Source organism: Conger conger, chromosome 6 (assembly GCF_963514075.1).
Source record: "Conger conger chromosome 6, fConCon1.1, whole genome shotgun sequence".
NCBI classification, from domain to species: Eukaryota; Metazoa; Chordata; class Actinopteri; order Anguilliformes; family Congridae; genus Conger; species Conger conger.
Window position 1 is genome coordinate 8,632,514 of NC_083765.1, and position 69,810 is coordinate 8,702,323.

The 69,810-nt window shown below is 41.8% G+C and overlaps 3 protein-coding genes and 1 long non-coding RNA gene across 5 annotated transcripts in view; 1 reads left to right on the plus strand and 3 right to left on the minus strand.

The window, feature by feature from the left end:
* The first annotated feature begins 28,694 nt into the window (after nt 1–28,694).
* On the plus strand, nt 28,695–32,285 carry LOC133131274 (uncharacterized). Of its 2 annotated transcripts, none has more exons than XR_009708998.1 (2): nt 28,695–30,546; nt 31,187–32,285. It is a non-coding gene; the product is annotated as an uncharacterized LOC133131274 (long non-coding RNA). The 2 variants fall into 2 exon arrangements; XR_009708999.1 differs by having other exon boundaries at nt 28,695–30,320.
* A 4,298-nt stretch (nt 32,286–36,583) lies between these two features.
* Nucleotides 36,584–43,197, minus strand: LOC133131288 (mucin-2-like). The gene is made up of 7 exons (XM_061246578.1): nt 42,274–43,197; nt 41,973–42,166; nt 41,537–41,658; nt 39,511–39,581; nt 39,256–39,356; nt 37,950–38,113; nt 36,584–37,769 (listed from the first exon to the last, which is right to left on the minus strand). The coding sequence occupies exons 1-7, from the start codon at nt 42,969–42,971 to the stop codon at nt 37,677–37,679; spliced, it is 1,443 nt and encodes a 480-aa protein (XP_061102562.1). The 5' UTR covers nt 42,972–43,197; the 3' UTR covers nt 36,584–37,676.
* A 1,839-nt stretch (nt 43,198–45,036) lies between these two features.
* LOC133130544 (mucin-2-like) lies at nt 45,037–46,754 on the minus strand. The gene is made up of 2 exons (XM_061245198.1): nt 45,541–46,754; nt 45,037–45,055 (listed from the first exon to the last, which is right to left on the minus strand). Exons 1-2 carry the CDS (start codon nt 46,752–46,754, stop codon nt 45,037–45,039), a joined length of 1,233 nt encoding a protein of 410 aa, XP_061101182.1.
* An 18,513-nt stretch (nt 46,755–65,267) lies between these two features.
* Nucleotides 65,268–69,810, minus strand: part of LOC133130545 (threonine-rich protein-like) — a gene marked incomplete at its 3' end in the record, with an annotated part of 10,929 nt that continues 6,386 nt past the window's right edge. The window contains exons 2-3 of the mRNA XM_061245199.1: nt 68,838–68,888; nt 65,268–65,375 (exon numbers count right to left, since the gene is read on the minus strand). Coding sequence (XP_061101183.1) covers nt 65,268–65,375; nt 68,838–68,888 — 159 coding nt within the window. The remainder of the gene's footprint in view (nt 65,376–68,837; nt 68,889–69,810) is intronic.

Below are 69,810 nucleotides of genomic sequence, written 5' to 3' on the forward strand. Positions count from 1 at the left end.
ACCCGTTGTTTTTGGAAGACTTGTGCCGGTTGGCGCTTCGGTTGAAGTTTGAGCAGCTGTTGTAGGTGATGCTCTTGTTGATGTCTGAGCAACAGTCTCTGCGGGCGTTTCAGTGCTAGTTGTTGCTTTTCTCATAGTTGTTGGAACTTTTGTGGTTGTTGCAGCTTCCCCTGTAGTTTGAGCTACTGTTGTGGTTGGAACCACAGGTTTAGTCGGAGCAGTTGTGGCTGGAGTCATAGTTGTAGTTTCAGGAACTGTCGGGGCAGGAGTTTCAGATGTAATTGTTTGGACATGACTTGATGTTGATTGAAGACTTGTGCCGGTTGATGCTTCAGTTGAAGTTTGAGCTGCTGTTGTAGTAGATGCTCTAGTTGATGTCTCAACAACAGTTTCTGTCGGCGTTTCAGTGTTTGTTGTTGCTTTACTTGTAGTTGTTGGAACATTGTTGGTTGTTGCAGCTTCCCTTGTAGTTTGAGCAACTGTTGTGGTTTTGGCTACTGTTGTGGTTAGAACGACAGGTTTAGTTGGAGCAGTTGAGGATGAAGTCAAAGTTGAAGTTTGGGCAACTGTTGGGGTGGGAGTTTCAGTTGTGCTTGGAACCACAGGTTTAGTTCCAGCAGTTGTGGCGGGAGTCAAAGTTGAAGTTTGGGCAACTGTTGTGGTGGGAGTTTCAGTTGTGGTTGGAACCACAGCTGTAGTTGGAGCAGTTGTGGCTGGAGTCATAGTTGTAGTTTCAGGAACTGTAGGGGTGGGAGTTTTAGTTGTAATTGTTTGGACATGACCCGTTGTTTTTGGAAGACCTGTGCCGGTTGGGGCTTCGGTTGAAGTTTGAGCAGCTGTTGTAGGTGATGCTCTTGTTGATGTCTGAGCAACAGTCTCTGCAGGCGTTTCAGTGCTCGTTGTTTCTTTTCTCATAGTTGTTGGAACTTTTGTGGTTGTTTCAGCTTCCCCTGTAGTTTGAGCTACTGTTGTGGTTGGAACCACAGGTTTAGTCGGAGCAGTTGTGGCTGGAGTCATAGTTGTAGTTTCAGGAACTGTCGGGGCAGGAGTTTCAGTTGTAATTGTTTGGACATGACTTGATGTTGATTGAAGACTTGTGCCGGTTGATGCTTCAGTTGAAGTTTGAGCTGCTGTTGTAGTAGATGCTCTAGTTGATGTCTCAACAACAGTTTCTGTCGGCGTTTCAGTGTTTGTTGTTGCTTTACTTGTAGTTGTTGGAACATTTTTGGTTGTTGCAGCTTCCCTTGTAGTTTGAGCAACTGTTGTGGTTTTGGCTACTGTTGTGGTTAGAACGACAGGTTTAGTTGGAGCAGTTGAGGATGAAGTCAAAGTTGAAGTTTGGGCAACTGTTGGGGTGGGAGTTTCAGTTGTGGTTGGAACCACAGGTTTAGTTCCAGCAGTTGTGGCGGGAGTCAAAGTTGAAGTTTGGGCAACTGTTGTGGTGGGAGTTTCAGTTGTGGTTGGAACCACAGCTGTAGTTGGAGCAGTTGTGGCTGGAGTCATAGTTGTAGTTTCAGGAACTGTAGGGGTGGGAGTTTCAGTTGTAATTGTTTGGACATGACCCGTTGTTTTTGGAAGACTTGTGCCGGTTGGCGCTTCGGTTGAAGTTTGAGCAGCTGTTGTAGGTGATGCTCTTGTTGATGTCTGAGCAACAGTCTCTGCGGGCGTTTCAGTGCTAGTTGTTGCTTTTCTCATAGTTGTTGGAACTTTTGTGGTTGTTGCAGCTTCCCCTGTAGTTTGAGCTACTGTTGTGGTTGGAACCACAGGTTTAGTCGGAGCAGTTGTGGCTGGAGTCATAGTTGTAGTTTCAGGAACTGTCGGGGCAGGAGTTTCAGATGTAATTGTTTGGACATGACTTGATGTTGATTGAAGACTTGTGCCGGTTGATGCTTCAGTTGAAGTTTGAGCTGCTGTTGTAGTAGATGCTCTAGTTGATGTCTCAACAACAGTTTCTGTCGGCGTTTCAGTGTTTGTTGTTGCTTTACTTGTAGTTGTTGGAACATTTTTGGTTGTTGCAGCTTCCCTTGTAGTTTGAGCAACTGTTGTGGTTTTGGCTACTGTTGTGGTTAGAACGACAGGTTTAGTTGGAGCAGTTGAGGATGAAGTCAAAGTTGAAGTTTGGGCAACTGTTGGGGTGGGAGTTACAGTTGTGGTTGGAACCACAGGTTTAGTTCCAGCAGTTGTGGCGGGAGTCAAAGTTGAAGTTTGGGCAACTGTTGTGGTGGGAGTTTCAGTTGTGGTTGGAACCACAGCTGTAGTTGGAGCAGTTGTGGCTGGAGTCATAGTTGTAGTTTCAGGAACTGTAGGGGTGGGAGTTTCAGTTGTAATTGTTTGGACATGACCCGTTGTTTTTGGAAGACTTGTGCCGGTTGGCGCTTCGGTTGAAGTTTGAGCAGCTGTTGTAGGTGATGCTCTTGTTGATGTCTGAGCAACAGTCTCTGCGGGCGTTTCAGTGCTAGTTGTTGCTTTTCTCATAGTTGTTGGAACTTTTGTGGTTGTTGCAGCTTCCCCTGTAGTTTGAGCTACTGTTGTGGTTGGAACCACAGGTTTAGTCGGAGCAGTTGTGGCTGGAGTCATAGTTGTAGTTTCAGGAACTGTCGGGGCAGGAGTTTCAGATGTAATTGTTTGGACATGACTTGATGTTGATTGAAGACTTGTGCCGGTTGATGCTTCAGTTGAAGTTTGAGCTGCTGTTGTAGTAGATGCTCTAGTTGATGTCTCAACAACAGTTTCTGTCGGCGTTTCAGTGTTTGTTGTTGCTTTACTTGTAGTTGTTGGAACATTTTTGGTTGTTGCAGCTTCCCTTGTAGTTTGAGCAACTGTTGTGGTTTTGGCTACTGTTGTGGTTAGAACGACAGGTTTAGTTGGAGCAGTTGAGGATGAAGTCAAAGTTGAAGTTTGGGCAACTGTTGGGGTGGGAGTTACAGTTGTGGTTGGAACCACAGGTTTAGTTCCAGCAGTTGTGGCGGGAGTCAAAGTTGAAGTTTGGGCAACTGTTGTGGTGGGAGTTTCAGTTGTGGTTGGAACCACAGCTGTAGTTGGAGCAGTTGTGGCTGGAGTCATAGTTGTAGTTTCAGGAACTGTAGGGGTGGGAGTTTCAGTTGTAATTGTTTGGACATGACCCGTTGTTTTTGGAAGACTTGTGCCGGTTGGCGCTTCGGTTGAAGTTTGAGCAGCTGTTGTAGGTGATGCTCTTGTTGATGTCTGAGCAACAGTCTCTGCGGGCGTTTCAGTGCTAGTTGTTGCTTTTCTCATAGTTGTTGGAACTTTTGTGGTTGTTGCAGCTTCCCCTGTAGTTTGAGCTACTGTTGTGGTTGGAACCACAGGTTTAGTCGGAGCAGTTGTGGCTGGAGTCATAGTTGTAGTTTCAGGAACTGTCGGGGCAGGAGTTTCAGATGTAATTGTTTGGACATGACTTGATGTTGATTGAAGACTTGTGCCGGTTGATGCTTCAGTTGAAGTTTGAGCTGCTGTTGTAGTAGATGCTCTAGTTGATGTCTCAACAACAGTTTCTGTCGGCGTTTCAGTGTTTGTTGTTGCTTTACTTGTAGTTGTTGGAACATTTTTGGTTGTTGCAGCTTCCCTTGTAGTTTGAGCAACTGTTGTGGTTTTGGCTACTGTTGTGGTTAGAACGACAGGTTTAGTTGGAGCAGTTGAGGATGAAGTCAAAGTTGAAGTTTGGGCAACTGTTGGGGTGGGAGTTACAGTTGTGGTTGGAACCACAGGTTTAGTTCCAGCAGTTGTGGCGGGAGTCAAAGTTGAAGTTTGGGCAACTGTTGTGGTGGGAGTTTCAGTTGTGGTTGGAACCACAGCTGTAGTTGGAGCAGTTGTGGCTGGAGTCATAGTTGTAGTTTCAGGAACTGTAGGGGTGGGAGTTTCAGTTGTAATTGTTTGGACATGACCCGTTGTTTTTGGAAGACTTGTGCCGGTTGGCGCTTCGGTTGAAGTTTGAGCAGCTGTTGTAGGTGATGCTCTTGTTGATGTCTGAGCAACAGTCTCTGCGGGCGTTTCAGTGCTAGTTGTTGCTTTTCTCATAGTTGTTGGAACTTTTGTGGTTGTTGCAGCTTCCCCTGTAGTTTGAGCTACTGTTGTGGTTGGAACCACAGGTTTAGTCGGAGCAGTTGTGGCTGGAGTCATAGTTGTAGTTTCAGGAACTGTCGGGGCAGGAGTTTCAGATGTAATTGTTTGGACATGACTTGATGTTGATTGAAGACTTGTGCCGGTTGATGCTTCAGTTGAAGTTTGAGCTGCTGTTGTAGTAGATGCTCTAGTTGATGTCTCAACAACAGTTTCTGTCGGCGTTTCAGTGTTTGTTGTTGCTTTACTTGTAGTTGTTGGAACATTTTTGGTTGTTGCAGCTTCCCTTGTAGTTTGAGCAACTGTTGTGGTTTTGGCTACTGTTGTGGTTAGAACGACAGGTTTAGTTGGAGCAGTTGAGGATGAAGTCAAAGTTGAAGTTTGGGCAACTGTTGGGGTGGGAGTTTCAGTTGTGGTTGGAACCACAGGTTTAGTTCCAGCAGTTGTGGCGGGAGTCAAAGTTGAAGTTTGGGCAACTGTTGTGGTGGGAGTTTCAGTTGTGGTTGGAACCACAGCTGTAGTTGGAGCAGTTGTGGCTGGAGTCATAGTTGTAGTTTCAGGAACTGTAGGGGTGGGAGTTTCAGTTGTAATTGTTTGGACATGACCCGTTGTTTTTGGAAGACTTGTGCCGGTTGGCGCTTCGGTTGAAGTTTGAGCAGCTGTTGTAGGTGATGCTCTTGTTGATGTCTGAGCAACAGTCTCTGCGGGCGTTTCAGTGCTAGTTGTTGCTTTTCTCATAGTTGTTGGAACTTTTGTGGTTGTTGCAGCTTCCCCTGTAGTTTGAGCTACTGTTGTGGTTGGAACCACAGGTTTAGTCGGAGCAGTTGTGGCTGGAGTCATAGTTGTAGTTTCAGGAACTGTCGGGGCAGGAGTTTCAGATGTAATTGTTTGGACATGACTTGATGTTGATTGAAGACTTGTGCCGGTTGATGCTTCAGTTGAAGTTTGAGCTGCTGTTGTAGTAGATGCTCTAGTTGATGTCTCAACAACAGTTTCTGTCGGCGTTTCAGTGTTTGTTGTTGCTTTACTTGTAGTTGTTGGAACATTGTTGGTTGTTGCAGCTTCCCTTGTAGTTTGAGCAACTGTTGTGGTTTTGGCTACTGTTGTGGTTAGAACGACAGGTTTAGTTGGAGCAGTTGAGGATGAAGTCAAAGTTGAAGTTTGGGCAACTGTTGGGGTGGGAGTTTCAGTTGTGCTTGGAACCACAGGTTTAGTTCCAGCAGTTGTGGCGGGAGTCAAAGTTGAAGTTTGGGCAACTGTTGTGGTGGGAGTTTCAGTTGTGGTTGGAACCACAGCTGTAGTTGGAGCAGTTGTGGCTGGAGTCATAGTTGTAGTTTCAGGAACTGTAGGGGTGGGAGTTTTAGTTGTAATTGTTTGGACATGACCCGTTGTTTTTGGAAGACCTGTGCCGGTTGGGGCTTCGGTTGAAGTTTGAGCAGCTGTTGTAGGTGATGCTCTTGTTGATGTCTGAGCAACAGTCTCTGCAGGCGTTTCAGTGCTCGTTGTTTCTTTTCTCATAGTTGTTGGAACTTTTGTGGTTGTTTCAGCTTCCCCTGTAGTTTGAGCTACTGTTGTGGTTGGAACCACAGGTTTAGTCGGAGCAGTTGTGGCTGGAGTCATAGTTGTAGTTTCAGGAACTGTCGGGGCAGGAGTTTCAGTTGTAATTGTTTGGACATGACTTGATGTTGATTGAAGACTTGTGCCGGTTGATGCTTCAGTTGAAGTTTGAGCTGCTGTTGTAGTAGATGCTCTAGTTGATGTCTCAACAACAGTTTCTGTCGGCGTTTCAGTGTTTGTTGTTGCTTTACTTGTAGTTGTTGGAACATTTTTGGTTGTTGCAGCTTCCCTTGTAGTTTGAGCAACTGTTGTGGTTTTGGCTACTGTTGTGGTTAGAACGACAGGTTTAGTTGGAGCAGTTGAGGATGAAGTCAAAGTTGAAGTTTGGGCAACTGTTGGGGTGGGAGTTTCAGTTGTGGTTGGAACCACAGGTTTAGTTCCAGCAGTTGTGGCGGGAGTCAAAGTTGAAGTTTGGGCAACTGTTGTGGTGGGAGTTTCAGTTGTGGTTGGAACCACAGCTGTAGTTGGAGCAGTTGTGGCTGGAGTCATAGTTGTAGTTTCAGGAACTGTAGGGGTGGGAGTTTCAGTTGTAATTGTTTGGACATGACCCGTTGTTTTTGGAAGACTTGTGCCGGTTGGCGCTTCGGTTGAAGTTTGAGCAGCTGTTGTAGGTGATGCTCTTGTTGATGTCTGAGCAACAGTCTCTGCGGGCGTTTCAGTGCTAGTTGTTGCTTTTCTCATAGTTGTTGGAACTTTTGTGGTTGTTGCAGCTTCCCCTGTAGTTTGAGCTACTGTTGTGGTTGGAACCACAGGTTTAGTCGGAGCAGTTGTGGCTGGAGTCATAGTTGTAGTTTCAGGAACTGTCGGGGCAGGAGTTTCAGATGTAATTGTTTGGACATGACTTGATGTTGATTGAAGACTTGTGCCGGTTGATGCTTCAGTTGAAGTTTGAGCTGCTGTTGTAGTAGATGCTCTAGTTGATGTCTCAACAACAGTTTCTGTCGGCGTTTCAGTGTTTGTTGTTGCTTTACTTGTAGTTGTTGGAACATTTTTGGTTGTTGCAGCTTCCCTTGTAGTTTGAGCAACTGTTGTGGTTTTGGCTACTGTTGTGGTTAGAACGACAGGTTTAGTTGGAGCAGTTGAGGATGAAGTCAAAGTTGAAGTTTGGGCAACTGTTGGGGTGGGAGTTACAGTTGTGGTTGGAACCACAGGTTTAGTTCCAGCAGTTGTGGCGGGAGTCAAAGTTGAAGTTTGGGCAACTGTTGTGGTGGGAGTTTCAGTTGTGGTTGGAACCACAGCTGTAGTTGGAGCAGTTGTGGCTGGAGTCATAGTTGTAGTTTCAGGAACTGTAGGGGTGGGAGTTTCAGTTGTAATTGTTTGGACATGACCCGTTGTTTTTGGAAGACTTGTGCCGGTTGGCGCTTCGGTTGAAGTTTGAGCAGCTGTTGTAGGTGATGCTCTTGTTGATGTCTGAGCAACAGTCTCTGCGGGCGTTTCAGTGCTAGTTGTTGCTTTTCTCATAGTTGTTGGAACTTTTGTGGTTGTTGCAGCTTCCCCTGTAGTTTGAGCTACTGTTGTGGTTGGAACCACAGGTTTAGTCGGAGCAGTTGTGGCTGGAGTCATAGTTGTAGTTTCAGGAACTGTCGGGGCAGGAGTTTCAGATGTAATTGTTTGGACATGACTTGATGTTGATTGAAGACTTGTGCCGGTTGATGCTTCAGTTGAAGTTTGAGCTGCTGTTGTAGTAGATGCTCTAGTTGATGTCTCAACAACAGTTTCTGTCGGCGTTTCAGTGTTTGTTGTTGCTTTACTTGTAGTTGTTGGAACATTGTTGGTTGTTGCAGCTTCCCTTGTAGTTTGAGCAACTGTTGTGGTTTTGGCTACTGTTGTGGTTAGAACGACAGGTTTAGTTGGAGCAGTTGAGGATGAAGTCAAAGTTGAAGTTTGGGCAACTGTTGGGGTGGGAGTTTCAGTTGTGGTTGGAACCACAGGTTTAGTTCCAGCAGTTGTGGCGGGAGTCAAAGTTGAAGTTTGGGCAACTGTTGTGGTGGGAGTTTCAGTTGTGGTTGGAACCACAGCTGTAGTTGGAGCAGTTGTGGCTGGAGTCATAGTTGTAGTTTCAGGAACTGTAGGGGTGGGAGTTTTAGTTGTAATTGTTTGGACATGACCCGTTGTTTTTGGAAGACTTGTGCCGGTTGGGGCTTCGGTTGAAGTTTGAGCAGCTGTTGTAGGTGATGCTCTTGTTGATGTCTGAGCAACAGTCTCTGCAGGCGTTTCAGTGCTCGTTGTTTCTTTTCTCATAGTTGTTGGAACTTTTGTGGTTGTTTCAGCTTCCCCTGTAGTTTGAGCTACTGTTGTGGTTGGAACCACAGGTTTAGTCGGAGCAGTTGTGGCTGGAGTCATAGTTGTAGTTTCAGGAACTGTCGGGGCAGGAGTTTCAGATGTAATTGTTTGGACATGACTTGATGTTGATTGAAGACTTGTGCCGGTTGATGCTTCAGTTGAAGTTTGAGCTGCTGTTGTAGTAGATGCTCTAGTTGATGTCTCAACAACAGTTTCTGTCGGCGTTTCAGTGTTTGTTGTTTCTTTACTTGTAGTTGTTGGAACATTTTTGGTTGTTGCAGCTTCCCTTGTAGTTTGAGCAACTGTTGTGGTTTTGGCTACTGTTGTGGTTAGAACGACAGGTTTAGTTGGAGCAGTTGAGGATGAAGTCAAAGTTGAAGTTTGGGCAACTGTTGGGGTGGGAGTTTCAGTTGTGGTTGGAACCACAGGTTTAGTTCCAGCAGTTGTGGCGGGAGTCAAAGTTGAAGTTTGGGCAACTGTTGTGGTGGGAGTTTCAGTTGTGGTTGGAACCACAGCTGTAGTTGGAGCAGTTGTGGCTGGAGTCATAGTTGTAGTTTCAGGAACTGTAGGGGTGGGAGTTTCAGTTGTAATTGTTTGGACATGACCCGTTGTTTTTGGAAGACTTGTGCCGGTTGGCGCTTCGGTTGAAGTTTGAGCAGCTGTTGTAGGTGATGCTCTTGTTGATGTCTGAGCAACAGTCTCTGTGGGCGTTTCAGTGCTAGTTGTTGCTTTTCTCATAGTTGTTGGAACTTTTGTGGTTGTTGCAGCTTCCCCTGTAGTTTGAGCTACTGTTGTGGTTGGAACCACAGGTTTAGTCGGAGCAGTTGTGGCTGGAGTCATAGTTGTAGTTTCAGGAACTGTCGGGGCAGGAGTTTCAGTTGTAATTGTTTGGACATGACTTGATGTTGATTGAAGACTTGTGCCGGTTGATGCTTCAGTTGAAGTTTGAGCTGCTGTTGTAGTAGATGCTCTAGTTGATGTCTCAACAACAGTTTCTGTCGGCGTTTCAGTGTTTGTTGTTGCTTTACTTGTAGTTGTTGGAACATTTTTGGTTGTTGCAGCTTCCCTTGTAGTTTGAGCAACTGTTGTGGTTTTGGCTACTGTTGTGGTTAGAACGACAGGTTTAGTTGGAGCAGTTGAGGATGAAGTCAAAGTTGAAGTTTGGGCAACTGCTGGGGTGGGAGTTTCAGTTGTGGTTGGAACCACAGGTTTAGTTCCAGCAGTTGTGGTGGGAGTCAAAGTTGAAGTTTGTGCAACTGTTGTGGTGGGAGTTTCAGTTGTGGTTGGAACCACAGCTGTAGTTGGAGCAGTTGTGGCTGGAGTCATAGTTGTAGTTTCAGGAACTGTAGGGGTGGGAGTTTTAGTTGTAATTGTTTGGACATGACCCGTTGTTTTTGGAAGACTTGTGCCGGTTGGGGCTTCGGTTGAAGTTTGAGCAGCTGTTGTAGGTGATGCTCTTGTTGATGTCTGAGCAACAGTCTCTGCAGGCGTTTCAGTGCTCGTTGTTTCTTTTCTCATAGTTGTTGGAACTTTTGTGGTTGTTTCAGCTTCCCCTGTAGTTTGAGCTACTGTTGTGGTTGGAACCACAGGTTTAGTCGGAGCAGTTGTGGCTGGAGTCATAGTTGTAGTTTCAGGAACTGTCGGGGCAGGAGTTTCAGTTGTAATTGTTTGGACATGACTTGATGTTGATTGAAGACTTGTGCCGGTTGATGCTTCAGTTGAAGTTTGAGCTGCTGTTGTAGTAGATGCTCTAGTTGATGTCTCAACAACAGTTTCTGTCGGCGTTTCAGTGTTTGTTGTTGCTTTACTTGTAGTTGTTGGAACATTTTTGGTTGTTGCAGCTTCCCTTGTAGTTTGAGCAACTGTTGTGGTTTTGGCTACTGTTGTGGTTAGAACGACAGGTTTAGTTGGAGCAGTTGAGGATGAAGTCAAAGTTGAAGTTTGGGCAACTGTTGGGGTGGGAGTTTCAGTTGTGGTTGGAACCACAGGTTTAGTTCCAGCAGTTGTGGCGGGAGTCAAAGTTGAAGTTTGGGCAACTGTTGTGGTGGGAGTTTCAGTTGTGGTTGGAACCACAGCTGTAGTTGGAGCAGTTGTGGCTGGAGTCATAGTTGTAGTTTCAGGAACTGTAGGGGTGGGAGTTTCAGTTGTAATTGTTTGGACATGACCCGTTGTTTTTGGAAGACTTGTGCCGGTTGGCGCTTCGGTTGAAGTTTGAGCAGCTGTTGTAGGTGATGCTCTTGTTGATGTCTGAGCAACAGTCTCTGCGGGCGTTTCAGTGCTAGTTGTTGCTTTTCTCATAGTTGTTGGAACTTTTGTGGTTGTTGCAGCTTCCCCTGTAGTTTGAGCTACTGTTGTGGTTGGAACCACAGGTTTAGTCGGAGCAGTTGTGGCTGGAGTCATAGTTGTAGTTTCAGGAACTGTCGGGGCAGGAGTTTCAGATGTAATTGTTTGGACATGACTTGATGTTGATTGAAGACTTGTGCCGGTTGATGCTTCAGTTGAAGTTTGAGCTGCTGTTGTAGTAGATGCTCTAGTTGATGTCTCAACAACAGTTTCTGTCGGCGTTTCAGTGTTTGTTGTTGCTTTACTTGTAGTTGTTGGAACATTTTTGGTTGTTGCAGCTTCCCTTGTAGTTTGAGCAACTGTTGTGGTTTTGGCTACTGTTGTGGTTAGAACGACAGGTTTAGTTGGAGCAGTTGAGGATGAAGTCAAAGTTGAAGTTTGGGCAACTGTTGGGGTGGGAGTTTCAGTTGTGGTTGGAACCACAGGTTTAGTTCCAGCAGTTGTGGCGGGAGTCAAAGTTGAAGTTTGGGCAACTGTTGTGGTGGGAGTTTCAGTTGTGGTTGGAACCACAGCTGTAGTTGGAGCAGTTGTGGCTGGAGTCATAGTTGTAGTTTCAGGAACTGTAGGGGTGGGAGTTTCAGTTGTAATTGTTTGGACATGACCCGTTGTTTTTGGAAGACTTGTGCCGGTTGGCGCTTCGGTTGAAGTTTGAGCAGCTGTTGTAGGTGATGCTCTTGTTGATGTCTGAGCAACAGTCTCTGCGGGCGTTTCAGTGCTAGTTGTTGCTTTTCTCATAGTTGTTGGAACTTTTGTGGTTGTTGCAGCTTCCCCTGTAGTTTGAGCTACTGTTGTGGTTGGAACCACAGGTTTAGTCGGAGCAGTTGTGGCTGGAGTCATAGTTGTAGTTTCAGGAACTGTCGGGGCAGGAGTTTCAGTTGTAATTGTTTGGACATGACTTGATGTTGATTGAAGACTTGTGCCGGTTGATGCTTCAGTTGAAGTTTGAGCTGCTGTTGTAGTAGATGCTCTAGTTGATGTCTCAACAACAGTTTCTGTCGGCGTTTCAGTGTTTGTTGTTGCTTTACTTGTAGTTGTTGGAACATTTTTGGTTGTTGCAGCTTCCCTTGTAGTTTGAGCAACTGTTGTGGTTTTGGCTACTGTTGTGGTTAGAACGACAGGTTTAGTTGGAGCAGTTGAGGATGAAGTCAAAGTTGAAGTTTGGGCAACTGTTGGGGTGGGAGTTTCAGTTGTGGTTGGAACCACAGGTTTAGTTCCAGCAGTTGTGGCGGGAGTCAAAGTTGAAGTTTGGGCAACTGTTGTGGTGGGAGTTTCAGTTGTGGTTGGAACCACAGCTGTAGTTGGAGCAGTTGTGGCTGGAGTCATAGTTGTAGTTTCAGGAACTGTAGGGGTGGGAGTTTCAGTTGTAATTGTTTGGACATGACCCGTTGTTTTTGGAAGACTTGTGCCGGTTGGCGCTTCGGTTGAAGTTTGAGCAGCTGTTGTAGGTGATGCTCTTGTTGATGTCTGAGCAACAGTCTCTGTGGGCGTTTCAGTGCTAGTTGTTGCTTTTCTCATAGTTGTTGGAACTTTTGTGGTTGTTGCAGCTTCCCCTGTAGTTTGAGCTACTGTTGTGGTTGGAACCACAGGTTTAGTCGGAGCAGTTGTGGCTGGAGTCATAGTTGTAGTTTCAGGAACTGTCGGGGCAGGAGTTTCAGTTGTAATTGTTTGGACATGACTTGATGTTGATTGAAGACTTGTGCCGGTTGATGCTTCAGTTGAAGTTTGAGCTGCTGTTGTAGTAGATGCTCTAGTTGATGTCTCAACAACAGTTTCTGTCGGCGTTTCAGTGTTTGTTGTTGCTTTACTTGTAGTTGTTGGAACATTTTTGGTTGTTGCAGCTTCCCTTGTAGTTTGAGCAACTGTTGTGGTTTTGGCTACTGTTGTGGTTAGAACGACAGGTTTAGTTGGAGCAGTTGAGGATGAAGTCAAAGTTGAAGTTTGGGCAACTGCTGGGGTGGGAGTTTCAGTTGTGGTTGGAACCACAGGTTTAGTTCCAGCAGTTGTGGTGGGAGTCAAAGTTGAAGTTTGTGCAACTGTTGTGGTGGGAGTTTCAGTTGTGGTTGGAACCACAGCTGTAGTTGGAGCAGTTGTGGCTGGAGTCATAGTTGTAGTTTCAGGAACTGTAGGGGTGGGAGTTTCAGTTGCAATTGTTTGGACATGACCCGTTGTTTTTGGAAGACTTGTGCCGGTTGGCGTTTCGGTTGAAGTTTGAGCAGCTGTTGTAGGTGATGCTCTTGTTGATGTCTGAGCAACAGTCTCTGCGGGCGTTTCAGTGCTAGTTGTTGCTTTTCTCATAGTTGTTGGAACTTTTGTGGTTGTTGCAGCTTCCCCTGTAGTTTGAGCTACTGTTGTGGTTTTGTCTACGGTTGTGGTTGGAACCACAGGTTTAGTTGGAGCAGTTGAGGATGAAGTCAAAGTTGAAGTTTGGGCAACTGTTGGGGTAGGAACCACATCTTTAGTTGGAGCAGTTCTGGTTGGGGATTTAGTTGTTGCTTGAGGAACTTTTGTTCTTTGGGCTGCCGTTTTGGTTTGAAGTGGAGTTGTTGGAGGAGTTGTCGCTGGAGTCATAGTTGTAGTTTGAGCAACTGCTGTGGAGGCAGGTTCAGTTGTTGTCTGTGCATGACTTGTTTTTGTTGTGAGACTCATGCTGGTTGGCGTTTCAGTATTAGTTTTAGCCACTGTTTTGGTTGGTGCCCCTGTTTGAGTGTCTTTTGTGGCGAGGGATTCACTTGTCGTTCCATCACTGGTTGTCATTGGAGCTCCCATTATAGCTTTTGTTATTTGCGTGTTTGGAGTCTCACTTGTATTCGTTGACGCTGCAGTTGTTGTTCTGAAATATATATTTTTTGTTGTCATTTCTGAAGTATTTTTGCATTTCAACATTCATAAATTGAAATGATGAACTGAAATTAATTGTCATACTTACAATTTTCCTGTAGCTCCATTGATTTGCCAGCAGATATAGACTGTCGTTAAAAAAAGTAGTAGTGTAAAAAAATTTAGTTTTCCTTTCATACATCTACTGATCTCATGATATTAGATTCATAATTCCTTATCTTATATCACAAGTTATCAATTATTTTTTAATTGTAGTTTTTCAAACAGGGAAATTAAGTGACATCCATTACTTTGGAAAATCAGAATATTTGAATATTTTCTGCCTTAACTCCATCTTTTCAAATAATTTCAATATTTTCCAGCTACCTATTATCTGAAAGTAATCACCAGCTATTATGCACATTTATATGTATAATAGCTGTAACAATGGTCAATGTAATAGAAACTGTTACTGTATTAAAACCGGTTAAATTAATAACTTTTTCCTTCACAATGTAATAACTGGTGGTTTATATCATAACTTCCTACATTAACCATTATTACATTTACCAGGGTTACTTTCTGATGCAGAATATACCTCATTTTTTAATCTAATCACTTTCCAAAATTGCACTCAATCATGTCAAGTTTTACACATTGCTATTTAAATAAAATTGCATAATCGCTATGACATGAACCAACACAATGACATCAGACCTGGGTTTAATACTGTAATTCAAAAACCTTTTTATTTTATTTCATATATCAGTTATATTGGACTTGTTCTGGAGTTCTAGATGGACTTGTACTTTTGGAGTTATTCCATTGGCCATCTGGTAAAAATACTTTAGTTTCTGAAAGCATTTACCCACATGTGTGAATGAGACGGAAAAGATAGCTAAAGATGGATATGGGATGTTCCAAAGGGCAATCGACTCCCAGGATAGTTGCCATAAATTGCATATGAAATCAGACAGTTATTTGGCACGTTATTACATTAATGGTTGAATTAACGTACAGCCCCAAGTTATTATCCCACTTTTACAAAGACAAAAGCATCATTTTAATGTAAACATTTGTTTGATCAAACGTTACTGCATTAATGTTACTTAACTTACTGTACCACAGAAATGTTAGGCATACTTAAAGGCACACCATGCAGGAATTTCACCTTGAACACAGTGTAAAAGAAACATCCTCAGTCATTACTATGATACACTGGCAACCCATATCTGTGTACACCTCTGCCTAATACCTTGCTTGTACCTTATTTGTTATTCTAAAAGCAGTTTCTGGGTGTGGCCCTTTTTTAATTCCATAGGTATTGTATTTGAAAAGCATGTGACCAATACAATGAACTCATGTACTCTTTGGACCAATATAAGAAGGAGGAGGAGAGCAAGAGGAGACATGTATGGATTGGTTATTAGAGGTATGTTTGCAGGATTTGTGAGAGATCGCCTTAGTGGCTTAGGCTAGTAGAGCAAGACAGGATGACTTTTCAGGATGACTCGGAAACAGGAACTCAGGAGACGGGTAAGGAGCGGGCAGGAATGAACGCTGGAAAGTATGAGGATACGAGCACGAATGCAGGGCACAAGACGATCTGGCACGGAACAGTGAAACAGGTAGGCTTTTGTACAATACTGATGATGATACAAACAGAGGAACACATCAGGTGCGGGGGGCCTGGACAGGTAATCGAGAGTAAGGAAAAACATGAAGTGGAAAATTTACCCAAAATACATAGAAAAGGGGAAACTGGGAAATTAAATGAAGACATGGGCGCTGGAATTTTGGGTTTTTCTTTTAAGTTTAAATGCATAATTTCTAACTTCAGTAACAATTGTCAGGTTCTGTGTTTTCTGTTATCTGTTTATTTTTACTCTCTGTGTCCACCTTGGTCTGTCCGTCAGTTCTGTCACTTCATTAATTTGTTTCACTTTCACTTGCTGATTGTTTTGCACACCTGATTGTATTTCCCCTTCCTTATCTATTTAAACCCCTCTTTTTGTCTCATTCGTTGCCAGATTGACACCAGTCATACTCACCAGTGTTTATTTTTTGCCTGATGTCCTGTGCAACCTGTTTTGTTTTTTGGATTTCCCTCTGGTTCTGATTTACCCACTGTGATTTTGATTTGTTCACGATTATGCTCTGCCTGCCCCACTTATACCTGTCTGCCTGGATCTCGACCATTGCCGGTTTGTGGATTACATTTTGGATCTGCCCCTTATCAATAAAGCCTGCTGTTATTTTATCCCTGAGTCTAAGGCTCGGGTCCTTCGACATGTGCAGCAGGCTGCTGCGGATGTTGTACCAGTCTGTGGTAACCAGTACTGTGCTCTTTGCTGTGGTTTGCTGGGGGGGAGGGGGATCAACAAACTGAACAAGCTGGTGAGCAAGGCCAGCTTGGGCAACAACTGGACAGTCTGGAGGCAGTGGTGGAGAGGAGAATGAGGGACAAAATTAAGACCATACTGGACAACCCCTCCCATCCCCTCTATGATGACCTTCAGCCACAGGCTCATCCCTCCCAGGTGCAAAACAGAGCGGCTTTGGCACTCCTTTGTGCCAGCAGCCATCAGACTGTATAATTGGGCTTGATAACCCCCCCCACACACACACACTTGACACACTAGTCACTTTACAGAGACACTTACATTTGTATATTTGATTTGTACGTGTATATTTGATTTATATATACTCTGTATGTATGTGTATTTATTTATTTTCCTACTGTTTTTCAATTGCTGTTCTGTCAATGGTGCTTGTAACACCGAATTTCCCCTCCTGGGGATTAATAAAGTCATATCATATCATAAATGTTTACATATGTCTGTTTTATTTTATTAGTCCTACCTATTACAGGCTATTATACAAATTCTTCCAGGTACAAGAATCAATACTTTTACTGGCTGTAAAGTGCGGAGTGAGATAAATATTGGGAAAGATAGCTAGAGAGGAGCACAGGAACCAGCTATGCTATTTCATCCACCCTGGAACCAGCAAGCGAAAACAAAGAGAAATGTTGGGAATGATGTTTGACATGATTACTGAGGAGCAATTCAAAGCACTGTCTGCTGTGTTAGCCACTGTCCAAGCTTAGACCTACCTCAGCGAGGCTACTGTTCTCATGGCTGAAGGCACTTCCCTGTGCTTGCAAATGCGGCCCGCAGTTCATCTTATCATGCAGGCCTAGCCTATTGTTTAGGAGAGGAGCCCAGGCCTCTCAGGCTAAATGTGGTTGTTATTACCACAGCATTATTTTGCCTATGAAATAGTGTCAATTTAATGTATTCGCAGACTTTATTGTATTTATTTCATGTTTAGGACTAAGGCATTACCTTGAGGAGATTCTGTCAGTTTGTTTCATTTTAGAAATATATATGCTGCATATTAGCCCATGTACTTTTTTGTTCTACGTGAACACATTTATTTATTTATTTTAACTTTCGGCAGAAGTCTATGGCACACAGGCCGCTCCACTGTTTTCCAAAGCCTTGCTGTCAGATCAGTAATTGTTTGTCAAAGCCTAGCCTCTTGTGTACCATGTGAAACAAGTGCGTTATGTTACAATGTTATGTTTAGGATGGCCTTGCATAATGTATGAATTGAATAAATGTAACTGATGCATGCATTGAAGTCATTATTTTATTTCATTTCTGCTGTAGTTGATATATTATATTACATTAATGGCATTTGGCAAACACTCTTATCCAGAGCGATGTACAGTTGGTTAGATTAAGCGGGAGACAATCATCCACTGGAGCAATGCAGGGTTAAGGGCGTTGCTCAAGGGCCCAGTGGCTGTGCAGATCTTATGGTGGCTACACTGGGGATTGAACCATTGACCTTGCAGGTCCCAGTCATGTACCATAACCACTATGCTACATGCCACCCTAAAATTATGAAGGCCAAATATGAAGGATAAAGATATGAAGGATGCAACCAATGTTAAAAATACTCGGATTGGTACTTGTACTTAATGATCTACTTCAGAAAGTACTTGGGCCTCAAATCGATTCTTAAAAAATGGTATTGGTGCACCGTTATTGAAAATACCACAAAGTACACAACCAGGGCAATCATGAAAACATACCTGTACTGTTTGTACACACTGCCTCCTAATTTAACTTTAATTATTGCCCCTCTTCTTGACATAAGCTTGAAATTGCGTACCCAAAATAAAATGGTTACTATTCTTGACTACAGGCATAATCCTAGCCTCTTCTGAAAGGCAACCCTTTGAGCAGACAGCTAAACAAACCAAAGAACCTACAGACCATGATGAGGTTTTAACTTTGACGTAGAGAAACATAAGCGAACATCTTCGCATAGAATACAATGTATGTGAGAGCCGCGGTGGCGCAACAGGCTAAGACGCAGCAGACTCGCAGTTGCAGTTTGCTACAGTTGCACACTGGAGACCGGGGTTCGATTCTCGGTCCTGCCAAAAGCCAAGTTTGGCCGGCTCACGTGGAGCAGCAAAAGGGGAAAAAATCGGAAAAAAAAGAATACAACATATGTAAATGTCTTCAACAAAGTCCTTATAAAAACTCAGCGCCGGGCAAGAAAGAGACCATTATTTACAGTAGCTGCGTACGTCAAATGGTAAAAAGATGGAAGCAGATGGTCACTGAAACAAACAGCATCCCAAGTAGCTAGCTAAGCCTATAGTTTGCCAAAGACCACACAACACATCTGACCAGAAATTCTGGAAAAGAGGAATGGATTGGCACAGCTCACATAGTAAAGTTAGTAGTGGTAGGCTAGTTAGCAGATGGTATTAATTTAACTAGAAATATCCCAACTCAATCAGTGGATTTGGAACATATTAGCCACTTAGCTCCTACAGAGAGGAAAACAACCACACAAGTTGGCTAATAACCTAATGTTGGTCAACACACAGTAATGTAGACTCACTGTGTTTCTTTTCAGGCATTTAAGCTCACTGATTCATCCGCACTACATAGTAGCTATGACTATAACCACAAGGCCAAAACTAGCAATCAGTTACTTTCCATAGACTGTAGAAAAGGTTATGCATCGCAACTGGATAAAACAACTTGACAACATAACACAGCCATATTTCTCAGCAATCTTTGCATATCAGAAAAGAAGACTGCCAAACTGCCAAAAAGAAGTACCACAAATAATTAGTGTATTGCTTAAACAGTATTTCTTACTCAATATCTGTGAATTCGTGCAAGATGATAATAATTGATTGGTTGTGCCAGGTGTTCACGATGCTAATTTTCTGATTGAGTGGGAAATCTAAGGTGGGTCAGATTTTGATCATAAGTGGCAGAGCTGAGCTCTGGATCGCTCTGGTCCAATTGAACTCCTGGATATACCACACAGCATGACCACCCACACACGCACACATGGCACAAAAGCTGTGGACCTGAGCATATATTACATAAAATGCAAATTATAAACATCACTCGCGAAGAGGTAATTCCTACATGGTTCACACAATATGGATGTAAAATCCCTTAAATTAAGGATTTAACGACATTGTTTGTTTTATTTCAAAAGTAAGTATTCATAGTATGTGTGTTTGCTGGAGTATAGAATGAAAACAACAAAGAATGTGTCCCTGACTAAATACTTATGGACTGCACTATATAATTATGCATTTATATTCAATATGGCACTCCATACATATTTCCAACCAGCACCTTAGTGAATTGACGTTTTTGACCATAATCGGTGTCACCATCCTTTACTGCAATATACACAACGCTAGACAATGTACGGCTGCCTGTTGTGACATAATTTTGGCCTGAGTCAGTCTGAAACACCGGGGAAACTGAAATATCTGGCAGCGGCTAACTTGGTCTGTTTCATCCTCACTAAGCAAGCTATCCTGTAAATTCCGCTGCATAGGACAGTGAAGTTTGTGTTTTCACTGTCAGAAATGACAGCCTGTAGGAGCCGTGGTAGCACAACGGGCTAAGACGCAGCAGACTTGCGGTTGCAGTTTGCTGCAGTTGCACACCGGGGACTGGGGTTTGATTCTCGGTCCTGCCAAAAGCCAAGTTTGGCCGGCTCACGTGGAGCAGCAATAATTGGCTCGCTGCTCCAGAGGGAGGCAGGGTTAGTAGATCGCTGCACAAAAAAAAGCACCTTGAGTGCCTCGGAATCACGGTCACGACTTGGGAGGCGAGATGGCTTGAAGAAGGCGTGTCGCTCTCCCGTCGGCTGCCGAGGGATGGGGTGTGGGCGGTGTATCTAATACTAGCTCTAATTGAATCAGACGGGGTTCAATTGGCTATCAAATTGGGAAAAAAATTGGATAAAAATTTAATTAAAAATGAGTATGTGACTGGTATGACAGCAGTATTCTAAAATGGTATGCTACTGCTGTATTTCTGAAAGAGGCGTGATTGGAGTAGTCTTCAATACAGTGTTACAAAGCTACTGACAGCTAGCCACAATAAAATAGTTGTTTTAAAGGTGGGTTAGAATGCAGGCAGATGTTTTTTTATTGTAGGGATGCAAAGAATGAAGGAGGGATGCAAGGAAAGAAATCCTGCATAGTATACCTTTAAATTAGGGCCATGATTAAGCTTTTGATGGTGCTACTTCATAGCTGGGCCATTCCTAGTTGTAAACGTGCCAGGAAGCGGACACAAGTGCATGTTGTCCCCATGGACAGTAAGGAGGATAGTGAGGGAGGCCATAAAGAACTAGAGATTGGTGGCATCTTGGGGTCACCAAGTCTCATAAAGGACCATAAATGGCCACTTCTATAGCAACAAACTATTTTTTTGGGTAAAATAACACACCCCTCCCAGCCAATCAGAACAAATTATTCAAACCTGCAATTGTATAATGCATTAAAATGCACAAAGTTATATTAGGCATTGTTGCAAATCCTGTTATATGAAACATATCCATACTGATAATGTGCAAGAACAATGGCTTATACTATTTTTTCCTGATGTATTTTCTTTAATTTCAGGGAACTGTTATTGGTTTTGCTAACTGTACCACACTGCAGTCCTGACTATTGTGCTGCATATTACCAATTTAAACAGAATCACAATATTGTCGATTAGATGCAAAGGAAAGATATATCCTACTTACCCACAGTCACTAAGACCCGTATTCCTCTCCTGGTTTTAATACCATGATATATAGAGGGAAACCATCTGAAATAGTAGAAACAGAGGCAACACGTCACAGACCATGAAAAAGAGATCATTGACTTTGCAGATCATTTTCCTTTCTTCTCTGTCCTGATATGTGCAGTTTTTAACAACATTGAATGCTAGATTATATGTGGATGAAGAGAAAACTGCTTCAGAATTATTGGTAGCCTTGATACAAATAACATAAAAGGCTGCATATAATAAACAACACATTATTTTCAAACATATGGGTGTTATGTTCCTGTGCTCTGTGTGTTAGTGTATCATTGTTTAGTATTATTTATTCTTGTAATTTGTTATTTTTCTTATTTCTTGTCTGGTTCTGTTTATTTTCATTAGTCTTTGCACTCGTCCTCCCCTGCTATGTCTGCGTCTGAATGTTTTCCAGTCGAGTCACTCCCCTGTCTGCGTGCCCCACTATTCAGGTGTTTACGGTATTTTCAGGTTTCCAATTAATTCCTCATTCTTACTTCCTGCTTTGTCTTGGTAGTTCAATGTTGTAAAGCACTATTCTTACTAACCACTACTAATCTAGGTTTTGTACAGTACTAATCCGATTAATACACTTACTGTCTGTCTAACTAACTAACAATCACTTTTATTGGGTAGTTTAGAAATATTCACGTTACTAACTCACTAACGCATCTCTTAGCATTTCTGCGCTGTTCTATAACTCCGCCTTCCTATGCTATCCCTTATTACTTGTTTGTTTCAGCGAAGTGTTCGCACCTGTCTCTTAACTATCACTACATCTTCAATCTATGCATTGTCTACTCTCTAGTCTAGAGCCGTTTGTTTTACATGTGTGTCTTTGTGAATCCAGTCCTACATTGTGTCATTCCACAACTTCCTGTTTCACTAGAGTATAAAAACTGGGAAGCAAATTCCCTCATCTATCAGAATGGGAAAATAATTGTAAATTCAAGACAGATGGTAATTGGCCGTCTGGTAATGGGTACAATGAAATGGACCCATGGACCATGGACAGTGAGGAAGATGGTGAGTGAGGCCATAAAGAACAGAAGGATCAGGGAGATTGGTTGCATCTTGGGGTCACCAAGTCTCAAAAAAGACCATAAAAGGCCACCTCCATACCAACTCCCAACCAACCAAACTCTTGGAAGGGCAACACGAGGAGAGCCCTTTCTGAGCACAATAAACAAAACATTGTTCTCTCCCTCTCCACCTCAGCTAGTGTTCTGGTGCAAAATGGCAGCCATACATCACCCAGAGAGGTGCTACACATTGGTGGTGGTTGCGTTGGTGAGACTTGGTTGGATGTGAATCTTCCAGCAGGACAATCACTCCAAACGTACATTAAAATCCATGGTAAATGCTAAAGTGAAAACAATATCCATGTACTGTAATGGCCACCTTATTCTCCAGATTTAAATCCCATCAAAAATATATAGTCTGATCTGAAGAGGACAGGCCATAAGTCCAAACCCAATGACATACATCAATGATCTTGAACGGTTCTGCATGGAGAAATGGTCAAAATGTTTTCCAAATGTGTTTTCTACATTGCAGTAGTGGTAGCTTCCATCATTATTGGTTTTTCACATGTTTTTATCAGTTTTCAATGGAAACACATATGAACACATTTAAACAAAGCAGAATATAATGAAGTAATTTATGTATGGAAAGCTTACAATCCCATAAAATTATGGTAAATTTTGGTAGATGCCTAGATGCCTCTAGATCAGGCTTAATAACAATTTTTGCCTGGTGCCACCAACAGTGGTGGACATTGAAAGAACACAAGATGAGCTTTAAAATTATATATGACGTATAACAGCAGAAATAACCCACTTCATGAGAACAATTGAAATTGAGGCTTCAGAATTCTGAAGGAATCCTTTGGGAACTGCATTGGAATATATGTACTTGGATTCTAATTAATGGGAAGTTGAACAAATACATGTAGCAAATGATTAATCTCAGCAATACTGACTTACTAATGAAATTCATACTATTCATAATGATGTTCATACTGGATGAGTATATTAATAACCCATCAAGCATATTATAGCCTATTAATAACCTATCAAGCACTTTATTAGTATACCTGAACACCAGGTAATTTATGTAAATATCAAATCACTCAATGATGTGGCAGCAATTCAATGCTTAAAAGCATGCAGACATGGTCAAGACAATTTTTTTTTTGTTCAGGCCAAAGATCAGAATCGGGATGAAATGTGATCTATGTATCTTTGACTGTAGAATGATTGATGGTGTCAGACAGGGTGGTTTGATTATCTCAGAAACTGTTGATCTCCTGAAATTTTCATGCACAATAGTCTCTAGAGATTGCAGGGAATGGCACACAAAAAAACACAAAAAAAACAGTGACCAGATGTTCTGTGGGTGAAAACCCTTGTAAATGAGAGTGGTCAAAGGAGAATGGCCAACTGGCTCAAGCTGACTGTGCAGGAGAGCTTTGCTGGACACACAATGTGAACCTTGAAGTGGATGGGCTACAGCAATAGAAGACCACATCCGGTTCGACTCCTGTCAGCTAAGAACAGGAAACACTAGCCTACACTGGGCACAGGCCTACCAAAATTGGATACATGAAGATTGGAAAATTGGACTGACAGTCACCAGATGTCAATCCAATAGAGCACCTTTGCTTTGAGATGTGATGGACCATGAGATTTGCAGCATGGATGTATAGCCAATGATACTATGATAAGGTTTCTTGCCGAATCCATGCCATAAAGAAATCAGGCTATTCTGGGGGCAATGGGACGTCCTACCCAGTACTGGACATGTGTGCCTAATAAAGTGGTTACTGAGTGTCCATTGCGACTTACAAATCAGGAGTATTATATTTGAAGACCACAAAACAAGAAACCACATTTCCACAAGTATGAGGTTTTATTATCTATTGATCTACTATTTTATATTCTTTTTTTATATTTGTAAAGCAAAAACCCCAATTTCCTTCTGCTGGCAGTACAGTTAAACCATCATCTTTATTAATACTGTCATCATGCGTTATTTCCTCATCATCTTGAGGCCGATTTTCACAAGTCCACTTGTCAAGCAGACAAATGTGGGTGGTTAACACAAGTGCATGAAAGCACTTGTGTTGTGGTTAACACAAGTGCATGAAAGCATGGGCTGGGAAATGCCTGTTAAAATATTACAATACTGTCTTGTGAAAAACAGTGATATTATTCCTGCTTGGCTAAAACAAATGTACAAGTACCTGTTAATATCATGATACAAATCAGAGGGATGTAATCTATCACAGAGAATGCACTGCCAACATACACTCACTGAGCACTTTATTAGGAACACTTGGACGTGGAAGTGATGCACAACTGCATACCTCTGTTGTAATGCGTGGTTATTTGCATTACTGTCACCTTCCTATCAGCTTTAATCAGTCTGGCCATTCTTCTCTGATGTCTCTAATTAACAAGGCGTTGCTTTCTGCAGTCTTGCACCATTCTTTGCAAACTCTAGAGACTATTGTGCATGAAAATCCCAGGAGATCAGTTTCTGTGATACTCAAACCACCCTGTCTGCCACCAACAATCATTCCACGGTCAAAGTCACTTAGATCACACATCACTTAGACCACATTCTGATGGTTGATGTGAATATTAACTGAAGCTCCTGACCCATATCTACATGATTTTATGCATTGCACTGCTGCCACACGATTGGCTGATTAGATAATCGCATGAATAAGTGGGTGTAATAAAGTAAAATGTTCTTAATAAAGTGCTCGACTCACCAAGCACCTTATTAGGAACAATTTTACTTTAGTATATAAATAACATTAAATTCTGTGACTGTCATTGACACAACTCTGGTCCTCAGGTTGACAAACACCAATAACAGACTCCAGAGGCAATACAAATCATTGAATCATGATAATAATATGATAAGGATAAGCGATTGAATACACCCAGCTATGCACCAGCTGCATATCCAACTGTCCAATTACATTTGCTCCCCTAAAATAGGGGCACTGTGTATAAAAAGGAATGTCATTGCTGCATGGATCACACAGTATGGATGTGAATACCCTCAAATTAAAGCTGAGAGTATGCACATTAATCTCATATTCGTGGTTTCATGGTTTCATTCATAATCCAAGGTGCTGCAGTACAGAGCCAAAAGAGCAGGAATTGTACCAACTGTATCCAAATACTTCCTTAGACTTTCAAAAGTACTAAAGGACTACAAATAGCATTCCTAACTCAGCATCAAAATATATTTAAGCATGAAAAATAATCTGAAAAATGTCTAAGTCGCAAAGTATTTATTATCTCCCCGCAACTACCAAAAGTTTTTAAATCAAAATGTTTTGATTTTACTTCATACATTTATTTTCTCATCAGCCATGAGTAAAACAGGAGGGCAAGGTATGTATGAACAGATGATATAACAAGGCAAATCACATCCCCAACTGAGCATTAAGATGACCATCACTGTGTTTACTGAACCAATGGAAAACCTAAATGAAACACTGGCGCCATCTAGTGGAAACACTGGCACCATCTAATATATTACCCTTTTACTGAAAGCATTAATCAGAAGCACAGCTGTTTTTGCATCTCTCCAAACGTTGTCCCTTTGGGAACGTGAAGTGTACTGCACTTTTATGGTCCCATTGCGTCGTGGTGGCATGGCATTTTCAAATTGTGGGTTTACTGAACCAATGGAAAACCTAAATGAAACACTGGCGCCATCTAGTGGAAACACTGGCACCATCTAATATATTACCCTTTTACTGAAAGCATTAATCAGAAGCACAGCTGTTTTTGCATCTCTCCAAACGTTGTCCCTTTGGGAACGTGAAGTGTACTGCACTTTTATGGTCCCATTGCGTCGTGGTGGCATGGCATTTTCAAATTGTGGGCCCAGTTTGTCAGCAATGTCCACTATGTACTGTAGTTAAGCTGATCACGCTCACGACTACTGTCTGTTCTGGCTCCACGGTGGTGGAACGAACTCCCCGTTGAGGTCAGAACTGTAGAATCTCTCCCCACCTTCAAGCGCAAACTGAAGACGCACCTATTCAAGCAGCACCTCTCCCCGTCCCTCCCTACCTCCCTGTGAACCTTAATTGTTGTCTTTGTGATTTACTTTGTGTATCGGTATTTTTAGTTGGCTAGGTAAGCAGTATTTGGATAGTTAAGTTTGGTCACTGTTGCCCTGGTCCTTATCTTTGTTGTACAGGTAGCAGTTGAAATTATACTTCCCTCTAGGGTCTTTCAGCGCACTTATCCCTGGTTATGGGTATGCACTTTGTTGTACGTCGCTTTGGATAAGAGCGTCTGCCAAATGCCATTAATGTAATGTAATGATCAGCAGTGTGTGCTGCAACTGAACAAGTCAATGATGATCTGCTTTATGTTTTCATCCTTTTTGCGTGGGAATCCTCATAATTATCTGTTTGCACCTTCATTAATATGCATCCTAATCGTTGCATTTACTATGAATCACAGTATTTTCTTTTTCCAGATTCTCGACATTGTTTTTAAGCATTTACGTTTTCTTCACAATATGCATATATTTGCAGATACATCCCAAAGACTTAGTAACAATTTTAATGGATGACATGTTTCCATTGACAGCAGTTTTAGCTGTTTGTATTCTTTGCAGGGGTTCAGCATGCATCTGTTCTATTATTTCATAAATAGCCTTGCAGCATGTAGGACTGTTGGAGTAAGGCTTTGGGTAATTTTTGGACTTTTTATCAAGAGATTCAGATAATGGTGCCATCTCAGCATTGCAAAGATCTCCTGACATACTTAAGCATTGCAGCATGTACTGTATGGCCTCATCTGGTTCCACTGTGGTTTGGCACTCCAGATTCAGAGATCAAAGTAATTAAAGCAGCTGGCATTAGCTAATAGCAAAGGTCAAAAAAATAGGCAAGGTCAAAAAGCACTAACCTAATACAGGATAAATGTTTACTTCATGCCAGAAATGATAACACACTAATAACAACATTCAGTACTGTATAATTAGTCAAACTTGGACACAAGGGCGGCCTGTAGCGCAGTGGTTAAGGTACATGACTGGGAGGTGGTTCGGTTGATGGTTCGATCCCCAGTGTAGCCACAATAAGATCCGCACAGCCATTGGACCCTTGAGCAAGGCCCTTTACTCTGCATTGCTCCAGGGGAAGATTGTCTCCTTCTTAGTCTTATCAACTGTGCATCGTGCTGGATAAGAATGTCTGCCAAAATTCCATTAATGTAATGTAATGTAATGTAACAAGTCACAAAGACCCAAATTAACAGAAATGGCACGGTCATTTTACTGTGGTGCAATTTGGTTTCTCCCCATTGTTTGAGTGCTTTGGCCGTTTTGGAGCTATTGTATCATTACTCGATGATTCAGGAGGTCCTACGAGGTGTCTACCTTCCCTAACGCTGACCTGAAGTTAGTTCTCGGTTGGCGGTAACCAAAATCAATCAACATTTATCTGTGATTAAATAGATACTTATCCTGAGTAAAAACAGCACAGGAAGAACAGCCCTTTTTACACATGGGCTGTGTTCAAAACTCCATACTTATATATAAACACATATAAACATATATAAGAAGCATATAAACACCCTACATTTCAATGAAAATCAGCCTGAAATTTTGTCCGAGTCCTATGCTGTTTCGAACACTGCCATAGTCTCCCCATTTCAGGGCGTCATAACATTTCGGACAAATGGCTCGACAGGTGTTTCTGTATGCAATAATTTCCTTTCTGCAGTTGTAAGAGAGCTTTCAGTATCTAATCTTGATTCTAGGATTTTGATTGCCTTGGAGTCTGTTATTGATATTTATCAACATGAGGATCAGAGTTGTGCCAATGAAAGTCATGGAAACCATTATGAGGCTGGGAAATAAAACAGTTAGATAAAACAGTTAGCGACACATGCCAAACAATATGCTTCAACTGTTCAGAACATCATTAAGAAGAAAGAGAGCAAAAATAAATAAATAAATAAATAAATAAATAAATAAATAAATAAATAAAGAGAGCAGTTTAACCTCATATTCCTATTCATGTAATGCTTTTTAAAAATGTGACAAACACAGTACAGAAGTATTTTCATCGATGCATTTCATGTCAACATGATACAATTATGAATGCATTTACTTAGTCACTGATTTATGACAGAACTAAAAAAATATATTAATGTAAGCTAAGAGTAAAGTGTAATTAAATAGGCAAGGAATGTGACCCCGTTTCAGAATTATTTAGTTTTGACTGTGTTTAAGACAATTGGTTCAGTATCTCATGACTGAACTTTGTTTTTGTAGTCTAATATATAGCTATGTCAGTATTGTATAATAGCTGCAGCCAATGATATTGACCTAAAGTGAGTACATGGTGTCAGTATATCACCACTGAAATACATCAAGTTTATCTCTGCTTGTCAGCTGTCTCCTGGCAAAATAACTGGTACCTGATAAAAATATTGAAGAGTACGTTCTTTTGATAGTAGGTTCTTTTGATTTTTTTTATTTCAATTTTTTTAAATGGTAAGTTCTAGAGCCAACCATTCCCGAACTGTTTTCGATTACCAATAGTGATTGTCACATCAGCATTAGAATGTTCAGTTAACAATAATATATAATGCAATGATCCTTTACGTTACATATTAATTTAAACAATTGTCTTACATGGTTCTACTTCAAAATAATTGGTACCACTGGAGACAGATCAGGAGTTAGTTATGAGTGTCGGCTATCGATCGACCAATAAAGTCTGTCATTGACATCGATGTTTCAGTTGAAAAAAAAATGGAAAAAAACATTGTAGAATATGAATTGGCATCATAGAAACAATTACGCAGACTTCAAATGTGGTGCAAATAATGTTTTGGGATATACTGAAACACCACCGGATATTTCAGTTACCCACTTTTAGAAATTGCCCTCATTAAAAGTTTTACCACTTTAATTCCGACTTTACAGTGAATTTGGGTGTTTAGCCGAAATTGGGCCAATTCACTTTCGTAATTGATAACACAAATTGATTGAACACAAATACAAACGCAAAGCCTGAACCATCCAATTTTAACCGTATACAAACCCACCGAAGTTTAGACTTTAATATTTTTAGGGAATAAAACTCACCCCCTCTGCTTTTCAAAAGGCATATCGCTTTTCAAATGGTCCAAAAAGCGATTGCTTTGAAAATAAAATCTCTTCTGTATAGATTAACTCATCTATGGAGTAGCTAAACTCCTTCTCTGGAAATTAGCGGTCTGGCAGCGTTCAGTTTGGCTGTTTTTTTAAGGTGTGTTAAGGGCGTGAAAGAAGTACATTGTATGAATTTTGACAGTTCTTGCTTATCCCGACAAGCTGAAAAAGGGTGTATAGACATTGCAATGAAATCGACATTTCAAACCAGACCACGGAATGCCTCAATTGCACCTGTTCGGCAAAGGTGTGGAGTTTAAAACCAACACCCTCCCTTCATATAGACGATTACGCTGCCCACCAAAATAAAACGTATATGAACAATGATTGTCACTAATGACAAAATATTGACTTCTGTGCGATATAAAAAAATATATATCGGGTAAGAAAAGAATATCAGATTATAACCGTTGCAACGGGTTGTGGAATAATTGAATGCACCTGGCGAGATGGTAGGTGGTATTGCTTTTTCGACTTGCTTTGAGAGGAAAGAACAGAGCCGAGCAAGGATAATGGAAAAGGGGGACAATGCGAATATGGCACAGAAAACAGAAATGTGGATGGGGGGTTAATGCTTTTATTGGAATGGTTACTTTTTATGCAAGTGAGACTGAAACAAAATCGGTGCGATCAGGATGGTGGAGGACGCAGCAAGGGAGATTTTAGTATAGAAATTGAGGGAATTTTAGAGAAAGGGTTTGGTGCGACCCAGACGCTAGGGAAATGCAGAAATGGTAAAGACTGTACTTCAGTTTGTTTTACGGAAACCAAGGAAGAAATACTGTAATACGTGCAGTAGGTGGCGGTAATACACGAATCTAACTCAAACAAGGAGAAAGAAGAAGGAGCAACGCGGAGAAGAGGGAGAAATAGGGGAGTCTAATACAAGACAATCAGTTCACTTCGGTTGATCAAATTGGAAAAAAAAAAGCAAAGGGGCGGCATGTTGTATAGTCCCGGGACCTGTGTGTGGTTGTTTGTGTCTTCGCTCAGATGATTATTCCGGTGTCCGAATCCAAGTCATAAATAGGACTGGGATCTCGGCGGCCAGGTGGGAAGTTCGAACATTTAACCAGCGAATTGCTTATTGTGTGTTTTGGGCGGGTAATGAGAGTCTAGTAGGGAATGTGCAGTAGTCTAGATTTGAGTGGAGGCTAATGAGTTTTTGTGACTCTGTCTACGACTTGATGTTTATAGCATTATTTGATAGCAGTGGAACGTGGTTAGCGTGGACCGATGTGGACAAATCGATATGGATATGCGTTACAACTGTGCCTTATGTGGATATTCACTATACCTGTTGGCATAGACTAGGCTACTGAAACACAATGTAGTGACTCCGCTTTGCTAGCTTGCAAATGGTTTGAAACCGAATGAACAACATGGACATTTGGATCATGGTTGTCTTGGTTCTATTCATAATACTCAGTATTCAGTATTATAAAGGGGTGCAATTTAAAAAATGGGGAACCATGAATCACCCAATCCAGCAATAAACTGAATAAATAAACGACATTCCAAGTTGGTTTCTGGTTTAAACATCCATGTATAATATGCTGATTTCACCCAAGTGTTTTTTGTTCTGGAAAATAATGCCGATATTAACGATTTATGCCGTTATTTTCCGTTGTTACAATAGTACCTCACATATTTAAAAATTGTAATGTCGGACAATGTTTACATTTATTTAACTTGTTCTTGCTAAATTGTAGCCTACAGGAACCGTTTGTGATCGTTCTGAAGCAAAATTTCACAGCTTTTTGCATTACCGGGGGGAAGGAATGAAGGGCTCAGGACTCAAAAACAGGACAAGACGAACTAACAGTGTGCAACTGAAAAGGACAGGTATAAATACACAGGGGAATGAGACAAACTAGGCGGGGCATGGGAGTGAGGGCGGTCTAACAAATAAACATCAGGTGAGACACAAGAAAGGGTAATAGCACAATAATGAGGGGGAAACGAATCCAGGGGGGACTGGATTCACAAAGACACATGTAATACAAACGGCTCCGGACAAGGGAGTAGACAATTGCAGAGAATCAGGAGATGCAGAGATACGGAGAGACAGGTGCGAATACTTTGCTGAAACTACGCAAGTAATCAGTGATAGAATAGGGAGGCAGAGTTACAGAACAGAATTGAAACTGGAGATGCGTTAGTAAGTTAGTTAAGTGATTTAAATTACAAATACCCAAAACTAGTGAATGTTAGTTTGTTAGTTTGACAAACCTATTAGTGTGTTCGTATAATTAGTACTGTACAACTTCTATGTTAGTTGGGATTAGTATATTAGTGCTATGTACAAACATGAAATGGAGAGAAGGCAGGAAGTAAGGAATGCAAGATGGGAAGGAAGGTTGAACCCCGGAACTACCGTAAACACCCGAATAGTGGGGTACGCAGACAGGGGAGTAAACATTCAGACTCAGACATCACAGGGGAAGACGAGTGCAAAGACTAATGAATATAAACAGAACACCAGACATGAATATAAAAAATAATAAATTACAAGAATAATGATAATGAACAATGATAAACTAACACAGAACACAACACAGGAACATGACACATGGACAATACATTTGTATAATTTATGTTCTTAGTAAGCAGCAGCTTTTATGCAACTAAAACAATTTTACACCTTTTAAAGATAGTCTAACTCCTGATCTGTCTCCTGCTTTGACAATAGTTTTTTTCACCAAATTTAGGAAGTACCTCTAACAGTGAGTTTGAAGAAGAGGATGAGACTGACCCTCAGCCAGCCCTGGGACCAGCACATCAGCAGCCAACCCATCAGACTCTCCATGGCTAAAACATCACATGCGATAACATCAAGGCAGGAGCTACTCTAGAGGAAGCTGATGATGGCAGGGACACAAAAAAAAACAAGCCAGAGCTCCCACCCCAGATGTTGACGTCACAGAACATCTACATTTGTGTTGATGGCTGACCTAAGAAAGGAAAAAATGTAGAAGTCATGAGTATGCTGCATAGCGATGGGAGAACCTGCGGCCAGGTGGTTCCAAATATGAACCATATATTTGGTCTATATTGCTTGTAATTGAGGAAGTCAACATCTTTTAAGTATTTTTACATAAATTGTAATGGCTGTATTGTTTTAAAAAGCCAGTAATGTTGTGGGTGCACAAGAACTGTGAACATTGGGTAAATAACAAATACAAACACCACACAAGGGTTAACTAAATATTGGGTATCAAAGCTTTTACAATTGTAGTAGCCCATTTGTTACAGCAGCCTACTGCTGGTCATCCTGGCATCCTGGAAGAGTTTAGTCTTCAAAAATGAAGTCAACTTGGAAAAATGTTTTGGAAACCGTTTGGAAAGATGTTTGGAGCTTACCTGATCAATACATGATATATTAGCTGATCTAGATGTATAAGAATATGGGAGAGGTGTATTTTAAGATTATTCAGAGATAGTGAATTCATCGATAGTAACCTGCTTTTTCCTGAAATTTAAGAAGGACATCAATATGAATTGTTGTTTTAGTGATGCTTACCTTGACATCTCATCTGTTTCCATGCTGTACCCATACTAATAGGACTTGGGAAGATTTATGCAGATTACTTCTAGACAATATCCCTTCTGAAGTTGCTTTGAAGTAAAATTTACTGTTTGCTTTTCTTAAATATGATGAATCATCATTACATTCATAATTTTATAATTATTTTAGCCAAACGTTATATTCACAAATCCAAATTTTGCAGTTTATTTTTGAAAAGGATACTTAGCAGTACATAAGTGCTATTTTAACGTCTGCAAATAAAAAGACATGGAAAACTGCAAGTTGGTTTGTTTGATACTTTTATATGAGCTTGTACCCTGGCCTCCTACTTACGTTTTTTATTTTATGTATTTTTATTGTCCCTGGATTTCTGATTGTATCTATGACAGAAGTCTTATAGTCATTCAATAAAAAAACCGATATCTGACCTGATCTGACCCCACCCATATCTGACTCCGCCCCATGGCTGCTATGAGAACCTGCTCATAGGGTCTGCGGTGCACTATAACAGGGATGACTCCCTGGTGCGTGTGAGAGTGGCAGCATTGAGCAGAGGTAGGAGTGTTTACGGATGTGCATAAACACGTGCATAAACACGTGCAAGTAAATGGTCACTTACTTGGGGCGTGTGGATCGAATACAAAATGTTTGTAGCTGAGGCATACGCATCCAACACACTGGAGTGAGTACTGTCAGAGTGCAAGCTCACAGAAGAAGCTGCAATTGTTTAGTCTATAAAGATCATGTGTGAACTACATTCAGACTGAAGCCATGTGTGTAGACTAAGAGCTCCACTAAAGTGGGCAATCCCCCGGGTAAGTTACATTACATTTTACGTTATTGGCATTTGGCAGACGCTCTTATCCAGAGTGACGTACAACAAAGCGCATACCCATAACCAGGGATGAGTTCGCTGAAAGACCCTAGAGGGAAGTACAATTTCAACTGCTACCTGTACCTTTTTTTTTTTTTGTTTAAAGAAACAAAGAAACAGAGCAAAAGTGACCAAAGTTAACTATCCAAACACTGCTTACCTAGCCAACTAAAAATACCGATACACAAAGCAAGTCACAGAGACAATAATTAAGGTTCACAGGGAGGTAGGGAGGGATGGGGAGTGAAGGAAATAGCTAGGAGATAGAAATCAGTTTTCCAGAGCCCTTCAGAGATTGAAAAAAACAAATACATTTAAGGGGATTGGACTCCCAAAGGAAGGAGCAATTTATGCAAATATGAAAGACAATATTTTAAACATAGGCGTGTTCATCTCATAAAAATATCGTTAATGGGTGCCGTGAGAAACAACAGACAGGATATGTTGCTTGGCTGGTTGACGTTACCTTGCCAAAAGACACTCCACTCTGGCATGACTCGCATTAGGCAAGTTTCTGCAGGAGAACATGTAGAGGCAGAACTGAAGAAAGGATTGTCCCATGCTTTGAAATGCCATTTCTGTACATTTAACCCCAAGGATAAAATTGCATTTATATTTGGCACCCTTAATAAAACAAAAGGCTGCTTACACTCACTGAGCACTTAATTGGGAACACGAGTACAACTACTTATTCATGCGATTATCTAATCAGCCGATTGTGTGGCTGCAGTGCAATGCATACAGTCATGCAGATACAGGTCAGGAGGGTCAGGAGCAAATAGGAAGTGAGCTCATAGTTCAGCCACGCTTTCATGTATCAACACCAAACCTGTTACATAGACTCAGTACCCCTTCCTGAGGACATGCAAAAACATAAGTTATTTGACCACTGGAGGGCACTGCAATAAGTAAAAATGCATTTTGCCCAATAACTTGATTTGTTTGCCATACAAAAGTAATTATTGTGTGTGGTAGTATCTTTGGAGATCCTAATGCATTCATCCATTTTAATCAATAAAAAATCTAAGCAAATTAGCCAAACAGGAAGTGAGGTCATAACTCAGCAAATCTGGACTCGTCATTTTGAGGAAGCAAAACATTTTCCGTCATTTCATTTCCGTCGCTGCGATAAGCAAAAATGTGTTTTATTAAATGCTAATAACTGGTGATGTGTTTGCTTAAAAATTTCATGTCTGGTGATAGCGTGAGAGGTCCCAGGGCTGAGACAAGGCAACTTTTGATGTGGCTACCATATTGGATTTCATGAAAATGTTTTTAAAAAGTTCACAGGCCACAAAGTTTGCCCAATCTTCACATTTTCAGACCAAGCTTCACAAAAGTTCAGATGGATGTTCAAAATCGTTTGTTCAGTACAGCCAATTGAAATCGGCAGCGAAGCCGCCAAACAGGAAGTGAATGGTGTCATGGTGACCCTGCCCTGCTTCACTGCTTGACCCCCTTCAACCCTTCAAACCTTTAATTTTTTTCTAAAAGGCTTAGTCCATTTGGCCCTTAGTTTCCCCATATGTTTGAACGCCTTTGTTATATGCAGCCTTTGTTCTTCAATTTTATTAAGGGTGGCTATAATTCTGGAGCCCACTGGATATCAGTTAATCTACACAGTCATACAAGAGACCCCAGGTTTGTGATTACATACATTTTGCTTGTGAGAAGTTGAATGGATTTGCCCACTCCTGCTGAAAGCAACGCATCAATCAAACAAATGCAACCCTTCTAAAAAAGCAATGATTCTGCTTCCTGATTCGGTGAAATCCTAAAGAGATGCCAGTTGTCTGCCATCAACACGGTATTTGAATTATCTTGTTCGTGAGATTACACATGACATGAGAGAACATGCAATGAGAAATGTCCCATATCAGCCAGTCAGCAAGCTAGCGAGATCCAAACTAGCCAACTTTCCAAAGCCTAACTATAGGCTAGCTAGTTGGCTAACTAGTTGGTGTTAACACTGTCACTGCCATTTTTCAGTGTAGTTTGTTTTGAAACAGGTGAGATATTGAGGTCCAAAATGTGCTATTTTGAATCGAAGTGCCAACCAACGCAAACATATAGTGAGTGCTACCGCTAATTTAGGTGAGGTCCAGAAAATTAATGGATCTGATTTGGGACCCTGACATCCAGGAGAAATGATGATGCAACAGGGGTTGCTGATGGCGAATTTAGGCTACTGTATTTGCACCAATCTTTAAATTCATTAAAGATCCATTATAATCCCTTCATGATAGGGTGGCCTAGCGTAGTGGTTAAGGTACATGACTGAGACCCGCGAGGTCAGTGACTCGATCCCCGGTGTAGCCACAATAAGATCCGCACAGCCTTTGGGCCCTTGAGCAAGGCCCTTAACCCTGCATTGCGCCAGGGGAGGATTGTCTCCTGCTTAATTAACTGTACGTCGCTTTGGATAAGAGCATCTGCCAAATGGCAATAATGTGATGTAATGATGATTAATGATGATGAATGATGATGAAGGTGCACAGCCTGCCAAGAACTGGAAATCTTTCCATAAAATAGGGGAGATATGCTGTAATCTTCTTTTTAAATGGTATTAACAACAGAACTAATGAATGGAAACTAAAATTTGAAAAGTGGGACACTGTTTAGGTCAGAATTTAAATCTCATTGGGAAGCTAAAATAGCCTACTGTACTATGTTGAATGAATGCTAGCTTTACAGCTTAGGGTAGCTCCAAATGCAAAAATGCACAATGCAAAAACTAATATTTGGAAAATTGGGACCTAGAAACCAAATTACAACAGCAATTAGAATGTTTTCGGGCCCTAAAAAGAGAATACAAAGTGGCAGGCTATCTTTCCACTGTCAGAGATAGTAAACAGAGACAGATGCTTACCAAGTAATATCTTAGTGACCACAGTCTAGCCATTGGAAAGGGCAGACACAAATGCCTGGCTACCAAAAGAGCAAAGAATATGTGGTCACTGTACAACAGATGAGGAGGAGACATAGATGCACTTTCTCCTACATTGTGAAAAATTAGAAAACATCTGAAAAAGTAAAAGCAATTAAATCTACTTGTAATGAATTAACTTTAAGAAATGTACATCTGTTGCAGTCACTTGATACTTCTATCTTCCGTTAACCACCATTTGTCGCACTCTACAATGCAGTGATAGGAAAAGAGATCTGAAGGTGACAGTTTAAAATCATTAATTGGACCAGCACAATGTCAATATGGTGGGGCTCTTAAGAGCAGACCTGGAAGCCATGGAAGTTCTTTCTTGTTAATAGAAGGTTGAAATGGTGGTGGTACATGGAAAATGAACAATAATGAATCTGCATAGCATGCAGAGAGTATGCTGGGACAATGGTTTCTCAAATGACTGTGCACAATTGTAGAATAATCAGTATACAATAACACAGAATTATTTTCAATTGATATGACTGTTGTAAAGCACACACATTATACATAGTAAAAGGACACAGGCACTAGGCAGGTGTACAAGCATAGAGGCCTTAAATAGGCTGCTAACTGTTAGCTAGCTACACAAAAACTAGCAAAAGTAATTTACTTTATTACCATGTTTTTTTTTTTTTTTTTTTTTTGCAACAAAATTTTTACAAACCTGTAGATTCTGATGTTCTTTTGAATGTCCCCAGGGCTTTGTTCCATGCTAACGTACACACAATGTTATGGATACAAAAATAACTAATCTTCTTCAAAGGGAGTGATTAAGAAAGCAGTACAGATTTATTTATTTGTTTGTTTATTTGTCAGGGACAATGTACAAAAACATTCATCAAAATTATTGAGAGGAGATGCTTTGTACCAGATTTTAGCTCCTAGCTAGTTTCCATCTGCAGTTCCAGATGACTACGATAAGACAAACAGAATAATAAAATATTAGCATTTTATTATTTTTTGAAATGTGTGCAGTTCACTGGCTGTGTATTCTTTCTTCAAATAAAAATTACTAACTAAGTTAAAAACAGTTTAATGTCTACATTTCCTTTGAAATACATAATACTTCATCATAAACATTATTATACACTCACTGAGCACTTAATTAAGCACACCTGTATACCTACTTATTCATGTGATTATCTAATCAGCCAATTGTGTGGCAGCAGTGCAATGCATAAAATCATGCAGATACGGGTCAGGAGCTTCAGATAACATTCAAATCAACCATCAGAATGGGGAATACATGTGATCTAAGTGACTCTGACTGTGAAATGATTGCTGGTTTGATTATCTCAGAATCTGCTGATCTCCTGGGATTTTCACACATGACAGTCTCTAGAGTTTGCAGAGAATGGTGTGAAAAACAAAAAGCATCCAGTTCTGCAGGCAGAAACGCCTTGTTAATGAGAGAGGTCTGAGGAGAATGGCCAGACCAGTCAAAGCTGACAGGAAGGTGACAGTAATACAAATAACCACACATTACAACAGTGGTATGCAGAAGAGCATCTCTGAACACACAACGCGTCAAACCTCTAAGTGGATAGGCTACAGCAGCAGAAGACTTAATTAGTCTAACAAATACCTAATAAAGTGCTCATTGAGTGGACATACCTGTATATAAAATTGGTCTTGAATCGTTTTGTAATTACTTTTAAATACCTGGGTATAATGTAGCTGAGCAGTTCAGATAGCACTTGGCTACATTATACCAGATATACCGGATAACATATAAATAAAGAGTAATAGCTTACATCGTCCAGCCATGCAGTTGCTATTCATCCTTAGTTTTAGAACATTTATAATAGAACATGAATCATGATACATTTTCTGATTCCAACTGAACATCCAACTGCACCCTCAGACGGGATGTGGCCTGTACTCTTGTATGTGGTAGGCCCGCATCCTGCGCCAACGTCTCTTGATGGCCACACAGCAACCACACAGCTGACACTGCAACGCAGAGGGAGAGTCATAGAGTGCTACGCTGAGAGAAAGACAGATATGCACAACACATGTGTGTGCACGCATGCACGCACCACAAGCACACGCACACACATGCTTACGCACATACACGCACATAGGCAATATACATACATCCACACACAGACACGCACATACTCCGGTACTTACAAACAGGAGAATCCAGAAGGGGAGGATGATGATGGCAATACCACAGGGGATTATGATGGCCAGGGCCCATCCCGGGAACCTGGCTTTAGCTTCTGTGATCAGTATGAGGACAGCGCTGCTTGTGGTGGTGGGGGCTGCAGTGGTGGTTGTGGTAGGGGCCAGGCCTGAGAGTACAACATTGATGAGTGACTGAAACTAATCACACAGGGACAAATAAAAAGAAGATTCTTGGCCATTCGTGACAATGATAGTAAACAAGGTGACTGTCTCAGGTGACTGTCTCTCATGACTTTGTTGGCCTTTAACCTTTACTCGGCTAGCTATGCTGCCATATTCTGCCCCGGGTTTTTCCTTACTGCACACAGGCATCTCTACCTCTCCTCCTCAGCTCATCAAACATCTGAACTGCCTCTTGATTAGAAAAGTGTTCTGTTCTTTTCCCAGTAGCCATGAGACTGATTGAGCACTCTCCTTCAGACACAGTTGGTTAAGCTCCATACTTGTCCCCTGCCTGACAGTACCACCCTCAATTATAAATAGTAAATAGTAGATCATAAAAAAGTGGGCCCCAAAATTGATTGGTAACCTTGATAAATACGCACAAACAATGCTGTAAACTAAAAAATAATACAGTTCTTAAAAAAAGTTTTCTTTTACAACATGTGTAAAGCTGTGTGCTTTTAGTGTGAGTAAAATTTTCTCTTTTTCTCTGAAACTACGTTACAAATACTGGTTATGATGGTTGTAGGTAATAGAATTTCTATGTACAAGTCGTATACATATACAAGTATACAATGCAAAATCGGCAACAATGATAATTGCTCCAGAAAAATTCAAGTAAACAATGGACATTCTATCATCTTTTCTCTGAGCAAGCACATTTCTCGAATGAGAAACTATTATGCAGTTGGTCTGCTGGAAACTTGTTGTGAAAAGGACACTGCAGTATGTCCCCACACTTGTAAGGTAAGGTCCCCACACTTGTTTGACCACCCACATATAGCAAAATAAGGAACTGTTGTTGCTAAAGCAATTAAATATTAAAATAGGTGATACAGATAGAATTGTGAGAATAGAGTTTTAATGCTTTCAAACAGTATATCCTGTTACCATAGTGATTGAAAACTGCACCCTGAAAAAAATGAATGAATGCAAAAAAAAAAACAGTCTATGTTCATAATTGTATTGTAATTTGTGCATATTTATCAAGGACTGTGATAAAATGATCAGAACAGCTTTCATGAAGTCTATCAAACATAATTGATCAAAAATGAAAATAAAATTGATGTTGTTGGAAGAAACTTACCACTAGCATTCAATACTGCAGTCAAGAACTGGTTTGGTTGATTGATGTCACCTTCGCGATAGACATACTCCACAGTAGCCTTCATCTGGTTATCCGTGTTGCTGTAGGAACATAAGAGGCAGAAGTGATGAATGCCTTCGTGCTGATGAAATATACTCATAGTGATTGCAAAAAATGTGTAAGTTGCATCAATAAATGTTTCTCAAATGGGTTTTGCTATTAATCAACATGAAGTCTTATAAGTAAATCCCAAACCTGGGTGTCGTGCAAGCTGCATTCGGAAAGGTGAAAGGCTTTGCACCACGTTCGTTCAGCATTTCGTTCAACTAAAAAGGGTCAAAAGTAAAAATAATATGCATTAGAAAAAGGACATTCTAATGTAAGTGCCTTGTCAGCTTTGAACTTATGATCAGCTGACCAGTAACTAGGATGGTCAGTATTGCTGTGCTTGCTTTGACATCACTATGCTGAACAGGAATACATGAGAAGGTAGAGCATGCAGATTGCTCTTTTCCTGTCCTCCATGTGATATAGCAGAGGTGATAATGCAATAGAGTGTATTCATAGTATTCCTTGATGTCACTCAAAACAGGCCATATCGGCCATATCGCACGGATTCACAGTGCACCAGTACTATACTAACCTAAAACTAAAATATCACAAGAAGCAACCAGAACCAATCAATACCAACATGAAATATAAAGACATTTTAGATAAACTATTACGGAGACAATATGAAGAAAAAAATAGTCTCATCAATGGATTAGATCCATAAGACGTGGACACAGCAAAACTTGACAATTGCCTCTCCAGTTTGCCTGGAGATAAAGGGAAGATATCATAAATGTAGCTGAGGTGGCTGATTAATCTTACAACACATTTATTACAGCCACAGAGCTGTTTAGTCAAATGACAGACAAGTCACGATTATGAGAAGTGTGGCCAGTGTGCTCATTTAAGATCTCTGCGAAGGTTAATGTAAATTAGCGAACGCTAGCTAACATTAACCAGCAAATCAATTTGATGTGGCTAGATTTTACCTTGAATTAAGTGATCAGAACACACTCTGCTGCTTTGTGAAGGCTCGCCATAAATTCCTCCCGGTTTGGCTTAAACTCCTCGTATCCTCTCCCTCATTCTCTCTCACCACTGGGATTATATAAAAACGCAACTACCTACTCTTGTCACCACTGGATTTGTTATGACAATGATCAATTACACACGTTGTGACCATGTTTGAATAAAAAGGTGAACAGAAAAATTGATGATTTTAAATGTTTATAATTATACTCCACAAAACGGTGGGTGGTTTCGTGTTTGATTAGTCTATCCGTATGAATAGGTACATAGTGTATTAGGCTAACATACATAAGTACACTTATGTGGTCCCATTCATTATGTTTCATGCATTACATGCATTACATACATTTACCAGAAACAGTTATTCAGAGTGACTTGCACAAACCGGAAATTATTATTTTTTTATTTCTCCTTTATTTAACCAGGTGAGTTCCATTGAGATGGTTATCTCTTTTACAAAGTAGCCCTGACTAAGGGAGGAGCAAGCATAGATTACAACATAAAATTCAATAAAATACAAAAACACAACACAATTACACATTTATACAATCGCAAGTAAACCAGTCTCACGTAAAACTGCTGCAGACGTCAGTTTTTTTTTTGTGTCTTAAGTAAACTTTTAAAATGACCCACAGGGATGATGTGATCCAGTTTTATATCTTTCTGGAGCTGGTTCCAGGACCATGGAGCATAAAAACGAAATGTCATCTTGCCACTGCTTATTGCTTGGCAAGGATATTTAAATACATAGCTTGCCAAGGATATTTAAATAGCCAGGGACTTGCCCTATGATGGCTTTATAAATGAAAATATGCCAATGAAGCCATCTACGGTGGGATAATGAAGTCAGGCCTACCTTTTGGGAAAGTAAAATGGAAACTATGTGATTATTCATACAAATTGCTGTGATTTGTATATGAATAATCACATAGTTTCCATTTATGCTACTGTACATACTGAAGCAATTCAGGTTATCTACCTTGCCCAAACATACAACAGCAGGGTCCAACCTGTGAATCAAATCTGCAGCCTTTAGGGCCAGTTTCACAGATGCAGATTCATTTTAGTCCTGGACTAAATTGAGTTTTCTATTGAGAATAAAGATTCAAAATTGAATTTGGTCTAGGACTAGCATTAATCTGTCTCAGTGAGCCTGGGCCCTAGTTTCCTAACCATAATACTATGCACAAAGTAGGCTCACCAGTTTGTTGACAGGGTCCTGGATGAGTTTGCACGTCTCATTCCTGAGTCCTGTGTTCTTTGGCATGCTTACATTGGTTATCCGATAGGCAAGTTCCAGAGCAAAGGAATGAGTGGACAGTTCTGAGGAAAAAATACAGATAATTTCACTTCTGCTTGCTGAACATAAACTATTCAGTGCTATTAATATTACTGAGATGCATATTTAATTAAATGCACCATAATCCAGAACTGCTTGACAACACAATGAAATAGTACACTCTTAATTTTGTGATAGTATTTGTTAGACTGACCCATCTTCCAGTTGGTGAAATGCTATTAAGGAAGATTATTGTAAAAAAACAACAAATGTTTTACATGTAAAATAGTCCTCTTACATAGAGATGGAGGTGACAGGGACGGGATGTAAAGATAGGGTGTGTGGACAAGTGACTTACTCTCATATGTAATATCCTGCTCTGCAACAGGATCATTCAGCTGTGGTACACTACGCTGCACTCTCACTGGAGCATTCATCGGCCTTAGATGGGCAACAAAGAGAGCATGGACCATAGCACGAATCTCACTCTCAGTGGGGACAGGGTTGATGGTGTTGAACACAAGTCGGATAAAGATAAAAACTATGCCGATTCTGCAAAAACAAATTGGGAAAACATTAGGATAGTCATTGGAAAACATTTTAGTTATTTCATTGGGTGGACCCTAACTGGACAATCGAATATGAAAATGAGTACATACATTCTTCGGGGACGTGGGGTGGTTTGAGTGGCTGTTGGGGTTATTGTTGCAGAGAATGTTGGTGCTACTGGAATGGGAGGTACACTTGCAGTGGCTGGTAGAGAAATTGCTGTAACAATAGCTGACGTTGTTGAAGATGCAAGAGTTTGTGCTTTACTTGTAGGTGTAAGAAGAATTGTGGAGGCTGAAGCTTCAACCGTAGTTTGACTACTTGCTGTGGTTGAAGCTGCAGTTGCAGATGGAGCAATTGTTGTGGATTCCATGGTTGTTATCTGACCAACTGTTGTGATTGGAGTTTCAGTTGTTGTTTGTGCTTTACTTGTAGTTGTAAGAATGTTTGTGGCGGCTGAAGCTTCAGCTGTAGTTTGACTACTTGCTGTGGTTGGAGCTGCAGTTGCAGTTGGAGCAATTATTGGGGTTGGTGCCATTGTTGTTCTTTGACCAACGGTTGTGGGCAGAGTTTCAGTTGTTGGTGCTTTACTTGTAGTTGAAGGAGGATTTGTTTTGGTTGAAACTTCAACGATAGTTTGAGAACTTGCTGTGGTTGAAGCTGCAGTTACAGTTGGAGCAATTGTGGTGGTTGAGGCAATTGTTGTTGGTTGCCCGATTGTTGTTGTGGGAGTTTCAGTTGTGGTTTTCAAACTTGATGTAGTTGGAGCTGCAGTTTCAATTGGAACAATTATTGGGGTTGGTGCCATTGTTGTTCTTTGACCAACGGTTGTGGGCAGAGTTTCAGTTGTTGGTGCTTTACTTGTAGTTGAAGGAGGATTTGTTTTGGTTGAAACTTCAACGATAGTTTGAATATTTGATGTGGTTGGAGTTGTAGTTGGAGCAATTGTTGTGGTTGAGGCAATTGTTGTTTTCTGACCAACTGTTGTGGTCAGAGTTTCAGTATTTGGTGCTTTACTTGTAGTTGTAGGAGGATTTGTGGTGGTTGAAACTTCAGAGATTGTTTGAGAACTTGCTGTAGTTGGAGCAGCTGTTGCAGTTGGGGCAATTGTTGTGGTTGAGGCAATTGTTGTTGGTTGCCTTATTGTTGTTGTGGGAGTTTCAGTTGTGGTTTTCAAACTTGATGTAGTTGGAGCTGCAGTTTCAATTGGAACAATTATTGGGGTTGGTGTCATTGTTGTTCTCTGACCAACCGTTGTGGTTGGAGTTTCAGTTGTTGTTTGTGCTTTACTTGTAGTTGTAAGAATGTTTGGGGCGGCTGAAGCTTCAGCTGTAATTTGACTACTTGCTGTAGTTGGAGAATTTGCTGTGGTTGAGGCAATTGTTGTTGTTTGCCTAATTGTTGGAGTGGGAGTTGCAGTTGTTGTTGGTTCTTCACTTGTTTTTACTGAACCTTTTGTGGTCGTTGGAACTTCATTTGTAGTTTGAATACTTGATGTGGTTGGAGCTTCAGTTGGAGCAATTGTTGTGGTTGAGGCAATTGTTGTTTGTTGCCTTACTGTTGTTGTGTGAGTTTCAGTTGTGGTTTGCCAACTTGATGTAGTTGGAGCTGCAGTTTCAATTGGAACAATTATTGTGGTTGGTGCCATTGTTGTTATCTGACCAACTGTTGTGGTTGGAGTTTCAGTTGTTGTTTGTGCTTTACTTGTAGCTGTAAGAATGTTTGTGGCGGCTGAAGCTTCAGCTGTAGTTTGACTACTTGCTGTGGTTGGAGCTGCAGTTGCAGTTGGAGCAATTATTGGGGTTGGTGCCATTGTTGTTCTTTGACCAACGGTTGTGGGCAGAGTTTCAGTTGTTGGTGCTTTACTTGTAGTTGAAGGAGGATTTGTTTTGGTTGAAACTTCAACGATAGTTTGAGAACTTGCTGTCGTTGGAGCTTCTGTTGCAGTTGGGGCAATTGTTGTGGTTGAGGCAATTGTTGTTGGTTGCCTTATTGTTGTTGTGGGAGTTTCAGGTGTGGTTTTCAAACTTGATGTAGTTGGAGCTGCAGTTTCAATTGGAACAATTATTGGGGTTGGTGTCATTGTTGTTCTCTGACCAACCGTTGTGGTTGGAGTTTCAGTTGTTGTTTGTGCTTTACTTGTAGTTGTAAGAATGTTTGGGGCGGCTGAAGCTTCAACTGTAATTTGACTACTTGCTGTGGTTGCAGTTACAGTTGCAGTTGGAGCAATTGTGGTGGTTGAGGCAATTTTTGTTGGTTGCCCTATTGTTGTTGTGGGAGTTTCAGTTGTGGTTTTCAAACTTGATGTAGTTGGAGCTGCAGTTTCAATTGGAACAATTATTGGGGTTGGTGTCATTGTTGTTCTCTGACCAACGGTTGTGGGCAGAGTTTCAGTTGTTGGTGCTTTACTTGTAGTTGTAGGAGGATTTGTGACAGTTGAAACTTCAGCTGTAGTTTGAGTACTTGCTGTAGTTGGAGCAATTGCTGTGGTTGAGGCAATTGTTGTTGTTTGCCTAATTGTTGGAGTGGGAGTTGCAGTTGTTGTTGGTTCTTCACTTGTTTTTACTGAACCTTTTGTGGTCGTTGGAACTTCATTTGTAGTTTGAATACTTGATGTGGTTGGAGCTTCAGTTGGAGCAATTGTTGTGGTTGAGGCAATTGTTGTTTGTTGCCTTACTGTTGTTGTGTGAGTTTCAGTTGTGGTTTGCCAACTTGATGTAGTTGGAGCTGCAGTTTCAATTGGAACAATTATTGTGGTTGGTGCCATTGTTGTTATCTGACCAACTGTTGTGGTTGGAGTTTCAGTTGTTGTTTGTGCTTTACTTGTAGCTGTAAGAATGTTTGTGGGGGCTGAAGCTTCAGCAGTAGTTTGACTACTTGCTGTGGTTGGAGCTGCAGTTGCAGTTGGAGCAATTATTGGGGTTGGTGCCATTGTTGTTCTTTGACCAACGGTTGTGGGCAGAATTTCAGTTGTTGGTGCTTTACTTGTAGTTGAAGGAGGATTTGTTTTGGTTGAAACTTCAACGATAGTTTGAGAACTTGCTGTCGTTGGAGCTTCTGTTGCAGTTGGGGCAATTGTTGTGGTTGAGGCAATTGTTGTTGGTTGCCTTATTGTTGTTGTGGGAGTTTCAGTTGAGGTTTGCCAACTTGATGTAGTTGGAGCTGCAGTTTCAATTGGAACAATTATTGGGGTTGGTGTCATTGTTGTTCTCTGACCAACGGTTGTGGGCAGAGTTTCAGTTGTTGGTGCTTTACTTGTAGTTGAAGGAGGATTTGTTTTGGTTGAAGCTTCAGCTGTAATTTGACTACTTGCTGTGGTTGCAGCTGCAGTTGCAGTTGGAGCAATTGTGGTGGTTGAGGCAATTGTTGTTGGTTGCCCGATTGTTGTTGTGGGAGTTTCAGGTGTGGTTTTCAAACTTGATGTAGTTGGAGCTGCAGTTTCAATTGGAACAATTATTGGGGTTGGTGTCATTGTTGTTCTCTGACCAACCGTTGTGGTTGGAGTTTCAGTTGTTGTTTGTGCTTTACTTGTAGTTGTAAGAATGTTTGGGGCGGCTGAAGCTTCAACTGTAATTTGACTACTTGCTGTGGTTGCAGTTACAGTTGCAGTTGGAGCAATTGTGGTGGTTGAGGCAATTTTTGTTGGTTGCCCTATTGTTGTTGTGGGAGTTTCAGTTGTGGTTTTCAAACTTGATGTAGTTGGAGCTGCAGTTTCAATTGGAACAATTATTGGGGTTGGTGTCATTGTTGTTCTCTGACCAACGGTTGTGGGCAGAGTTTCAGTTGTTGGTGCTTTACTTGTAGTTGTAGGAGGATTTGTGACAGTTGAAACTTCAGCTGTAGTTTGAGTACTTGCTGTAGTTGGAGCAATTGCTGTGGTTGAGGCAATTGTTGTTGTTTGCCTAATTGTTGGAGTGGGAGTTGCAGTTGTTGTTGGTTCTTCACTTGTTTTTACTGAACCTTTTGTGGTCGTTGGAACTTCATTTGTAGTTTGAATACTTGATGTGGTTGGAGCTTCAGTTGGAGCAATTGTTGTGGTTGAGGCAATTGTTGTTTGTTGCCTTACTGTTGTTGTGTGAGTTTCAGTTGTGGTTTGCCAACTTGATGTAGTTGGAGCTGCAGTTTCAATTGGAACAATTATTGTGGTTGGTGCCATTGTTGTTATCTGACCAACTGTTGTGGTTGGAGTTTCAGTTGTTGTTTGTGCTTTACTTGTAGCTGTAAGAATGTTTGTGGGGGCTGAAGCTTCAGCTGTAGTTTGACTACTTGCTGTGGTTGGAGCTGCAGTTGCAGTTGGAGCAATTATTGGGGTTGGTGCCATTGTTGTTCTTTGACCAACGGTTGTGGGCAGAATTTCAGTTGTTGGTGCTTTACTTGTAGTTGAAGGAGGATTTGTTTTGGTTGAAACTTCAACGATAGTTTGAGAACTTGCTGTCGTTGGAGCTTCTGTTGCAGTTGGGGCAATTGTTGTGGTTGAGGCAATTGTTGTTGGTTGCCTTATTGTTGTTGTGGGAGTTTCAGTTGAGGTTTGCCAACTTGATGTAGTTGGAGCTGCAGTTTCAATTGGAACAATTATTGGGGTTGGTGTCATTGTTGTTCTCTGACCAACGGTTGTGGGCAGAGTTTCAGTTGTTGGTGCTTTACTTGTAGTTGAAGGAGGATTTGTTTTGGTTGAAGCTTCAGCTGTAATTTGACTACTTGCTGTGGTTGCAGCTGCAGTTGCAGTTGGAGCAATTGTGGTGGTTGAGGCAATTGTTGTTGGTTGCCCGATTGTTGTTATGGGAGTTTCAGTTGAGGTTTGCCAACTTGATGTAGTTGGAGCTGCAGTTTCAATTGGAACAATTATTGGGGTTGGTGTCATTGTTGTTCTCTGACCAACGGTTGTGGGCAGAGTTTCAGTTGTTGGTGCTTTACTTGTAGTTGTAGGAGGATTTGTGGTGGTTGAAACTTCAACGATAGTTTGAGAACTTGCTGTCGTTGGAGCTTCTGTTGCAGTTGGGGCAATTGTTGTGGTTGAGGCAATTGTTGTTGGTTGCCTTATTGTTGTTGTGGGAGTTTCAGTTGAGGTTTGCCAGCTTGATGTAGTTGGAGCTGCAGTTTCAATTGGAACAATTATTGTGGTTGGTGCAATTGTTGTTTTCTGACCAACTGTTGTGGTTGGAGTTTCAGTTGTTGTTTGTGCTTTACTTGTAGTTGTAAGAATGTTTGGGACGGCTGAAGCTTCAGCTGTAATTTGACTACTTGCTGTGGTTGCAGCTGCAGTTGCAGTTGGAGCGATTGTGGTGGTTGAGGCAATTGTTGTTGGTTGCCCGATTGTTGTTGTGGGAGTTTCAGTTGTGGTTTTCAAACTTGATGTAGTTGGAGCTGCAGTTTCAATTGGAACAATTATTGGGGTTGGTGTCATTGTTGTTCTCTGACCAACGGTTGTGGGCAGAGTTTCAGTTGTTGGTGCTTTACTTGTAGTTGTAGGAGGATTTGTGGTGGTTGAAACTTCAACGATAGTTTGAGAACTTGCTGTCGTTGGAGCTTCTGTTGCAGTTGGGGCAATTGTTGTGGTTGAGGCAATTGTTGTTGGTTGCCTTATTGTTGTTGTGGGAGTTTCAGTTGAGGTTTGCCAGCTTGATGTAGTTGGAGCTGCAGTTTCAATTGGAACAATTATTGTGGTTGGTGCAATTGTTGTTTTCTGACCAACTGTTGTGGTTGGAGTTTCAGTTGTTGTTTGTGCTTTACTTGTAGTTGTAAGAATGTTTGGGACGGCTGAAGCTTCAGCTGTAATTTGACTACTTGCTGTGGTTGCAGCTGCAGTTGCAGTTGGAGCGATTGTGGTGGTTGAGGCAATTGTTGTTGGTTGCCCGATTGTTGTTGTGGGAGTTTCAGTTGTGGTTTTCAAACTTGATGTAGTTGGAGCTGCAGTTTCAATTGGAACAATTATTGGGGTTGGTGCCATTGTTGTTCTTTGACCAACGGTTGTGGTCAGAGTTTCAGTTGTTGGTGCTTTACTTGTAGTTGAAGGAGGATTTGTTTTGGTTGAAACTTCAACGATAGTTTGAGAACTTGCTGTCGTTGGAGCTTCTGTTGCAGTTGGGGCAATTGTTGTGGTTGAGGCAATTGTTGTTGGTTGCCTTATTGTTGTTGTGGGAGTTTCAGTTGAGGTTTGCCAACTTGATGTAGTTGGAGCTGCAGTTTCAATTGGAACAATTATTGTGGTTGGTGCAATTGTTGTTTTCTGACCAACTGTTGTGGTTGGAGTTTCAGTTGTTGTTTGTGCTTTACTTGTAGTTGTAAGAATGTTTGGGACGGCTGAAGCTTCAGCTGTAATTTGACTACTTGCTGTGGTTGCAGCTGCAGTTGCAGTTGGAGCAATTGTGGTGGTTGAGGCAATTGTTGTTGGTTGCCCGATTGTTGTTGTGGGAGTTTCAGTTGTGGTTTTCAAACTTGATGTAGTTGGAGCTGCAGTTTCAATTGGAACAATTATTGGGGTTGGCGCCATTGTTGTTCTTTGACCAACGGTTGTGGGCAGAGTTTCAGTTGTTGGTGCTTTACTTGTAGTTGAAGGAGGATTTGTTTTGGTTGAAACTTCAACGATAGTTTGAGAACTTGCTGTCGTTGGAGCTTCTGTTGCAGTTGGGGAAATTGTTGTGGTTGAGGCAATTGTTGTTGGTTGCCTTATTGTTGTTGTGGGAGTTTCAGTTGAGGTTTGCCAACTTGATGTAGTTGGAGCTGCAGTTTCAATTGGAACAATTATTGTGGTTGGTGCAATTGTTGTTTTCTGACCAACTGTTGTGGTTGGAGTTTCAGTTGTTTGTGCTTTACTTGTAGTTGTAAGAATGTTTGGGACGGCTGAAGCTTCAGCTGTAATTTGACTACTTGCTGTGGTTGCAGCTGCAGTTGCAGTTGGAGCAATTGTGGTGGTTGAGGCAATTGTTGTTGGTTGCCCGATTGTTGTTATGGGAGTTTCAGTTGTGGTTTTCAAACTTGATGTAGTTGGAGCTGCAGTTTCAATTGGAACAATTATTGGGGTTGGCGCCATTGTTGTTCTTTGACCAACGGTTGTGGGCAGAGTTTCAGTTGTTGGTGCTTTACTTGTAGTTGAAGGAGGATTTGTTTTGGTTGAAACTTCAACGATAGTTTGAGAACTTGCTGTCGTTGGAGCTTCTGTTGCAGTTGGGGCAATTGTTGTGGTTGAGGCAATTGTTGTTGGTTGCCTTATTGTTGTTGTGGGAGTTTCAGTTGAGGTTTGCCAGCTTGATGTAGTTGGAGCTGCAGTTTCAATTGGAACAATTATTGTGGTTGGTGCAATTGTTGTTTTCTGACCAACTGTTGTGGTTGGAGTTTCAGTTGTTGTTTGTGCTTTACTTGTAGTTGTAAGAATGTTTGGGAAGGCTGAAGCTTCAGCTGTAATTTGACTACTTGCTGTGGTTGCAGCTGCAGTTGCAGTTGGAGCGATTGTCGTGGTTGAGGCAATTGTTGTTGGTTGCCCGATTGTTGTTGTGGGAGTTTCAGTTGTGGTTTTCAAACTTGATGTAGTTGGAGCTGCAGTTTCAATTGGAACAATTATTGGGGTTGGTGTCATTGTTGTTCTCTGACCAACGGTTGTGGGCAGAGTGTCAGTTGTTGGTGCTTTACTTGTAGTTGTAGGAGGATTTGTGGTGGTTGAAACTTCAACGATAGTTTGAGAACTTGCTGTCGTTGGAGCTTCTGTTGCAGTTGGGGCAATTGTTGTGGTTGAGGCAATTGTTGTTGGTTGCCTTATTGTTGTTGTGGGAGTTTCAGTTGAGGTTTGCCAGCTTGATGTAGTTGGAGCTGCAGTTTCAATTGGAACAATTATTGTGGTTGGTGCAATTGTTGTTTTCTGACCAACTGTTGTGGTTGGAGTTTCAGTTGTTGTTTGTGCTTTACTTGTAGTTGTAAGAATGTTTGGGACGGCTGAAGCTTCAGCTGTAATTTGACTACTTGCTGTGGTTGCAGTTGCAGTTGGAGCGATTGTGGTGGTTGAGGCAATTGTTGTTGGTTGCCCGATTGTTGTTGTGGGAGTTTCATTTGTGGTTTTCAAACTTGATGTAGTTGGAGCTGCAGTTTCAATTGGAACAATTATTGGGGTTGGCGCCATTGTTGTTCTTTGACCAACGGTTGTGGGCAGAGTTTCAGTTGTTGGTGCTTTACTTGTACTTGAAGGAGGATTTGTTTTGGTTGAAACTTCAACGATAGTTTGAGAACTTGCTGTCGTTGGAGCTTCTGTTGCAGTTGGGGCAATTGTTGTGGTTGAGGCAATTGTTGTTGGTTGCCTTATTGTTGTTGTGGGAGTTTCAGTTGAGGTTTGCCAACTTGATGTAGTTGGAGCTGCAGTTTCAATTGGAGCAATTATTGTCGTTGGTGCCATTGTTGTTTTCTGACCAACTGTTGTGGTCAGAGTTTCAGTTGTTGGTGCTTTACTTGTAGTTGTAGGAGGATTTGTGGTGATTGAAACTTCAGCTGTCGTTTGAATATTTGATGTGGTTGGAGTTGTAGTTGGAGCAATTGTTGTAGCTGAGGCAATTGTTGTTGGTTGCCTTATTGTTATTGTGGGAGTTTCAGTTGTGGTTTGCCAACTTGATGTAGTTGGAGCTGCAGTTTCTGTTGGAACAATGATTGTGGTTGGTGCCATTGTTGTTTTCTGACCAACTGTTGTGGTCAGAGTTTCAGTTGTTGGTGCTTTACTTGTAATTGTAGGAGGATTTGTGGTGGTTGAAACTTCAGAGATTGTTTGAGAACTTGCTGTAGTTGGAGCTGCTGTTGCAGTTGGGGCAATTGTTGTGGTTGAGGCAATTGTTGTTGGTTGCCTTATCGTTGTTGTGGGAGTTTCAGTTGTGGTTTGCCAACTTGATGTAGTTGGAGCTGCAGTTTCAATTGGAGCAATTATCGTCGTTGGTGCCATTGTTGTTTTCTGACCAACTGTTGTGGTCAGAGTTTCAGTTGTTGGTGCTTTACTTGTAGTTGTAGGAGGATTTGTGGTGATTGAAACTTCAGAGATTGTTTGAGAACTTGCTGTAGTTGGAGCTGCTTTTGCAGTTGGGGCAATTGTTGTGGTTGAGGCAATTGTTGTTGGTTGCCTTATTGTTGTTGTGGGAGTTTCAGTTGTGGTTTGCCAACTTGATGTAGTTGGAGCTGCAGTTTCTGTTGGAACAATGATTGTGGTTGGTGCCATCGTTGTTTTCTGACCAACTGTTGTGGTCAGAGTTTCAGGTGTTGGTGCTTTACTTGTAGTTGTAGGAGGATTTGTGGTGGTTGAAACTTCAGGGATTGTTTGAGAACTTGCTGTAGTTGGAGCTGCTGTTGCAGTTGGGGCAATTGTTGTGGTTGAGGCAATTGTTGTTGGTTGCCTTATCGTTGTTGTAGGAGTTTCAGTTGTGGTTTTCAAACTTGATGTAGTTGGAGCTGCAGTTTCAATTGGAACAATTATTGGGGTTGGTGCCATTGTTGTTCTTTGACCAACGGTTGTGGGCAGAGTTTCAGTTGTTGGTGCTTTACTTGTAGTTGAAGGAGGATTTGTTTTGGTTGAAACTTCAACGATAGTTTGAGAACTTGCTGTCGTTGGAGCTTCTGTTGCAGTTGGGGCAATTGTTGTGGTTGAGGCAATTGTTGTTGGTTGCCTTATTGTTGTTGTGGGAGTTTCAGTTGAGGTTTGCCAACTTGATGTAGTTGGAGCTGCAGTTTCAATTGGAACAATTATTGTGGTTGGTGCAATTGTTGTTTTCTGACCAACTGTTGTGGTTGGAGTTTCAGTTGTTGTTTGTGCTTTACTTGTAGTTGTAAGAATGTTTGGGACGGCTGAAGCTTCAGCTGTAATTTGACTACTTGCTGTGGTTGCAGCTGCAGTTGCAGTTGGAGCAATTGTGGTGGTTGAGGCAATTGTTGTTGGTTGCCCGATTGTTGTTGTGGGAGTTTCAGTTGTGGTTTGCCAACTTGATGTAGTTGGAGCTGCAGTTTCTGTTGGAACAATGATTGTGGTTGGTGCCATCGTTGTTTTCTGACCAACTGTTGTGGTCAGAGTTTCAGGTGTTGGTGCTTTACTTGTAGTTGTAGGAGGATTTGTGGTGATTGAAACTTCAGCTGTAGTTTGAAAAATTGATGTGGTTAGAGTTGTAGTTGGAGCAATTGTTGTGGTCAGAGTTTCAGTTGTTGGTGCTTTACTTGTAGTTGTAGGAGGATTTGTGGTGGTTGAAACTTCAGAGATTGTTTGAGAACTTGCTGTAGTTGGAGCTGCTGTTGCAGTTGGGGCAATTGTTGTGGTTGAGGCAATTGTTGTTGGTTGCCTTATCGTTGTTGTGGGAGTTTCAGTTGTGGTTTGCCAACTTGATGTTGTTGGAGCTGCAGTTTCAATTGGAACAATGATTGTCGTTGGTGCCATTGTTGTTCTCTGACCAACGGTTGTGGTCAGAGTTTCAGTTGTTGGTGCTTTACTTGTAGTTGTAGGAGGATTTGTGTTGGGTGAAACTTCAGAGATTGTTTGAGAACTTGCTGTAGTTGGAGCTGCTGTTACAGTTGGGGCAATTGTTGTGGTTGAGGCAATTGTTGTTGGTTGCCTTATCGTTGTTGTGGGAGTTTCAGTTGTGGTTTGCCAACTTGATGTAGTTGGAGCTGCAGTTTCAATTGGAGCAATTATCGTCGTTGGTGCCATTGTTGTTTTCTGACCAACTATTGTGGTCAGAGTTTCAGTTGTTGGTGCTTTACTTGTAGTTGTAGGAGGATTTGTGGTGGTTGAAACTTCAGAGATTGTTTGAGAACTTGCTGTAGTTGGAGCTGCTGTTGCAGTTGGGGCAATTGTTGTGGTTGAGGCAATTGTTGTTGGTTGCCTTATTGTTGTTGTGGGAGTTTCAGTTGTGGTTTGCCAACTTGATGTAGTTGGAGCTGCAGTTTCTGTTGGAACAATGATTGTGGTTGGTGCCATCGTTGTTTTCTGACCAACTGTTGTGGTCAGAGTTTCAGTTGTTGGTGCTTTACTTGTAGTTGTAGGAGGATTTGTGGTGGTTGAAACTTCAGAGATTGTTTGAGAACTTGCTGTAGTTGGAGCTGCTGTTGCAGTTGGGGCAATTGTTGTGGTTGAGGCAATTGTTGTTGGTTGCCTTATTGTTGTTGTGGGAGTTTCAGTTGTGGTTTGCCAACTTGATGTAGTTGGAGCTGCAGTTTCAATTGGAGCAATTATCGTCGTTGGTGCCATTGTTGTTTTCTGACCAACGGTTGTGGTCAGAGTTTCAGTTGTTGGTGCTTTACTTGTAGTTGTAGGAGGATTTGTGGTGATTGAAACTTCAGAGATTGTTTGAGAACCTGCTGTAGTTGGAGCTGCTGTTGCAATTGGGGCAATTGTTGTGGTTGAGGCAATTGTTGTTGGTTGCCTTATCGTTGTTGTGGGAGTTTCAGTTGTGGTTTGCCAACTTGATGTAGTTGGAGCTGCAGTTTCAATTTGAGCAATTATTGTCGTTAGTGCCATTGTTGTTCTCTGACCAACGGTTGTGGTCAGAGTTTCAGTTGTTGGTGCTTTACTTGTAGTTGTAGGAGGATTTGTGGTGATTGAAACTTCAGAGATTGTTTGAGAACTTGCTGTAGTTGGAGCTGCTGTTGCAGTTGGGGCAATTGTTGTGGTTGAGGCAACTGTTGTTGGTTGCCTTATCGTTATTGTGGGAGTTTCAGTTGTGGTTTGCCAACTTGATGTAGTTGGAGCTGCAGTTTCTTTTGGAACAATGATTGTGGTTGGTGCCATTGTTGTTTTCTGACCAACTGTTTTGGTCAGAGTTTCAGTTGTTGGTGCTTTACTTGTAGTTGTAGGAGGATTTGTGGTGGTTGAAACTTCAGAGATTGTTTGAGAACTTGCTGTAGTTGGAGCTGCTGTTGCAGTTGGGGCAATTGTTGTGGTTGAGGCATTTGTTGTTGGTTGCCTTATCGTTGTTGTGGGAGTTTCAGTTGTGGTTTGCCAACTTGATGTAGTTGGAGCTGCAGTTTCAATTGGAACAATGATTGTCGTTGGTGCCATTGTTGTTCTCTGACCAACGGTTGTGGTCAGAGTTTCAGTTGTTGGTGCTTTACTTGTAGTTGTAGGAGGATTTGTGGTGATTGAAACTTCAGAGATTGTTTGAGAACTTGCTGTAGTTGGAGCTGCTGTTGCAGTTGGGGCAATTGTTGTGGTTGAGGCAATTGTTGTTGGTTGCCTTATCGTTGTTGTGGGAGTTTCAGTTGTGGTTTGCCAACTTGATGTAGTTGGAGCTGCAGTTTCTTTTGGAACAATGATTGTGGTTGGTGCCATTGTTGTTTTATGACCAACTGTTTTGGTCAGAGTTTCAGTTGTTGGTGCTTTACTTGTAGTTGTAGGAGGATTTGTGGTGGTTGAAACTTCAGAGATTGTTTGAGAACTTGCTGTAGTTGGAGCTGCTGTTGCAGTTGGGGCAATTGTGGTGGTTGAGGCAATTGTTGTTGGTTGCCTTATTGTTGTTGTGGGAGTTTCAGTTGTGGTTTGCCAACTTGATGTAGTTGGAGCTGCAGTTTCTGTTGGAACAATGATTGTGGTTGGTGCCATCGTTGTTTTCTGACCAACTGTTGTGGTCAGAGTTTCAGTTGTTGGTGCTTTACTTGTAGTTGTAGGAGGATTTGTGGTGGTTGAAACTTCAGAGATTGTTTGAGAACTTGCTGTAGTTGGAGCTGCTGTTGCAGTTGGGGCAATTGTTCTGGTTGAGGCAATTGTTGTTGGTTGCCTTATTGTTGTTGTGGGAGTTTCAGTTGTGGTTTGCCAACTTGATGTAGTTGGAGCTGCAGTGTCAATTGGAGCAATTATCGTCGTTGGTGCCATTGTTGTTTTCTGACCAACGGTTGTGGTCAGAGTTTCAGTTGTTGGTGCTTTACTTGTAATTGTAGGAGGATTTGTGGTGGTTGAAACTTCAGAGATTGTTTGAGAACTTGCTGTAGTTGGAGCTGCTGTTGCAGTTGGGGCAATTGTTGTGGTTGAGGCAATTGTTGTTGGTTGCCTTATTGTTGTTGTGGGAGTTTCAGTTGTGGTTTGCCAACTTGATGTAGTTGGAGCTGCAGTTTCAATTGGAGCAATTATCGTCGTTGGTGCCATTGTTGTTTTCTGACCAACTGTTGTGGTCAGAGTTTCAGTTGTTGGTGCTTTACTTGTAGTTGTAGGAGGATTTGTGGTGGTTGAAACTTCAGAGATTGTTTGAGAACTTGCTGTAGTTGGAGCTGCTGTTGCAGTTGGGGCAATTGTTGTGGTTGAGGCAATTGTTGTTGGTTGCCTTATAGTTGTTGTGGGAGTTTCAGTTGTGGTTTGCCAACTTGATGTAGTCGGAGCTGCAGTTTCTGTTGGAACAATGATTGTGGTTGGTGCCATTGTTGTTTTCTGACCAACTGTTTTGGTCAGAGTTTCAGTTGTTGGTGCTTTACTTGTAGTTGTAGGAGGATTTGTGGTGATTGAAACTTCAGCTGTAGTTTGAAACATTGATGTGGTTGGAGTTGTAGTTGGAGCAATTGTTGTGGTCAGAGTTTCAGTTGTTGGTGCTTTACTTGTAGTTGTAGGAGGATTTGTGGTGGTTGAAACTTCAGAGATTGTTTGAGAACTTGCTGTAGTTGGAGCTGCTGTTGCAGTTGGGGCAATTGTTGTGGTTGAGGCAATTGTTGTTGGTTGCCTTATCGTTGTTGTGGGAGTTTCAGTTGTGGTTTGCCAACTTGATGTAGTTGGAGCTGCAGTTTCAATTGGAGCAATTATTGTCGTTGGTGCCATTGTTGTTCTCTGACCAACGGTTGTGGTCAGAGTTTCAGTTGTTGGTGCTTTACTTGTAATTGTAGGAGGATTTGTGGTGGTTGAAACTTCAGAGATTGTTTGAGAACTTGCTGTAGTTGGAGCTGCTGTTGCAGTTGGGGCAATTGTTGTGGTTGAGGCAATTGTTGTTGGTTGCCTTATTGTTGTTGTGGGAGTTTCAGTTGTGATTTGCCAACTTGATGTAGTTGGAGCTGCAGTTTCTGTTGGAACAACGATTGTGGTTGGTGCCATTGTTGTTTTCTGACCAACTGATGTGGTCAGAGTTTCAGTGTTTGGTGCTTTACTTGTAGTTGTAGGAGGATTTGTGGTGGTTGAAACTTCAGAGATTGTTTGAGAACTTGCTGTAGTTGTAGCTTCTGTTGCAGTTGGGGCAATTGTTGTGGTTGAGGCAATTGTTGTTGGTTGCCTTATTGTTGTTGTGGGAGTTTCAGTTGTGGTTTGCCAACTTGATGTAGTTGGAGCTGCAGTTTCAATTGGAGCAATTATCGTCGTTGGTGCCATTGTTGTTTTCTGACTAACGGTTGTGGTCAGAGTTTCAGTTGTTGGTGCTTTACTTGTAGTTGTAGGAGGATTTGTGGTGATTGAAACTTCAGAGATTGTTTGAGAACTTGCTTTAGTTGGAGCTGCTGTTGCAGTTGGGGCAATTGTTGTGGTTGAGGCAATTGTTGTTGGTTGCCTTATCGTTGTTGTGGGAGTTTCAGTTGTGGTTTGCCAACTTGATGTAGTTGGAGCTGCAGTTTCAATTGGAGCAATTATTGTCGTTGGTGCCATTGTTGTTCTCTGACCAACGGTTGTGGTCAGAGTTTCAGTTGTTTTTGCTTTACTCGTAGTTGTAGGAGGATTTGTGGTGATTGAAACTTCAGCTGTAGTTTGAATATCTGATGTGGTTGAAGTTGTAGTTGGAGCAATTGTTGTGGCTGAGGCAATTGTTGTTGGTTGCCTTATTGTTATTGTGGGAGTTTCAGTTGTGGTTTGCCAACTTGATGTAGTTGGAGCTGCAGTTTCTGTTGGAGCAATTATCGTCGTTGGTGCCATTGTTGTTTTCTGACCAACTGTTGTGGTCAGAGTTTCAGTTGTTGGTGCTTTACTTGTAATTTTAGGAGGATTTGTGGTGGTTGAAACTTCAGAGATTGTTTGAGAACTTGCTGTAGTTGGAGCTGCTGTTGCAGTTGGGGCAATTGTTGTGGTTGAGGCAATTGTTGTTGGTTGCCTTATTGTTGTTGTGGGAGTTTCAGTTGTGGTTTGCCAACTTGATGTAGTTGGAGCTGCAGTTTCAATTGGAGAAATTATCGTCGTTGGTGCCATTGTTGTTTTCTGACCAACTGTTGTGGTCAGAGTTTCAGTTGTTGGTGCTTTACTTGTAGTTGTAGGAGGATTTGTGGTGGTTGAAACTTCAGAGATTGTTTGAGAACTTGCTGTAGTTGGAGCTGCTGTTGCAGTTGGGGCAATTGTTGTGGTTGAGGCAATTGTTGTTGGTTGCCTTATTGTTGTTGTGGGAGTTTCAGTTGTGGTTTGCCAACTTGATGTAGTCGGAGCTGCAGTTTCTGTTGGAACAATGATTGTGGTTGGTGCCATTGTTGTTTTCTGACCAACTGTTGTGGTCAGAGTTTCAGTTGTTGGTGCTTTACTTGTAGTTGTAGGAGGATTTGTGGTGATTGAAACTTCAGCTGTAGTTTGAAACATTGATGTGGTTGGAGTTGTAGTTGGAGCAATTGTTGTGGTCAGAGTTTCAGTTGTTGGTGCTTTACTTGTAGTTGTAGGAGGATTTGTGGTGGTTGAAACTTCAGAGATTGTTTGAGAACTTGCTGTAGTTGGAGCTGCTGTTGCAGTTGGGGCAATTGTTGTGGTTGAGGCAATTGTTGTTGGTTGCCTTATTGTTGTTGTGGGAGTTTCAGTTGTGGTTTGCCAACTTGATGTAGTTGGAGCTGCAGTTTCTTTTGGAACAATGATTGTGGTTGGTGCCATTGTTGTTTTCTGACCAACTGTTGTGGTCAGAGTTTCAGTTGTTGGTGCTTTAATTGTAGTTGTAGGAGGATTTGTGGTGGTTGAAACTTCAGAGATTGTTTGAGAACTTGCTGTAGTTGGAGCTGCTGTTGCAGTTGGGGCAATTGTTGTGGTTGAGGCAATTGTTGTTGCTTGCCTTATTGTGGTTGTGGGAGTTTCAGTTGTGGTTTGCCAACTTGATGTCGTTGGAGCTGCAGTTTCTGTTGGAACAATGATTGTGGTTGGTGCCATCGTTGTTTTCTGACCAACTGTTGTGGTCAGAGTTTCAGTTGTTGGTGCTTTACTTGTAGTTGTAGGAGGATTTGTGGTGGTTGAAACTTCAGAGATTGTTTGAGAACTTGCTGTAGTTGGAGCTGCTGTTGCAGTTGGGGCAATTGTTGTGGTTGAGGCAATTGTTGTTGGTTGCCTTATCGTTGTTGTGGGAGTTTCAGTTGTGGTTTGCCAACTTGATGTAGTTGGAGCTGCAGTTTCTTTTGGAACAATGATTGTGGTTGGTGCTATTGTTGTTTTCTGACCAACTGTTGTGGTCAGAGTTTCAGTTGTTGGTGCTTTACTTGTAGTTGTAGGAGGATTTGTGGTGGTTGAAACTTCAGAGATTGTTTGAGAACTTGCTGTAGTTGGAGCTGATGTTGCAGTTGGGGCAATTGTTGTGGTTGAGGCAATTGTTGTTGGTTGCCTTATTGTTGTTGTGGGAGTTTCAGTTGTGGTTTGCCAACTTGATGTAGTCGGAGCTGCAGTTTCAATTGGAGCAATTATCGTCGTTGGTGCCATTGTTGTTTTCTGACCAACTGTTGTGGTCAGAGTTTCAGTTGTTGGTGCTTTACTTGTAGTTGTAGGAGGATTTGTGGTGATTGAAACTTCAGAGGTTGTTTGAGAACTTGCTTTAGTTGGAGCTGCTGTTGCAGTTGGGGCAATTGTTGTGGTTGAGGCAATTGTTGTTGGTTGCCTTATCGTTGTTGTGGGAGTTTCAGTTGTGGTTTGCCAACTTGATGTAGTTGGAGCTGCAGTTTCAATTGGAGCAATTATTGTCGTTGGTGCCATTGTTGTTCTCTGACCAACGGTTGTGGTCAGAGTTTCAGTTGTTTTTGCTTTACTTGTACTTGTAGGAGGATTTGTGGTGATTGAAACTTCAGCTGTAGTTTGAATATCTGATGTGGTTGAAGTTGTAGTTGGAGCAATTGTTGTGGCTGAGGCAATTGTTGTTGGTTGCCTTATTGTTATTGTGGGAGTTTCAGTTGTGGTTTGCCAACTTGATGTAGTTGGAGCTGCAGTTTCTGTTGGAGCAATTATCGTCGTTGGTGCCATTGTTGTTTTCTGACCAACTGTTGTGGTCAGAGTTTCAGTTGTTGGTGCTTTACTTGTAATTTTAGGAGGATTTGTGGTGGTTGAAACTTCAGAGATTGTTTGAGAACTTGCTGTAGTTGGAGCTGCTGTTGCAGTTGGGGCAATTGTTGTGGTTGAGGCAATTGTTGTTGGTTGCCTTATTGTTGTTGTGGGAGTTTCAGTTGTGGTTTGCCAACTTGATGTAGTTGGAGCTGCAGTTTCAATTGGAGCAATTATCGTCGTTGGTGCCATTGTTGTTTTCTTACCAACGGTTGTGGTCAGAGTTTCAGTTGTTGGTGCTTTACTTGTACTTGTAGGAGGATTTGTGGTGATTGAAACTTCAGAGATTGTTTGAGAACTTGCTGTAGTTGGAGCTGCTGTTGCAGTTGGGGCAATTGTTGTGGTTGAGGCAATTGTTGTTGGTTGCCTTATCGTTGTTGTGGGAGGTTCAGTTGTGGTTTGCCAACTTGATGTAGTTGGAGCTGCAGTTTCAATTGGAGCAATTATTGTCGTTGGTGCCATTGTTGTTCTCTGACCAACGGTTGTGGTCAGAGTTTCAGTTGTTGGTGCTTTACTTGTAGTTGTAGCAGGATTTGTGGTGATTGAAACTTCAAAGATTGTTTGAGAACTTGCTGTAGTTGGAGCTGCTGTTGCAGTTGGGGCAATTGTTGTGGTTGAGGCAATTGTTGTTGGTTGCCTTATCGTTGTTGTGGGAGTTTCAGTTGTGGTTTGCCAACTTGATGTAGTTGGAGCTGCAGTTTCTTTTGGAACAATGATTGTGGTTGGTGCCATTGTTGTTTTCTGACCAACTGTTGTGGTCAGAGTTTCAGTTGTTGGTGCTTTAATTGTAGTTGTAGGAGGATTTGTGGTGGTTGAAACTTCAGAGATTGTTTGAGAACTTGCTGTAGTTGGAGCTGCTGTTGCAGTTGGAGCAATTGTTGTGGTTGAGGCAATTGTTGTTGCTTGCCTTATTGTTGTTGTGGGAGTTTCAGTTGTGGTTTGCCAACTTGATGTCGTTGGAGCTGCAGTTTCTGTTGGAACAATGATTGTGGTTGGTGCCATCGTTGTTTTCTGACCAACTGTTGTGGTCAGAGTTTCAGTTGTTGGTGCTTTACTTGTAGTTGTAGGAGGATTTGTGGTGGTTGAAACTTCAGAGATTGTTTGAGAACTTGCTGTAGTTGGAGCTGCTGTTGCAGTTGGGGCAATTGTTGTGGTTGAGGCAATTGTTGTTGGTTGCCTTATCGTTGTTGTGGGAGTTTCAGTTGTTTGTGCTTTACTTGTAGTTGTAGGAGGATTTGTGGTGATTGAAACTTCAGCTGTAGTTTGAATATTTGATGTGGTTGGAGTTGTAGTTGGAGCAATTGTTGTGGCTGAGGCAATTGTTGTTGGTTGCCTTATTGTTATTGTGGGAGTTTCAGTTGTGGTTTGCCAACTTGATGTAGTTGGAGCTGCAGTTTCTGTTGGAACAATGATTGTGGTTGGTGCCATTGTTGTTCTCTGACCAACGGTTGTGGTCAGAGTTTCAGTTGTTTTTGCTTTACTTGTAGTTGTAGGAGGATTTGTGGTGATTGAAACTTCAGCTGTAGTTTGAATATCTGATGTGGTTGAAGTTGTAGTTGGAGCAATTGTTGTGGCTGAGGCAATTGTTGTTGGTTGCCTTATTGTTATTGTGGGAGTTTCAGTTGTGGTTTGCCAACTTGATGTAGCTGGAGCTGCAGTTTCTGTTGGAGCAATTATCGTCGTTGGTGCCATTGTTGTTCTCTGACCAACGGTTGTGGTCAGAGTTTCAGTTGTTTGTGCTTTACTTGTAGTTGTAGGAGGATTTGTGGTGATTGAAACTTCAGCTGTAGTTTGAATATCTGATGTGGTTGAAGTTGTAGTTGGAGCAATTGTTGTGGCTGAGGCAATTGTTGTTGGTTGCCTTATTGTTATTGTGGGAGTTTCAGTTGTGGTTTGCCAACTTGATGTAGCTGGAGCTGCAGTTTCTGTTGGAGCAATTATCGTCGTTGGTGCCATTGTTGTTTTCTGACCAACTGTTGTGGTCAGAGTTTCAGTTGTTGGTGCTTTACTTGTAATTTTAGGAGGATTTGTGGTGGTTGAAACTTCAGAGATTGTTTGAGAACTTGCTGTAGTTGGAGCTGCTGTTGCAGTTGGGGCAATTGTTGTGGTTGAGGCAATTGTTGTTGGTTGCCTTATTGTTGTTGTGGGAGTTTCAGTTGTGGTTTGCCAACTTGATGTAGTTGGAGCTGCAGTTTCAATTGGAGCAATTATCGTCGTTGGTGCCATTGTTGTTTTCTTACCAACGGTTGTGGTCAGAGTTTCAGTTGTTGGTGCTTTACTTGTACTTGTAGGAGGATTTGTGGTGATTGAAACTTCAGAGATTGTTTGAGAACTTGCTGTAGTTGGAGCTGCTGTTGCAGTTGGGGCAATTGTTGTGGTTGAGGCAATTGTTGTTGGTTGCCTTATCGTTGTTGTGGGAGGTTCAGTTGTGGTTTGCCAACTTGATGTAGTTGGAGCTGCAGTTTCAATTGGAGCAATTATTGTCGTTGGTGCCATTGTTGTTCTCTGACCAACGGTTGTGGTCAGAGTTTCAGTTGTTGGTGCTTTACTTGTAGTTGTAGCAGGATTTGTGGTGATTGAAACTTCAAAGATTGTTTGAGAACTTGCTGTAGTTGGAGTTGCTGTTGCAGTTGGGGCAATTGTTGTGGTTGAGGCAATTGTTGTTGGTTGCCTTATCGTTGTTGTGGGAGTTTCAGTTGTGGTTTGCCAACTTGATGTAGTTGGAGCTGCAGTTTCTTTTGGAACAATGATTGTGGTTGGTGCCATTGTTGTTTTCTGACCAACTGTTGTGGTCAGAGTTTCAGTTGTTGGTGCTTTCATTGTAGTTGTAGGAGGATTTGTGGTGGTTGAAACTTCAGAGATTGTTTGAGAAGTTGCTGTAGTTGGAGCTGCTGTTGCAGTTGGGGCAATTGTTGTGGTTGAGGCAATTGTTGTTGCTTGCCTTATTGTTGTTGTGGGAGTTTCAGTTGTGGTTTGCCAACTTGATGTCGTTGGAGCTGCAGTTTCTGTTGGAACAATGATTGTGGTTGGTGCCATCGTTGTTTTCTGACCAACTGTTGTGGTCAGAGTTTCAGTTGTTGGTGCTTTACTTGTAGTTGTAGGAGGATTTGTGGTGGTTGAAACTTCAGAGATTGTTTGAGAACTTGCTGTAGTTGGAGCTGCTGTTGCAGTTGGGGCAATTGTTGTGGTTGAGGCAATTGTTGTTGGTTGCCTTATCGTTGTTGTGGGAGTTTCAGTTGTGGTTTGCCAACTTGATGTAGTTGGAGCTGCAGTTTCTGTTGGAGCAATTATTGTCGTTGGTGCCATTGTTGTTCTCTGACCAACGGTTGTGGTCAGAGTTTCAGTTGTTTGTGCTTTACTTGTAGTTGTAGGAGGATTTGTGGTGATTGAAACTTCAGCTGTAGTTTGAATATTTGATGTGGTTGGAGTTGTAGTTGGAGCAATTGTTGTGGCTGAGGCAATTGTTGTTGGTTGCCTTATTGTTATTGTGGGAGTTTCAGTTGTGGTTTCCCAACTTGATGTAGTTGGAGCTGCAGTTTCTGTTGGAACAATGATTGTGGTTGGTGCCATTGTTGTTTTCTGACCAACTGTTGTGGTCAGAGTTTCAGTTGTTGGTGCTTTACTTGTAATTTTAGGAGGATTTGTGGTGGTTGAAACTTCAGTGATTGTTTGAGAACTTGCTGTAGTTGGAGCTGCTGTTGCAGTTGGGGCAATTGTTGTGGTTGAGGCAATTGTTGTTGGTTGCCTTATCGTTGTTGTGGGAGTTTCAGTTGTGGTTTGCCAACTTGATGTCGTTGGAGCTGCAGTTTCTGTTGGAACAATGATTGTGGTTGGTGCTATCGTTGTTTTCTGACCAACTGTTGTGGTCAGAGTTTCAGTTGTTTGTGCTTTACTTGTAGTTGTAGGAGGATTTGTGGTGATTGAAACTTCAGCTGTAGTTTGAATATTTGATGTGGTTGGAGTTGTAGTTGGAGCAATTGTTGTGGTTGAGGCAATTGTTGTTGGTTGCCTTATTGTTATTGTGGGAGTTTCAGTTGTGGTTTGCCAACTTGATGTAGTTGGAGCTGCAGTTTCTGTTGGAGCAATTATTGTCGTTGGTGCCATTGTTGTTCTCTGACCAACGGTTGTGGTCAGAGTTTCAGTTGTTTGTGCTTTACTTGTAGTTGTAGGAGGATTTGTGGTGATTGAAACTTCAGCTGTAGTTTGAATATTTGATGTGGTTGGAGTTGTAGTTGGAGCAATTGTTGTGGCTGAGGCAATTGTTGTTGGTTGCCTTATTGTTATTGTGGGAGTTTCAGTTGTGGTTTCCCAACTTGATGTAGTTGGAGCTGCAGTTTCTGTTGGAACAATGATTGTGGTTGGTGCCATTGTTGTTTTCTGACCAACTGTTGTGGTCAGAGTTTCAGTTGTTGGTGCTTTACTTGTAATTTTAGGAGGATTTGTGGTGGTTGAAACTTCAGAGATTGTTTGAGAACTTGCTGTAGTTGGAGCTGCTGTTGCAGTTGGGGCAATTGTTGTGGTTGAGGCAATTGTTGTTGGTTGCCTTATCGTTGTTGTGGGAGTTTCAGTTGTGGTTTGCCAACTTGATGTCGTTGGAGCTGCAGTTTCTGTTGGAACAATGATTGTGGTTGGTGCTATCGTTGTTTTCTGACCAACTGTTGTGGTCAGAGTTTCAGTTGTTGGTGCTTTACTTGTAGTTGTAGGAGGATTTGTGGTGGTTGAAACTTCAGAGATTGTTTGAGAACTTGCTGTAGTTGGAGCTGCTGTTGCAGTTGGGGCAATTGTTGTGGTTGAGGCAATTGTTGTTGGTTGCCTTATCGTTGTTGTGGGAGTTTCAGTTGTGGTTTGCCAACTTGATGTAGTTGGAGCTGCAGTTTCAATTGGAGCAATTATCGTCGTTGGTGCCATTGTTGTTTTCTGACCAACGGTGGTGGTCAGAGTTTCAGTTGTTCGTGCTTTACTTGTAGTTGTAGGAGGATTTGTGGTGATTGAAACTTCAGCTGTAGTTTGAAAAATTGATGTGGTTGGAGTTGTAGTTGGAGCAATTGTTGTGGTCAGAGTTTCAGTTGTTGGTGCTTTACTTGTAGTTGTAGGAGGATTTGTGGTGAGTGAAACTTCAGAGATTGTTTGAGAACTTGCTGTAGTTGGAGCTGCTGTTGCAGTTGGGGCAATTGTTGTGGTTGAGGCAATTGTTGTTGGTTGCCTTATCGTTGTTGTGGGAGTTTCAGTTGTGGTTTGCCAACTTGATGTAGTTGGAGCTGCAGTTTCTGTTGGAACAATGATTGTGGTTGGTGCCATTGTTGTTTTCTGACCAACTGTTGTGGTCAGAGTTTCAGTTGTTGGTGCTTTACTTGTAGTTGTAGGAGGATTTGTGGTGGTTGAAACTTCAGAGATTGTTTGAGAACTTGCTGTAGTTGGAGCTGCTGTTGCTGTTGGGGCAATTGTTGTGGTTGAGGCAATTGTTGTTGGTTGCCTTATTGTTGTTGTGGGAGTTTCAGTTGTGGTTTGCCAACTTGATGTAGTTGGAGCTGCAGTTTCTGTTGGAACAATGATTGTGGTTGGTGCTATTGTTGTTTTCTGACCAACTGTTGTGGTCAGAGTTTCAGTTGTTGGTGCTTTACTTGTAGTTGTAGGAGGATTTGTGGTGGTTGAAACTTCAGAGATTGTTTGAGAACTTGCTGTAGTTGGAGCTGCTGTTGCAGTTGGAGCAATTGTTGTGGTTGAGGCAATTGTTGTTGGTTGCCTTATCGTTGTTGTGGGAGTTTCAGTTGTGGATTGCCAACTTGATGGAGTTGGAGCTGCAGTTTCTGTTGGAACAATGATTGTGGTTGGTGCCATTGTTGTTTTCTGACCAACTGTTGTGGTCAGAGTTTCAGTTGTTGGTGCTTTACTTGTAGTTGTAGGAGGATTTGTGGTGGTTGAAACTTCAGAGATTGTTTGAGAACTTGCTGTAGTTGGAGCTGCTGTTGCAGTTGGGGCAATTGTTGTGGTTGAGGCAATTGTTGTTGGTTGCCTTATTGTTGTTGTGGGAGTTTCAGTTGTGGTTTGCCAACTTGATGTAGTTGGAGCTGCAGTTTCAATTGGAGCAATTATCGTCGTATGTGCCATTGTTGTTCTCTGACCAATGGTTGTGGTCAGAGTTTCAGTTGTTGGTGCTTTACTTGTAGTTGTAGGAGGATTTGTGGTGGTTGAAACTTCAGAGATTGTTTGAGAACTTGCTGTAGTTGGAGCTGCTGTTGCAGTTGGGGCAATTGTTGTGGTTGAGGCAATTGTTGTTGGTTGCCTTATTGTTGTTGTGGGAGTTTCAGTTGTGGTTTGCCAACTTGATGTAGTTGGAGCTGCAGTTTCAATTGGAGCAATTATCGTCGTTGGTGCCATTGTTGTTCTCTGACCAACGGTTGTGGTCAGAGTTTCAGTTGTTGGTGCTTTACTTGTAGTTGTAGGAGGATTTGTGGTGATTGAAACTTCAGAGATTGTTTGAGAACTTGCTGTAGTTGGAGCTGCTGTTGCAGTTGGGGCAATTGTTCTGGTTGAGGCAATTGTTGTTGGTTGCTTTATTGTTGTTGTGGGAGTTTCAGTTGTGGTTTGCCAACTTGATGTAGTTGGAGCTGCAGTTTCAATTGGAGCAATTATCGTCGTTGGTGCCATTGTTGTTCTCTGACCAACGGTTGTGGTCAGAGTTTCAGTTGTTGGTGCTTTACTTGTAGTTGTAGGAGGATTTGTGGTGCTTGAAACTTCAGCTGTAGCTTGAAAAATTGATGTGGTTGGAGTTGTAGTTGGAGCAATTTTTGTGGTCAGAGTTTCAGTTGTTGGTGCTTTACTTGTAGTTGGAGGAAGATTTGTGGTGGTTGAAGCTTCAGCGGTAGTTTGAATAATTGATGTGGTTGGAGCTGCTGTTGCAGTTGGGGCAATTGTTGTGGTTGAGGCAATTGTTGTTGGTTGCCTTATTGTTGTTGTGGGAGTTTCAGTTGTGGTTTGCCAACTTGATGTAGTTGGAGCTGCAGTTTCAATTGGAGCAATTATCGTCGTTGGTGCCATTGTTGTTCTCTGACCAACGGTTGTGGTCAGAGTTTCAGTTGTTGGTGGTTTACTTGTAGTTGTAGGAGGATTTGTGGTGATTGAAACTTCAGCTGTAGTTTGAATAATTGATGTGGTTGGAGTTGTAGTTGGAGCAATTGTTTTGGTTGAGGCAATTATTGTTTTCTGACCAACTGTTGTGGTCAGAGTTTCAGTTGTTGGTGCTTTACTTGTAGTTGTAGGAGGATTTGTGGTGGTTGAAAATTCTGCGATAGTTTGAGAACTTGCTGTAGTTGGAGCTGCTGTTGCAGTTGGGGCAATTGTTGTGGTTGAGGCAATTGTTGTTGGTTGCCTTATTGTTGTTGTGGGAGTTTCAGTTGTGGTTTGCCTACTTGATGCCATTGGAGCTTCAGGTTCAGTTGGAACAATTATTGTGGTTGGTGCCATTGTTGTTCTCTGACCAACTGTTGTGGTCAGAGTTTCAGTTGTTGGTGCTTTACTTGTAGTTGTAGGAGGATTTGTGGTGATTGAAACTTCAGAGATTGTTTGAGAACTTGCTGTAGTTGGAGCTGCTGTTGCAGTTGGGGCAATTGTTGTGGTTGAGCCAATTGTTGTTGGTTGCCTTATTGTTGTTGTGGGAGTTTCAGTTGTGGTTTGCCAACTTGATGTAGTTGGAGCTGCAGTTTCAATTGGAGCAATTATCGTCGTTGGTGCCATTGTTGTTTTCTTACCAACGGTTGTGGTCAGAGTTTCAGTTGTTGGTGCTTTACTTGTAGTTGTAGGAGGATTTGTGGTGGTTGAAACTTCAGAGATTGTTTGAGAACTTGCTGTAGTTGGAGCTGCTGTTGCAGTTGGAGCAATTGTTGTGGTTGAGGCAATTGTTGTTGGTTGCCTTATTGTTGTTGTGGGAGTTTCAGTTGTGGTTTGCCAACTTGATGTAGTTGGAGCTGCAGTTTCAATTGGAGCAATTATCGTCGTTGGTGCCATTGTTGTTTTCTGACCAACGGTGGTGGTCAGAGTTTCAGTTGTTCGTGCTTTACTTGTAGTTGTAGGAGGATTTGTGGTGATTGAAACTTCAGCTGTAGTTTGAAAAATTGATGTGGTTGGAGTTGTAGTTGGAGCAATTGTTGTGGTCAGAGTTTCAGTTGTTGGTGCTTTACTTGTAGTTGTAGGAGGATTTGTGGTGATTGAAACTTCAGAGATTGTTTGAGAACTTGCTGTAGTTGGAGCTGCTGTTGCAGTTGGGGCAATTGTTGTGGTTGAGGCAATTGTTGTTGGTTGCCTTATCGTTGTTGTGGGAGTTTCATTTTTGGTTTGCCAACTTGATGTAGTTGGAGCTGCAGTTTCTGTTGGAACAATGATTGTGGTTGGTGCCATTGTTGTTTTCTGACCAACTGTTGTGGTCAGAGTTTCAGTTGTTGGTGCTTTACTTGTAGTTGTAGGAGGATTTGTGGTGGTTGAAACTTCAGAGATTGTTTGAGAACTTGCTGTAGTTCGAGCTGCTGTTGCTGTTGGGGCAATTGTTGTGGTTGAGGCAATTGTTGTTGGTTGCCTTATTGTTGTTGTGGGAGTTTCAGTTGTGGTTTGCCAACTTGATGTAGTTGGAGCTGCAGTTTCTGTTGGAACAATGATTGTGGTTGGTGCTATTGTTGTTTTCTGACCAACTGTTGTGGTCAGAGTTTCAGTTGTTGGTGCTTTACTTGTAGTTGTAGGAGGATTTGTGGTGGTTGAAACTTCAGAGATTGTTTGAGAACTTGCTGTAGTTGGAGCTGCTGTTGCAGTTGGAGCAATTGTTGTGGTTGAGGCAATTGTTGTTGGTTGCCTTATCGTTGTTGTGGGAGTTTCAGTTGTGGATTGCCAACTTGATGGAGTTGGAGCTGCAGTTTCTGTTGGAACAATGATTGTGGTTGGTGCCATTGTTGTTTTCTGACCAACTGTTGTGGTCAGAGTTTCAGTTGTTGGTGCTTTACTTGTAGTTGTAGGAGGATTTGTGGTGGTTGAAACTTCAGAGATTGTTTGAGAACTTGCTGTAGTTGGAGCTGCTGTTGCAGTTGGGGCAATTGTTGTGGTTGAGGCAATTGTTGTTGGTTGCCTTATTGTTGTTGTGGGAGTTTCAGTTGTGGTTTGCCAACTTGATGTAGTTGGAGCTGCAGTTTCAATTGGAGCAATTATCGTCGTATGTGCCATTGTTGTTCTCTGACCAATGGTTGTGGTCAGAGTTTCAGTTGTTGGTGCTTTACTTGTAGTTGTAGGAGGATTTGTGGTGATTGAAACTTCAGAGATTGTTTGAGAACTTGCTGTAGTTGGAGCTGCTGTTGCAGTTGGGGCAATTGTTGTGGTTGAGGCAATTGTTGTTGGTTGCCTTATTGTTGTTGTGGGAGTTTCAGTTGTGGTTTGCCAACTTGATGTAGTTGGAGCTGCAGTTTCAATTGGAGCAATTATCGTCGTTGGTGCCATTGTTGTTCTCTGACCAACGGTTGTGGTCAGAGTTTCAGTTGTTGGTGCTTTACTTGTAGTTGTAGGAGGATTTGTGGTGATTGAAACTTCAGAGATTGTTTGAGAACTTGCTGTAGTTGGAGCTGCTGTTGCAGTTGGGGCAATTGTTCTGGTTGAGGCAATTGTTGTTGGTTGCTTTATTGTTGTTGTGGGAGTTTCAGTTGTGGTTTGCCAACTTGATGTAGTTGGAGCTGCAGTTTCAATTGGAGCAATTATCGTCGTTGGTGCCATTGTTGTTCTCTGACCAACGGTTGTGGTCAGAGTTTCAGTTGTTGGTGCTTTACTTGTAGTTGTAGGAGGATTTGTGGTGCTTGAAACTTCAGCTGTAGCTTGAAAAATTGATGTGGTTGGAGTTGTAGTTGGAGCAATTTTTGTGGTCAGAGTTTCAGTTGTTGGTGCTTTACTTGTAGTTGGAGGAAGATTTGTGGTGGTTGAAGCTTCAGCCGTAGTTTGAATAATTGATGTGGTTGGAGCTGCTGTTGCAGTTGGGGCAATTGTTGTGGTTGAGGCAATTGTTGTTGGTTGCCTTATTGTTGTTGTGGGAGTTTCAGTTGTGGTTTGCCAACTTGATGTAGTTGGAGCTGCAGTTTCAATTGGAGCAATTATCGTCGTTGGTGCCATTGTTGTTCTCTGACCAACGGTTGTGGTCAGAGTTTCAGTTGTTGGTGGTTGACTTGTAGTTGTAGGAGGATTTGTGGTGATTGAAACTTCAGCTGTAGTTTGAATAATTGATGTGGTTGGAGTTGTAGTTGGAGCAATTGTTTTGGTTGAGGCAATTATTGTTTTCTGACCAACTGTTGTGGTCAGAGTTTCAGTTGTTGGTGCTTTACTTGTAGTTGTAGGAGGATTTGTGGTGGTTGAAAATTCTGCGATAGTTTGAGAACTTGCTGTAGTTGGAGCTGCTGTTGCAGTTGGGGCAATTGTTGTGGTTGAGGCAATTGTTGTTGGTTGCCTTATTGTT

Coding starts and splice junctions, on each gene's coding strand:
- LOC133131288 (XM_061246578.1), bottom strand. CDS start 42,971: ATGGCACCAACCCCAATAATTGTTCCAATTGAAACTGCAGCTCCAACT. Junction 42,167..42,273: donor ACCCCACGTCCCCGAAGAAT/GTATGTACTCAT, acceptor TTGTTTTTGCAG/AATCGGCATAGTTTTTATCT. Junction 41,659..41,972: donor GCAGGATATTACATATGAGA/GTAAGTCACTTG, acceptor TTTTTTCCTCAG/AACTGTCCACTCATTCCTTT.
- LOC133130544 (XM_061245198.1), bottom strand. CDS start 46,754: ATGACACCAACCCCAATAATTGTTCCAATTGAAACTGCAGCTCCAACT.